Raw genomic sequence first — 72,089 nt, 5'->3', positions numbered from 1 at the left:
TATGGAGTCATGGAGATCTTTTACGAGACAATAATACATCTAAACTGAGAGGCTGTTGAGTTGATAGTTATGATGACTCAGAACACATGTATGGGACTTACCGCAAAAGGGTACTTACCACAGAAGAGTAACAAGAAGACCTAGATCTTCGAACCACGCAGATGCACAACAATGTTGTCTTTTTATTGCGTTTCATATTATCATGTTGTAGTACATTATGATATCCCTGATTTATTTTGAATTATCATAGTGAGTTGTGAATTATATATGTGCATTGAGAAATGAAATTTGAAGACCCGTAGCAACGCACGGGCATTTGTACTAGTCAGTATTATGAGAGTTTTCAGATTCAGCAGAAGTACCAGCATTTGAAGCATGTGGTGGTGAAACAAGTTTATCAATCACAGATGGTGAATCAAGAGCAGCAGAGGTACTCAGAGTTGTACCTTTTCTTGTAGTGGATGGTAATATGGTGACCTTAGTATCGCGAGGTTTACCCATGATGGAGAATTTGCAGCGAACAATATTAATCCAAGTGAACTTCCAAATAAAGCTATGCTCCCCGGCAACGGCGCCAGAAAATAGTCTTGATGACCCACAAGTATAGGGGATCGCAACTGTCTTCGAGGGAAGTATTACCCAATTTATTGATTCGACACAAGGGGAGACAAAGAATACTTGAAAGCCTTAACGGCGGAGTTGTCAATTCAGCTACACTGGAAACAGACTTGCTCGCAAGAGTTTATCGATAGTAACGGTTTTATAGCGAGTAGCAGTAGTGAAATAACAGCAGCAGAGTAACAAAGACAGCAGTAGTGATTATAGTAAACGAGCGGGATTAAAATACGTAGGCACGGGGACGGATGACGGGCGTTGCATGGATGAGAGAAACTCATGTAACAATCATAGCAGGGCATTTGCAGATAATAATAAAACGGTATCCAAGTACTAATCAATCAATAGGCATGTGTTCCAATTATAGTCGTACGTGCTCGCAATGAGAAACTTGCACAACATCTTTTGTCCTACCAGCCGGTGGCAGCCGGGCCTCTAGGGAAACTATCTGGATATTAAGGTACTCCTTTTAATAGAGTACCGGAGCAAAGCATTAACACTCCGTGAACACATGTGATCCTCACATCGCTGCCATTCCCTCCGGTTGTCCCGATTTCTGTCACTTCGGGGCCATTGGTTCCGGACAGCGACATGTGTATACAACTTGCAGGTAAGATCATAAACAACGAATATCATGATGAAATAATAACATGTTCAGATCTGAGATCATGGCACTCGGGCCCTAGTGACAAGCATTAAGCATAACAAGTTGCAACAATATCATAAAAGTACCATCAACGGACACTAGGCACTATGCCCTAACAATCTTATGATATTACATGACCAATCTCATCCAATCCCTACCATCCCCTTCGGCCTACCAGCGGGGGAATTACTCACACATGGATGGGGGAAACATTGCTGGTTGATGGAGAGGCGTTGGCGGTGATGGCGGTGATGATCTCCTCCAATTCCCCGTCCCGGCGGAGTGCCAGAACGGAGACTTCTGGCTCCCGAGACGGAGTTTCGCGATGTGGCGGCGTTCTGGAGGGTTTCTGGCGACTTCGACTTCTCCCCGTGCGTTTTTAGGTCGAGGCGAATAAGTAGTCCGAAGGGGGCATCGGAGGCCGGCCGAGGGGCCACACCACATGGCCGCGCGGGCCCCCCCGGGCCGCGCCGCCATGTGGTGTGGGGCCTCGGGCCTCCACTTCAATTGTCCTTCGGCTCCGGCAATATTCCGGGAAAATAGGCCCTTTCGTCAAAATCCCGAGGTTTTTCCTGAAAGTTGGATTTCTGCACAAAAACGAGACACCAGAACAGTTCTGCTGAAAACAGCGTTAGTCCGTGTTAGTTGCATCCAAAATACACAAATTAGAGGCAAAACAATAGCAAAAGTGTTCGGGAAAGTAGATACGTTTTGGACGTATCAATATGGCCCTTTAGTCTTTGCGCCTTCGATCTTCATCTCCAAAGCACGGACATGATCTCCATCATCAACGGGCATGATCTCCATCAGAGTCGGCGTAGCGTCAAGGTTCATGGCGCCGTCTTCATGGTTGTTTACCTCATGTAGCAACTATTACAACTACTTTGAAATACTACTCAACATGAAATTAAAGACAACCATAAGGCTCCTGCCGGTTGCCACAATACAATAATGATCATCTCATACATATTCATCATCATATTATGGCCATATCACATCACCAAACCCTGCAAAAACAAGTTAGACGTCTCTAATTTGGTTTGCATATTTTACGTGGTTTAGGGTTTTCGAGTAAGATCTAATCTACCTACGAACATGAACCACAACGGTGATACTAGTGTTGTCAATAGAAGAGTAAATTGAATCTTCACTATAGTAGGAGAGACAGACACCCGCAAAGCCTCTTATGCAATACAAGTTGCATGTCAAACGAGGAGCAAGTCTCATGAACGCGGTCATGTAAAGTTAGCCCGAGCCGCTTCATCCCACTATGCCACAAAGATGCAAAGTACTCAAACTAAAGACAACAAGAGCATCAACGCCCACAAAACCATTGTGTTCTACTCGTGCAACCATCTATGCATAGACACGGCTCGATACCACTGTAGGATAACGTTGCATAGAAAACAAAAACTTCCTACCGCGAACACGCAATCCAAGCCAAGATGCAATCTAGAAGACGGTAGCAACGAGGGGATATCGAGTCTCACCCTTGAAGAGATTCCAAAGCCTACAAGATGAGGCTCTTGTTGCTGCGGTAGACGTTCACTTGCCGCTTGCAAAAGCGCGTAGAAGATCTTGATCACGATCGCTTCCGGCGCCACGAACGGGCAGCACCTCCGTACTCGGTCACACGTTCGGTTGTTGATGAAGACGACGTCCACCTCCCGTTCTAGCGGGCAGCGGAAGTAGTAGCTCCTCTTGAATCCGACAGCACTACGGCGTGGTGTCGGTGGTGGTGGAGAAATCCGGCGGAGCTTCGCTTAAGCGTGCGGGATATGGTGGAGGAGAGAGACCGCTAGGGTTTGGGGAGAGGGGCGCCGGCTAGGGCACCCTTGAGGGGTGCGGCCATGGTGGTGGCTTGAGTGGTCAGCCCCCTCTCCTATGCCCCTCATTATATAGGTGGAAGCACCAAGAGTTCTATTCCAAGTCTTCGAATAAGACCCCAACACTAAAACCTCCCATATGTGGGAAACCTACTCAAGGAGGGAGTCCTACCCAAGGTGGGACTCCCACCTTTCCTTGAGGTGGGTTGGCCGGCCACCCTAGGGGAGTCCACCTTGGACTCCTCCCCTTTAGGGTTGGCTGGTCATGCAAGGTGGAGTCCCTCCGGGACTCTACTTTCCATGGTGATTTCTTCCGGACTTTTCTAGAACCTTCTAGAACCTGCCATAAATGCACCGGATCATTTCCAAACTTGGAATATGACTTCCTATATATGAATCTTATTCTCCGGACCATTCCGGAACTCCTCGTGATGTCCGGGATCTCATCCGGGACTCCGAACAAATATTTGAACTCCATTCCATATTCAAGTTCTACCATTTCAACATCCAACTTTAAGTGTGTCACCCTACGGTTCGTGAACTATGCGGACATGGTTGAGTACTCACTCCGACCAATAACCAATAGCGGGATCCGGAGATCCATAATGGCTCCCACATATTCAACGATGACTTTAGTGATCGAATGAACCATTCACATACGATACCAATTCCCTTTGTCACGCGATATTTTACTTGTCCGAGGTTTGATCTTCGGTATCACTCTATACCTTGTTCAACCTCGTCTCTCGACAAGTACTCTTTACTCGCATCTTGTGGTATGTGGTCTCTTATGAACTTATTCATATGCTTGCAAGACATTAGACGACATTCCACCGAGAGGGCCCAGAGTATATCTATCCGTCATCGGGATGGACAAATCCCACTGTTGATCCATGTGCCTCAACTCATACTTTCCGGATACTTAATCCCACCTTTATAACCACCCATTTACGCGAGTGGCGTTTGATGTAATCAAAGTACCTTTCCGGTATAAGTGATTTACATGATCTCATGGTCATAAGGACTAGGTAACTATGTATCGAAAGCTTATAGCAAATGAATTAATGACGAGATCTTATGCTACGCTTAATTGGGTGTGTCTATTACATCATTCATATAATGATATAACCTTGTTATTAATAACATCCAATGTTCATGATTATGAAACTAATCATCCATTAATCAACAAGCTAGTTTAAGAGGCATATTAGGGACTTCTTTGTTGTCTACATATCACACATGTACTAATGTTTCGGTTAATACAATTATAGCATGATATATAAACATTTATCATAAATATAAAGATATAAATAATAACCACTTTATTATTGCCTCTAGGGCATATCTCCTTCACTTTCTGTCACTGTCCCAGGTGTCAATGCAGGCATGAACCCACTATCGAGCATAAATACTCCCTCTTGGAGTTACTAGCATCAACTTGGCCAGAGCCTCTACTAATAGCGGAGAGCATGCAAGATCATAAACAACACATATGCAATAACTTGATAATTAACATAACATGGTATTCTCTATCCATCGGATCCCGACAAACACAACATAGAGTATTACAGATAGATGATCTTGATCATGTTAGGCAGCTCACAAGATCCAACAATGAAGCACAATGAGGAGAAGACAACCATCTAGCTACTGCTATGGACCCATAGTCCAGGGGTGAACTACTCACTCATCACTCCGGAGGCGACCATGGCGGCGTAGAGTCCTCCGGGAGATGAATCCCCTCTCCGGAAGGGCGCCGGAGGAGATCTCCAGAATCCCCCGAGATGGGATTGGCGGCGGCGGCGTCTCAGTAAGGTTTTCCGTATCGTGGTTTTTCGCCTCAGGGGTTTCGCGACGGAGGCTTTAAGTAGGCGGAAGGGCAGAGTCGGGGGCCAGACGAGGGGCCCACACCACAGGGCGGCGCGGCCCCCCTTGGCCGCGCCGCCTTGTGGTCTGGCCACCTCGTGGCCCCACTTCGTATGCTCTCCGGTCTTCTGGAAGGTTTGTGGCAAAATAGGCCCCTGGGTCTTTGTTTCGTCCAATTCCGAGAATATTTCGTTACTAGGATTTCTGAAACCAAAAACAGCAGAAAACAGGAACTGGCACTTCGGCATCTTGTTAATAGGTTAGTTCCAGAAAATGCACGAATATGAAATAAAGTGTGCATAAAACATGTAAGTATCATCAATAATATGGCATAGAACATAAGAAATTATCGATACGTCGGAGACGTATCATGGACACACACCCAAATGAGCGTAGCATAAGATCAAGTCATTAAGTTCAACCTGCTATAAGATTTCGATACATAGTTACCTAGTCCTTTGACCATGAGATCATGTAAATCACTTACACCGGAAGGATGCTTTGATTACATCAAACGCCATTGCGTAAATGGGTGGTTATAAAGATGGGATTAAGTATTTGGAAAGTGTGAGTTGAGGCATATGGATCAAGAGTGGGATTTGTCCATCCCGATGACGGATAGATATACTCTGGGCCCTCTCGGTGGAATGTTGTCTGATTAGCTTGCAAGCATGTGACTAGGTGATACGTCTCCGACGTATCGATAATTTCTTATGTTCCATGCCATATTATTGATGATACCTACATGATTTATGCACACTTTATGTCATATTCGTGCATTTTCTCGGAACTAACCTATTAACAAGATGCCGAAGAGCCGCTTGTTCGTTTTCTGCTGTTTTTGGTTTCGAAAATCCTAGTAACGAAATATTCTCGAATTGGACGAAATCAACGCCCAGGGTCCTATTTTGCCACGAATCTTCCAGAAGACCGAAGAGGAGTCGAAGTGGGGCCACGAGGCGCCGCCACCATAGGGCGGCGCGGCCCAGGCCCTGGCCGCACCGACCTGTGGTGTGGGGCCCTCATGTGGCCCCCCACGTTGCCCTTCCGCCTACTTAAAGCCTCCGTCGCGAAACCCCCAGTACCGAGAGCCACGATACGGAAAACCTTCTAGAGACGCCGCCACCGCCAATCCCATCTCGGGGGATTCTGGAGATCTCCTCCGGCACCCTACCGGAGAGGGGATTCATCTCCCGAAGGACTCTTCACCGCCATGGTCGCCTCCGGAGTGATGAGTGAGTAGTTCACCCCTGGACTATGGGTCCATAGCAGTAGCTAGATGGTTGTCTTCTCCTCATTGTGCTTCATTGTTGGATCTTGTGAGCTGCCTAACATGATCAAGATCATCTATCCGTAATGCTATATGTTGTGTTTGTCGGGATCCGATGGATAGAGAATACTATGTTATGTTAATTATCAAGTTATTACCTATGTGTTGTTTATGATCTTGCATGCTCTCCGTTATTAGTAGAGGCTCAGGCCAAGTTTTTGCTCTTAACTCCAAGAGGGAGTATTTATGCTCGATAGTGGGTTCATGCCTCCGTTGATATCCGGGACGAGTGATGTAAAGTTCTAAGGTTGTGGATTGCTGTTGCCACTAGGGATAAAACATTGATGCTATGTCTAAGGATGTAGTTGTTGATTACATTACGCACCATACTTAATGCAATTGTCCGTTGTTTTACAACTTAATACTGGAAGGGGTTCGGATGATAACCTCGAAGGTGGACTTTTTAGGCATAGATGCAGCTGGATGGCGGTCTATGTACTTTGTCGTAATGCCCAATTAAATCTCACTATATTTGTCATGACATGTATGTGCATTGTTATGCCCTCTCTATTTGTCAATTGCCCGACTGTAATTTGTTCACCCAACATGCTTTTATCTTATGGGAGAGACACCTCTAGTGAACTGTGGACCCCGGTCCATTCTTTTATATTGAAATACAAATCTGCCGCAATACTTGTTTTACTGTTTTCTTGCAAACAATCATCTTCCACACAATACGGTTAATCCTTTGTTACAGCGCAAGCCGGTGAGATTGACAACCTCACCGTTTCGTTGGGGTAAAGTACTTTGGTTGTGTTGTGCAGGTTCCACGTTGGCGCCGGAATCCCCGGTGTTGCGCCGCACTACATCTCGCCGCCATCAACCTTCAACGTGCTTCTTGGCTCCTCCTGGTTCGATAAACCTTGGTTTCTTTCTCGAGGGAAAACTTGCCGCCGTGCGCATCACACCTTCCTCTTGGGGTTCCCAACGGACGTGTCAATTACACGCATCAAGCAAATTTCTCGGCGCCGTTGCCGGGGAGATCAAGACACGCCGCAAGGGGAGTCTCCACTTCCCAATCTCTTTACTTTGTTTTTGTCTTGCTTTATTTTATTTACTACTTTGTTTGCTGCATTACATCAAAACACAAAAAAATTAGTTGCTAGCTTTACTTTATTTACTGTCTTGCACTCTATATCAAATATAAAAAAATTTAGTTACTTGCATTTACTTTACTTGATTCATCATGTTTCCTTTTAATTTTACCACAAAAGACATACCGGTAGGACGCGGGTCTATAATTGGGAGAAACAATATAGAAGAATTTTTCAGTCATGTTAGTACCGTTGAAGATTTTGAAGATAGGCACTTGGTAGAACTTGCTCCTACTTATGAAATTGTCTGCTGCTCGCTTTAGTTCGCATGTTGGAAACTAAATTTGTTAATCTCAATCCTATAATCCAACACATGTTTCTTACACTCGGTGATATGGAAGAGGGGGAAAAGAAAGATTTTGTTTTAGAAACCCTTCTTAGAGAATTTGGTGGTCTAGCAAGAGAGGTTAGAAAGGTCTTTTCTAAATTTAATATGCTTGGTTCTCATACTAATTTTGTTGGTCTCCTTGAAAATATGGACATGGATAGAATAAGGTACACTAATAATATTAATGATGGTGGGGAGATCAAAGCACCAATACCATGTAAACTCCTAGCTATGAATGATGCACTAGAAAATAACTATGCTTGGCTTGTTCCTGAAAATTTGTTCGATGAGAGTAGCAAGCCCAAGACTAATGAAAAGGGAGACGCTGAAACTTATGTATCCAATATACTATGCATGGTTGAGAGAACTCCAAACCCCGCTGTAGATACACCACCCTTCGATAATACTTGATTTACACTTTCTGCGCCTAGCTGAAAGGCGTTAAAGAAAAGCGCTTATGGGAGACAACCCATGTTTTTACTACAGTATTTTTGTTTTATATTTGAGTCTTGGAAGTTGTTTACTACTGTAGCAACCTCTCCTTATCTTAGTTTTGAGTTTTGTTGTGCCAAGTAAAGTCTTTGATAGTAAAGTGAATACTAGATTTGGATTACTGCGCAGAAACAGATTTCTTTGCTGTCACGAATCTGGGTCTAATTCTCTGTAGGTAACTCAGAAAATTAAGCCAATTTACGTGAGTGATCCTCAGATATGTATGCAACTTTCATTCAATTTGGGCATTTTCATTTGAGCAAGTCTGGTGCCCTAATAAAATCCATCTTTACGGACTGTTCTGTTTTGACAGATTCTGCCTTTTATTTCGCATTGCCTCTTTTGCTATGTTGGATGAATTTTTTTGATCCATTAATGTCCAAGTAGCTTTATGCAATGTCCAGAAGTGTTAAGAATGATTGTGTCACCTCTGAACATGTTAATTTTTATTGTGCACTAACCCTCTAATGAGTTGTTTCGAGTTTGGTGTGGAGGAAGTTTTCAAGGATCAAGAGAGGAGTATGAAACAATATGATCAAGGAGAGTGAAAGCTCTAAGCTTGGGGATGCCCCGGTGGTTCACCCCCGCATATTCTAAGAAGACTCAAGCGTCTAAGCTTGGGGATGCCCAAGGCACCCCCTTCTTCATCGACAACATTATCAGGTTCCTCCCCTGAAACTATATTTTTATTCCGTCATATCTTATGCACTTTGCTTGGAGCGTCGGTTTGTTTTTGTTTTTGTTTTGATTGAATAAAATGGATCCTAGCATTTACTTTGTGGGAGAGAGACACGCTCCGCTGTAGCATATGGACAAGTATGTCCTTAGGCTTTACTCATAGTATTCATGGCGAAGTTTCTTCTTCGTTAAATTGTTATATGGTTGGAATTGGAAAATGCTACATGTAGTAATTCTAAAATGTCTTGGATAATTTGATACTTGGCAATTGTTGTGCTCATGTTTAAGCTCTTGCATCATATACTTTGCACCCATTAATGAAGAAACACTTAGAGCTTGCTAATTTGGTTTGCATATTTGGTTTCTCTAGAGTCTAGATAACATCTAGTATTGAGTTTTGAACAACAAGGAAGACTGTGTAGAGTCTTATAATGTTTACAATATGTCTTTTATGTGAGTTTTGCTGCACCGTTCATCCTTGTGTTTGTTTCAAATAACCTTGCTAGCCTAAACCTTGTATCGAGAGGGAATACTTCTCATGCATCCAAAATCCTTGAGCCAACCACTATGCCATTTGTGTCCACCATACCTACCTACTACATGGTATTTCTCCGCCATTCCAAAGTAAATTGCTTGAGTGCTACCTTTAAAATTCCATCATTCACCTTTACAATATATAGCTCATGGGACAAATAGCTTAAAAACTAGGGATTTCTATTTTCGTGCCCTCAGGTCCTTAGTTGTACTTAGTTTTCCCCAGCTCCTTAGTTTTTCCTCAGTTTTCCCCAAGCCCTTGTCTGAACCGCAGAAGGAGCTCGGACGGAAGGAATCCGTTAAGTTGACCGTTCCGTGCTGACGAGTGGGGTCGTGTCGTTTGTGGGGCCCGTCGTGTGGGACCGCGTCGTGTGGGGCTGGTAGGAAGGGACCGCGTGGGACAGGACGAGGCCGTGTTTGTGTGGCCGTAGCGTGTGGGGCTGTAGCGTGTGGAGCCGTGTGGGTCCGGGACGGGGGCACGAGTGGTTTCTGTCTCTTTCGCCCAGATTAGCAGTTTTCAATGTACCTTTTTCCTCTCTATCGCTCGATCTCATTCATATTTGATAGCCCAAATTGGTAGCAAATCTAGAGCAGCTTCTCCTTCGTTTTTTAACGCCATTCATTTCTTTATGCCTTCGTTTTTACCCAATCAGGTAGGAAATCTAGGGCACAAATCCGGAGAAAAAATATAGGATAAGCTGCATACAAGCAACCAACATAGCATAGATATATTCAGGACAGATCCAAAAGTAGTACCGATAGATCCAACATAAGCTACATTTTACATGAAATTAAGCTGCTCTACGTATAGAGCGAGTCACATACAGAGAGTGCAAGTAGGCACGTTCAACGCCTCCAGGTAGCGCGTGTGACTCGCTTGGAGGTTGCGCAGGTGAATCCCAAGTGCTTTGTGTTTGGCCATGTACGCATGCACGTTCACGGTCCTTCCAACTCTAGCGCCACATCTGCCAATGGATTCAGCATGGTTCACCAGGGAGTTGAAGTCGGTGGCGCGGAGCTTCCTGTTGCATAAGGGGCACTTGTAAATGCCTCGAGCAAAAGGGCCATCGTAATGGCCGGACCGCAGCCTCCCGAGGACGTGACGAGTCTTGGTGTGGAAGGACTCGTCGTCGCCGTCGACGTCGCTGCTCGCACCTGTCACGTAGCACCAAAGATCGTGCAAAAAACACGGAGTCAATTGCAACGATGATGGAACAGAGAGTGAACAAAAAATCATGCATGATAATATGGGCTCGAAAAAAAGAGGTAGCCTCGCTTACATTGGACACACTTATATCCAGGATTTGAGTCAAGCAAACCAAAGATCATGCACAACAAATTTGTACACACCAATTGTTTACCGACCAAACCCCGAATCAATTTATGCCCAAATATTCATCATCATCGGCACAAATCTTAAACAAAAGCAAATCACAAACACTAATAACGCAAGATCTAACACAAAAGGATCGAACTAGGAACGGACGAACAAGAATAACGCAAGATCTAACAAAAAAGGATTGAACTAGGAACGGACGAACCGTAATAACGGTAGATCTAACACAAAATGATTGAAATGAGATAAGAACAAGGGAACAAAGGGTTACCTCCGGCTCGTTGTCGACGATGGTGGTGTCGTAGGGGTTCTCCGGCGCGTCGTACCGCACCGGTTCGTACGGGTCCCAATCGACGGGGATCCGGACGGTGGCGGCGGCCGATGCGCCGGCTGCTACGTTGGAAGCAGCTGACGGGGGCCCGGACGGGGGCGGCGGCCGATGCGCCGGCTGCTACGTTGGAAGCAGCCGACAGGGGCCTGGACGGGGGCGGCGGCCGATGCGCCGGCCGCTACGATGGAAGCAGCGACAGGGGCCCGGACGGGGCGGCGGCCGATGTGCCGACAATGGGCATCTCATTCTTCTCCATCGCCGGCGGTTTTCTTCGGGGTTTTTTCTTCGGTTGTGGAGAAGATGATGGGACAGAGAGGCGGTTGCAGGTGAGCCGGTGAGAACGTGCGTCGAGGAGAGAAAGAGGGGCTCTATAAAGACGAAGGTGGCGTGTACCGCAACACGCGTCCGCTATGCACGGCAACACGCGTCCGCTATGCACGGCTGCAGCGTGCACCGCTACCCGAGTATAACCCCGGGACGTTTGGTGTACTCGGCTATAACCTCGGGCCTTATACGTAAATTTTATCCGTACTCGCTTTTCCCTCGAGGACTTAGACCGGCAAGTGCAATATACTCAGTTTTACCCTCAAGTAGCTGGTCAACAGAGAGTCAACAAATGAGATTAACATAGCTAGTTGAGTCATTTCATGCGCAAAAAAATCAAAAAAATAAAAACATAGTGGCAACTACTCATGGAGTCTTCCTACGCAACCTGCCACCTAGAAAACCTTAACAAACATATATAAATCAAGTTTTACCACAAATTGCCACTTCTCAGAATCACTAGTGTAGCTATGAAGATGCATGGTTTTCCACCCAAACCCCTTTGCAAAACATCTTTCCCAAAACATAGTTTGTCTAAATGATGCCATAATTGTCACACTCATGTATATTTGAATTGCAAATAATTTGATGTAGCCCAATATGAATTATATTGTACAAAACACACATTTTTCATTTTGTAATTCTTTTGTTTGAATCCCTTAGTCTATTTACTATTTATGTGCCCTTGGATTCTTAGTACTACTCAGTTTTGCCCTCAAGTACTGTCACAAATCCTCTGAGAAGCCCAAACTTATCCTGATTGGTTGAGCCGTTGTCACACGGATCGACTCCACGAACCATTGATCCACTGATCTAACGGGCAGTATACCCCTATCCGTCTCTTCGTGGCAACCTCTCTCTCTCTCTCTCTCTCTCTCTCTCTCTCTCTCTCTCGTGGCCACCCATCTCTCTCTCTCTCTCTCGTCGGTGGAGAATGCAATGACGAGTTTGCCACTTAATATATAGTATTGGTATAAACATGAGGCATACATATTTGCGGATTTCGGTGATTGCATTATTTGTCAGCCCTCTAACAATTATCAACTATCTTTAGCTGTCCTTTTCTTTTAGGGAATATAGTTTGGGATATGGTATTGGTATTTTGGAAAGGCCTAAAAGTGGTATAATTTTGGTATAAACATGAGGCATACATATTTGCGGATTTCGGGGATTGCATTATTTGTCACCCCTCTAACAATTATCAACTATCTTTAGCTGTCCTTTTCTTTTAGGGAATATAGTTTGGGATATGGTATTGGTATTTTGGAAAGGCCTAAAAGTGGTATAATTTTTGTATAAACATGAGGCATACATATTTGCGGATTTCGGGGATTGCATTATTTGTCACCCCTCTAACAATTATCAACTATCTTGAGCTGTCCTTTTCTTTTAGGGAATATAATTTGGGATATAGTATTGGTATTTTGAAACGGCCTAAAAGTGGTATAATTTTGTTATAAACATGAGGCATACATTTTTGCGAATTTCGGCGATTGCATTATTTGTCACCCCTCTAACAATTATCAACTATCTTTAGTCGTCCTTTTCTTTTAGGGAATATAGTTTGGTAATTTCGGTGAATGCACACACTAACTTTGAAAACAACTACAAGTACATGTAATCGAATAATGGATTTGTAACTAGGTATCCCTTGTAACAACTTCTAGCGCCCGGTGAGCAATGATAAGAATCCGATCGTAATTATACAACAAAAAAAACAACCAGCCATCGGATTAGCTTGCTTCTTCAACTCGATCAGCTGCCTTAACTCGCTTGTTCATTTTCTTCAGCTTCTCCCTTCACTTCCACCAGCTTCTGCATTGGGAGCATTAGGCATAATCGGAAGGTCCCTAATCGGAACGGCTCCTCTCTCCGCCGCATTCTCTACAGCAAGTCCCCCCCTCCCAAATTGCGCCCCCAATAGCGCCAATTGATTCCTCGCAACCGAAGCCTCCGAACGTACACATCGATCCACTCGAAATGCCCGCATTTCTTCAAGATCTGAAAACAACAACGTGAACCCTAAATCCCAAATTCGAGGGAATAACAAGAAAATCGAGAGAAAACAGAGAAATTGGAGCGAGATCTAACCTTATCCCCCTCTCTATATGGCAAGCTCTCGCATGCAACGAACTCACGTCCACGGTTGCCGTTCTCGTCCGTCTTACAGATCGACCGCTTCAGAGGCTCCTAGCGTGGGCAGTCAGGGCATCTTGTCAAAGGCACGTGTCCATACTGCGGCCATGAAGAACGGGAGGTCGAAGAGAAACTAGACATCACCCGCGTGCCGGAGAAGGGCTGCACGCCGGCGGAGAAGAAGAACAATGGGGCGCGGAGAAAGAAAGGGGAAGCAATGGCACGGGCACGGGCGCGGGGCTAGCTCGGGCTCCCATTTTGCAACGGTCACCCGGGTAAGCTCGTGGGTCCGGCGCGCTCACGTGGACAAGTTGTGGGTCCCACGATGATCCGGATAAGTGGAGACGTGTCCACCGCGGGGCACCAACAGCTGCCCCACTTGCCAGCACCAACCAACGTCAACTAAACGGGATTCCTTCCGTCCGAGCTCTTTCTGCGGGTTATAGACAAGAAGTTGGGGAAAACTGAGGAAAAACTAAGGAGCTGGGGAAAACTGAGTACAACTAAGGACCCGAGGGCACGAAAATAGAAATCCCTAAAAACTATTGTGGTATTGAATATGTACTTATGCACTTTATCTCTTATTAAGTTGCTCGTTGTGCGATAACCATGCTTCTGGGGACGCCATCAACTATTGTTGAATATCATGTGAGTTGCTATGCATGTCCGTCTTGTCTGAAGTAAGAGAGATCTACCACCTTAATGGTTGGAGCATGCATATTGTTAGAGAAGAACATTGGGCCGCTAACTAAAGCCATGATTCATGGTGGAAGTTTCAGTTCTGGACATATATCCTCAATCTCATATGAGAATAATAATTGTTGCCACATGCTTATGCATTAAAGAGGAGTCCATTATCTGTTGTCCATGTTGTCCCGGTGACATAGGCATCCCTAATGGGCCAGCCGAAGATAGTACCCGGGGTTTACTGAAGGCCCACTACTCGAAGAATAAGAAGATTCGGAAGCCCAAGATATTATTAAGGAAAGCTATAGTTGTAATAGAAAGTCTTATTTGTAATCTTACAGGATGAGTTTGAAACCTTCCCGGACTTTGTAACTTGTACATCACGAATCCCTCGGCTCCACCTCCTATATAAGGGGGAGTCGAGGGACGCAGAGATCATCGAATCATTGTTTACAAACCCTAGTTTTCATAATCGTCGAGTACTTTTCGGCTGAAACCTTCGAGATCTACTTGCCCTCTACTTCCAACTAAACCCTAGCCTACCATCCTTAGGCATTGACAAGTTGATTCCTTGTCAATTGGCGCCGTCTGTGGGAATTAGAGGCGACAAGGAGCTGATCTCGATGGCACGTTCAAGATCGTCGACTTCATCGCAGCAAGCAACATCATGGACGAGAGGTAAACAGATCGAAACCGGTCTTGTTGATTTTGTTCCTCACCCGCCCTCCCGTTTGGATGCATATGCATATCTGGAGGAGCCGATGAAGATGACGTTTGGAAAATTCGATTTCCGCGTCGAGAAAGAAGGAGTGTATCGTCTCGAAGTTCCGATCTCGTCGAGATTATCGGTGGGTGGTTCTGATCCCTCAAACTCAGTATCATCCGTCGAGTCAAGCGATAAGGAAATTTCGTCGCCACGTTTCATCAACAGCAGGGCAAGTGAAAAACTCGCCAAAATCTTCAGCGACATGTCCTTCGAATCATCGGCGGACTCTTATATAAGCGATGATTCGAGCGACACTGATAGCTTCGACTTCATCAACAAATCCACCTCTATTAGGAAGGTCTTCGCCAAACTCTATGATGGTGTCACCAAACCAAGCAAAGTGAAAACTCCAAAATATCACCAAGTTTATGCCATTGGAGATGCAAGTCGCGATCAAGAGGAAACGTCGGAGGCTTTCGACGATTTGGGCAATCCCTATGTCGATCCCTCAGATCTAAGGAGAGGTTTGGGCACTAAATATGTCGGGCCCACACCACGCGTCAGAGTTCAACTTCCACAAATAGCCTGGGATAGAGCTGCGAAAGCTTTAGATGGCTCAGAACCAATGACGACAACAGCTACAGTCCAAGAACTGCAAGCTTATCAATATAGACTCGCCCGATCTGGAAGAGAACTCGAAAAACAGTACGTAAGCTTTAAACGAAGAAAGGAGGCAGCCTCCGCGTCAAGCGTACGAAGGGCAGAGTTAAGTCGACAATCGGAACCTCGGGAGATAGCCATAGAGAAGCTCGGAACAGAGCAAGGTCAAGATTGCAACACATACCCGAAGGAGAAAGAGAGTACCTGGTTCAAAATCTCGACATGTCTTTTATGTCGATAGACACAAGAGGGAATATTATCCCCAAGACACCGTGAAGCTGGGTATATGGCGACACAAGCCTTTATCCTTGCATCTAGGCCACCTCCGGGAGATCCAAGGGAGGCATTATACAACATGGCAAGTGGCGGGAGCCGAAGCCATGGGAACGGCGTTTGTATCAACACCGCCGTAAGGAGCAAGCAAGGCAAAATAGTCCACGACCTACGGCAGCGAGCAAGCAAGCAAATGTCGAAGGAACAAGTGGAGCAAGAGACACGGCAAGCACAAGCAAGGGTAGACAGAGCACGGTAAGGCGTAAGGGAACATCGGTATTCCCCGGAATTAAACGACGAGGATATGTGCGGTTTGCCGTGCTTCACAAGGAGAGTACGAAAAACTCGAGTCCCTTTGGGATTTAAGTTGCCTGATCATTTCAAAAAAATTGACGGCCTGCAAGATCCAGAGGATTGGCTAGTTGACTACCTCGAGACGGTGAAGTTAACTGGAGGGACCAGGGCAACAGCCATGCAAAGCATTCAGGTGCATTTAAGTGGAGCTGCACGATCTTGGATCAAAAAGCTTCCTCCAGGGTCTATCGACAACTGGGATAGCTTTGAGGACATATTCGTCAAGAATTTCCGATCCACCTGCAAGAAGCCCGCGTCTCTAGAGGAGTTACGGGCGTGTCGACAGAAGCCAGACGAGCCAATGAGAAAATATATCCAAAGGTGGAACATCATAAAAACTCGGCAGAAAATATATCTGACGAGAGGGCAATAGATGCATTTGTCGCAGGGATCAGGCGTGGAGATTTTGTCGAAGATTTGGGAAGAACCAATCCAAAGACAGTATCTGCATTAATGGAAATAGCAAACAGATGGGCAGATGGAGAAGATGCTGTCCACAACAAACGGCATAGGTCGCCAGAGGAGGACCGCGGTCGGAATTATCAACCAAGGCGACGATTTCCTCGGCAATACTCGAATTATGATGCTCCAGGTCAAATTTCGGCTGGTTTCCGAGCCAGTGTAGGAGGAAATAATCGAGATGATTACCAGAGAATTAATGAGCAACGAAGTGACAATAGAGAGGAATTTCGACAAAATAGGCAAAACAGCGGGCCAAGGTTCCAGAGGCCTTTTGTGTCTCCCGAAGAAATGATGAACGGGCCGTGTCAGATGCACTTTTTCCTCGACAACGAACGGAAAAAGACAGTCGGGACATCTCGCGGAAAGATTGTCGAAATTTCCAGGCAATACCGAGATATGCGGGGCATGCTAATGCTCGAGCAGCGCAAAGAAATCCTCGGGAACCCGAAGTGAGGTTCACCTGCCACCTCCTCCCGCGATAACGGATGACAATCGACATCGGCTAAGAATAGCGGCGGCGCTCGCACCACCACCTTACGTTGATCCCAACTCTAATGGAGCGGTCTCGATGATTCGGAAGGGAAGGACATCCAATAGAACTCGGAAAGTAATCTCGCGACGTGTGTTCATGGCGGAGAAAATGCCTCCACCAACAGCTGAGTACCTTAATTGGTCGGGGAAAGACATCGGCTTCACTATAGCGGCATCATCCGCAAGCAAGTTCCTCGACCAGGGCGGTCAAGCACTCATACTACCGACGGTCATCGCAGGATTCGACGTGTCTCGCGTGTTTATAGATGGTGGCAGCAGCTTGAACCTTATGTACGCAGATACATTAAGGAAGATGAATATATCCCTAGCAAACCTGAAACCAACAGACACGAGATTCCACGGCATCACACCAGAGAAGCCAAGCTATCCGTTGGGGAAGATTAATCTCGACGTTCAGTTTGGGACCCGAGAAAATTACAGAATCGAGAAATTGGAGTTTGAAGTCGTAGATTTCCCGTCACAATACCACGCTCTGTTGGGACGACCAGCATATGCTAGATTTATGGTAGTACCACATTACACGTACCTATTGTGGAGGATGCCCGGACCTAAGGGACCAATCACAATCAAAGGAAGCTTCGCTCTAGCCGATAAATGTGACAAGGATTTTCATCGACTATCAGAAACTTTCGGGATGCAAGCTGAGTATTTGGCATCAAGGCTCATGACTGACTACGACGTGCTGCCAGACGTTGCAAGGCCAAATAAAGAATCAACTTTCAACACTGAGAAAAATTCTAAGGAGGTGCAGATTCACCCGACGGATCCAAAAAAGACGACATCTATCGCAAATGACATGGACCTCGCATAGGAAAGCGCGCTCGTCAAGTTCCTCCGTGAGAACTGGAAAATCTTCGCATGGTGTCCAGCCGACATGCCGGGAGTACCCGGGGAACTTGCCGAGCACCACCTAAACTTGGATCCACTAGCGAGACCAATCAAACAACCTTTGCGACGTTTTTCGGAACCAAACCGCAAAGCTATGCTCGTCGAAATCGATCGACTAAGAGAAGCTGGTTTTATCAAAGAGCTGCATACAGAGGCCACATGGGTAGCAAATCCAGTGTTGGTGCCGAAGAAAAACACTAAAGTCTTTCGCATGTGCGTCGATTTTACGTGTCTCAATAAACATTGTCCAAAGGATCACTTTCCCCTCCCAAGGATCGACCAAATTATCGACTCCACGGCAGGATGCGAACGTCTTTCCTTCCTGGACGCGTATTCTGGTTATAACCAGATTAGATTAAAAGAAGAAGATGAAGTAAAAACAGCGTTCATCACGCCCTACAGAGTGTTTTGCTACAAAACAATGCCTTTTGGTTTGAAAAACGCGGGAGCAACGTATCAAAGGATGATGCAGAAGTGTTTGGCAACACAGATTGGAAAAAATGTGCAAGTATACATCGACGATGTAGTCATAACATCAAAAAAGGGGGCAACGTTGATCGAAGATCTCAAAGAAACTTTTGATAACCTCGACAAATTCTGCCTCAAGCTAAACCCGACGAAATGTTCTTTTGGCGTCCCAGCAGGAGAACTTCTTGGGTTCTTAGTTTCAGCAAGAGGGATTGAAGCAAATCCCGACAAAATACAAGCCATCGTAACGATGAGGAAGCCAACCAAGTTAAAAGAAATACAGCAATTAACTGGGCGAGTCGCAGCTTTGAGTAGATTCGTCGCCGAGTCGGGAGAAAAAGCACTACCGTTCTACGCTTTGATAAAGCAAGGGGAGAAATTCCAGTGGAACGAAGAAGCCGATAGAGCTTTCGAGGACCTGAAACGCAAAATCTCGACACCACCAGTCTTGGTGGCGCCGAAAGAAAAAGAACCTCTCCTGCTATACATCGCAGCTACACCCCAAGTGGTTAGCACGGTTCTAGTTGTCGAAAGAGAAGAAGAAGGAAAACTCCATGGAGTGCAAAGGCCGGTATATTTCATTAGTGAAGTTTTATCGCCTTCCAAACAGCGGTACCCGCAGTACCAGAAACTAGCATATGGAGTGATTACAACAGCAAGAAAGTTGCGCCACTATTTTTCGGCACACCCGATAATAGTAGTCAATGAAGCACCTCTCTCAAATATAATCAAAAGCGAGAAATCCAAAATGCGAGCTTTCTCCTTAGACCTTTGTACAGGCGGCATGGAGGTACCCCTTTGTGACACTTGGTTAAAACATGTGTATTGCGATGATCCGGTAGTCCAAGCTAATTAGGACAAGGTGCGGGCACTATTAGTATACTATGCATGAGGCTTGCAACTTGTAAGATATAATTTTCATAACTCATATGCTTTATTACTACCGTTGACAAAATTGTTTCATGTTTTCAAAATAAAAGCTCTAGCACAAATATAGCAATCGATGCTTTCCTCTTTGAAGGACCTTTCTTTTACTTTTATGTTGAGTCAGTTCACCTATCTCTCTCCACCTCAAGAAGCAAACACTTGTGTGAACTGTGCATTGATTCCTACATACTTGCATATTGCACTTGTTATATTACTCTAAGTTGACAATTATCCATGAGATATACATGTTACAAGTTGAAAGCAACCGCTGAAACTTAATCTTCCTTTGTGTTGCTTCAATACCTTTACTTTGATTTATTGCTTTATGAGTTAACTCTTATGCAAGACTTATTGATGCTTGTCTTGAAGTACTATTCATGAAAAGTCTTTGCTTTATGATTCACTTGTTTACTCATGTCATTACCATTGTTTTGATCGCTGCATTCATTACATATGTTTACAAATAGTATGATCAAGGTTATGATGGCATGTCACTTCGTAAATTATCTTTGTTATCGTTTTACTCCGCCGGACGAGCGAACTAAGCTTGGGGATGCTGATACGTCTCCGACGTATCGATAATTTCTTATGTTCCATGCCATATTATTGATGATACCTACATGTTTTATGCACACTTTATGTCATATTCGTACATTTTCTCGGAACTAACCTATTAACAAGATGCCGAAGAGCCAGTTGCTCGTTTTCTGCTGTTTTTGGTTCAGAAATCCTAGTAACGAAATATTCTCGGAATTGGACGAAATCAACGCCTGTGGTCCTATTTTGCCACGAATCTTCCGGAAGACCGAAGAGGAGTCGAAGTGGGGCCACGAGGCGCCGCCACCATAGGGCGGCGCGGCCCGTGCCCCGGCCGCGCCGACCTGTGGTGTGGGGCCCTCGTGTGGCCCCCCACGTTGCCCTTCCGCCTACTTAAAGCCTCCGTCGCGAAACCCCCAGCACCGAGAGCCACGATACGGAAAACCTTCCGCAGACGCCGCCGCCGCCAATCCCATCTCGGGGGATTCGGAGATCTCCTCCGCACCCTCGCCGGAGAGGGGATTCATCTCCCGGAGGACTCTTCATCGCCATGGTCGCCTCCGGAGTGATGAGTGAGTAGTTCACCCCTGGACTATGGGTCCATAGCAGTAGCTAGATGGTTGTCTTCTCCTCGTTGTGCTTCATTGTTGGATCTTGTGAGCTGCCTAACATGATCAAGATCATCTATCTCGTAATGCTATATGTTGTGTTTGTCGGGATCCGATGGATAGAGAATACTATGTTATGTTAATTATCAAGTTATTACCTATGTGTTGTTTATGATCTTGCATGCTCTCCGTTATTAGTAGAGGCTCGGCCAAGTTTTTCCTCTTAACTCCAAGAGGGAGTATTTATGCTCGATAGTGGGTTCATGCCTCCATTGATATCTCGGGACAAGGATGTGAAAGTTCTAAGGTTGTGGATTGCCGTTGCCACTAGGGATAAAACATTGATGCTATGTCTAAGGATGTAGTTGTTGATTACATTACGCACCATACTTAATGCAATTGTCCGTTGTTTTACAACTTATTACCGGAAGGGGTTCGGATGATAACCTCGAAGGTGGACTTTTTAGGCATAGATGCAACTGGATGGCGGTCTATGTACTTTGTCGTAATGCCCAATTAAATCTCACTATATTTATCATGACATGTATGTGCATTGTTATGCCCTCTCTATTTGTCAATTGCCCGACCGTAATTTGTTCACCCAACATGCTTTTATCTTATGGGAGAGACACCTCTAGTGAACCGTGGACCCCGGTCCATTCTTTTATACCGAAATACAAATCTGCTGCAATACTTGTTTTACCGTTTTCTTGCAAACAATCATCTTCCACACAATACGGTTAATCCTTTGTTACAGCAAGCTCGGTGAGATTGACAACCTCACTCGTTTCATTGGGGCAAAGTACTTTGGTTGTGTTGTGCAGGTTCCACGTTGGCGCCGGAATCTCCGGTGTTGCGCCGCACTACATCCCGCCGCCATCAACCTTCAACGTGCTTCTTGACTCCTACTGGTTCGATTAAACCTTGGTTTCTTACTGAGGGAAACTTGCCGCTGTGCGCATCACACCTTCCTCTTGGGGTTCCCAACGGACGTGTCAATTACACGCATCACTAGGTCACAAGAGATGACATACCACGGTACGAGTAATACTTGTCGGTAACGACGTTGAACAAGGTATGGAGATACCGATGATCGAACGTCGGACAAGTAAAGTATCGCGTGACAAAGGGAATCGGTATCGTATGTAAATGGTTCAATCGATCACAAAGTTATCGTTGAATGTGTGGGTGCCATTATGGATCTCCAGATCCCGCTATTGGTTATTGGTCGAAGAGGAGCCCCGAACATGTCTGCATAGTTCAGGAACCGTAGGGTGACACGCTTAAGGTTCGATGTCGCATAAGTAGATTCGGAATATGAGATGGAGTCCGAAGTTTGTTCGGAGTCTCGGATGAGATCCAGGACATCACGAGGAGATCCGGAATGGTCCGGAGAATAAGATTCATATAAGGGAAGTTGATTTCTAGGTTTCGGAAAAGTTTGGGATATTTCCGGTGGAAGACCGGGAAGGTTCTAGAAGGTTCCGGAGGGTTCCACCATGGGGCCCACGACCTAGGGGGGCCAACATGGGCCGAGGGGGTGTTGCCGTGCCCTAATGGGCCAGGCGCACCAAGCCCAAAGGGCCCAGGCCGGCCACCCCTTAGGGTTTACCAAAATCCTAGGGGGGATCAACTTGGGGGGCAAGTTTCCCCCCTTTCCCTCCTTTGGCTGCCGGCCATAGGGCTTGGAGGAGGGGCCATGGCAGCCCTGGCCGCACCCCCCTATATAAAGAGGGGAGGGGCAGGGGGCGCATCCCTCCTTCACCCCTTGACCTCTGGCCGCCTCTCTCTCCCACCGATAGTCTGCTCCGGCTTAGGCGAAGACCTGTAGCTTTTCTCCTCCACCACGCCGTCGTGCTGCTGGGATTTAGAGGATATCTACCACACCTCCGCTGCCCGCTGGAACGGGGAGAGGACGGACTTCATCGACACCGTACACACGACCGAGTACGGAAGTGCTGCCGGATTGCAGCATGGACGATCGACTACATCAACAACGAGATCTAATCTCGTAGACTTTGGAATCTTCGAGGGTTAGTCTCATGATCTTCTCGTTGCTTCGATCTTGGTAGATTAGATCTTGCTTCTTCCTAGATTGGATCTTGGTTTTTGTTCATGTTCACGGTAGAATTTTTTTGTTTTCCATGCAACGAACCCATCAGCGGGTCCCATTTTGCAGCAGTGGTCTCAACGTTTCAAATGTGGCACAAGATCGAAAGAAAAAGGCAAGTGACCAAATATCAGGTCCCAAAATAGCTCCAAGAAAAGAAACTTGACTGTACATAGAGGATGACATGCGGGTCCTATTTTGCAGCAGCGGTCTCAACGTTTCAGAGGCGGCACGGGATCGAAAGAAAAATGCAAGTGACCAAATATCAGGTGCCAAAAATAACACCAAGAAAAGAAATTTGATTGTACATAGAGGATGACATGCGGGTCCTATTTTGCAGCAGCGGTCTCAACGTCTTAGAGGCGGCACGGGATCGAAAGAAAAAGGCAGGTGGCCAAATATCAGGTAGCAAAAATAACTCCAGGATAAGAAACTTGATTGTACATAGAGGATGACATACGGGTCCCATTTTGCAGCAGCGGTCTCAACGTTTCCAAGGCGGCATGGGATCAAAAGAAAAAGAAAGTAGCCAGAAATCAGGGGGTCAAAAAAATCAAAGAAAAGAAAGAAAAAGAAAGAATTTTTGTTAATAGAGGATGACATGTGGGACCTATGATCATGCATCGTATACGGCTCGATCGGAGAACGTTGAAGGAGATGGCACGATCGAGAAAAAAACAATGCTCGAGAGGCTACCATCTAGGCCCTACATCCCTGGCGGTGCGGATTTGCGTTGACTCGGCCAGCGCACCCGAGAATTCATCATGCACCACGTCCCGGGCCACCATACACGACGTTTTCCATGTTTACGTCGGGCTAGATGGCGTCAAAAACGAGATATTTTTTTTGACATGCACCACAGAGAGAGCAAAAATCATCGGGCATGGTGCATCAGCAACCACAGCGTGACTTTCAATTCGTCGACCATGGCAACTTTTATTGTACTGATTTGGGATACACCTGTGAAAATCCGCATGCAAATCGGTTATCGTGTCTCTCATAACAACTATATGTACACCTAGAAATGATTTTCGAAAAATTTTAGGAACATGCGAAAGATGACGCAAGAGGTATGTGAACTATCATATATAAATGTGATCAAGTACTCTTGTCCGGTTCCAGCGCAATCAGCAGGAAACCGTATAACTTATGAGAAATTCATAGAATGATTTAAAACGCAAGAGGTGTGTGAACTAGCACATAAATGTGATATAGTATTTTGTAGATAGACTGGTACAAGTCTGGTCTTTTGGTAGGTGTTTCGCAAAAAAAAAAAAACCAGTTTCAGCACCTAGAAAATGTAAGATGGACTTTTTGTGCAAATAAAATTATAACTCCCGTCGTTAACAGTGTTCACCATTCCAAGCTACCCGAGTATCCACAATTTCTCATTCAGACATACTATGTCATGGTTAAGTTCATAACCTAGCTCATTTATCTTGAAAGAGCCATGTATCTTCTTACATGGTAGCTCATTTATGTGAAGAGTTTTTTAGGATAAGTGTCATATTTAATGTTTCACATAATGCAATACCTTTTTTTATAATTTTAATGGTGTTTTACAAGTGTGGTCAAAATGGCTGCCGCGACTGTTCTTTGCTGGGGGTTAATCTTGCAAAGCCCCATCCTATTCCCATTGTAATAACAACTTGTGTACCAAAAATGATTTTTGCTAAAAATCGCGAGCAAACTATGCATTGCACGTAGTTCAGATTTGGCCCACTTCGTACTAAATTGGCTGAAAGTTGTATAAAATGATGAGAAATTCCTCAAAATAATTGACACGCAATAGGTATTTGAATTGTCCATAAAATATTTCCTAGTATTTCGTAAAACAGAAGTGGTGCCTTTTTGCACCGTATTTTTTTTGTACCTGATTCTTAAAAGACATGCAGTACTTACAAAATGTAAAATGATTTTTATACACAAAAGTTGAAAATGCATTATTTCAAGGGGCAAAGATGTAACTCGGTGATAATTTTATTAATATTATAACGAACTATACAATGAAAATGGAGGAAACAAATAAAGGGAAAATTAGGGTTTTGCCGAGTGCAACACTTGGCAAAGTGGCAATGTCCAGTGCGACCTCAGCTACAACGTGTCCGACTGTCCGTTCGGTTTTACGAGTATGTGTATTGTAGGATTTTGACGAGCACGTGTTTGCCGAGCATTTTTTAAGTTCTTTGCCAAGAGTATGTGTCTGACGAGTGTACTTAAAGATCTTTGCCCACAGTGTGTGTTTGTTCGAGTGTAGTTTCTTTGCCTAGTGTTGTTTGTTTGCGAGAGTGCTTTTTCGTTACACTCGGCAAACAGCCTTATACTTCTTCCACTAGTGACTCTCGGATGTTTCTGGAAGCACCGAAGCATCCAAGATGTTTCTGTTTTTCGAAACATACAGCTAGCATGAATGAATTTATTATTCCAAATACAAATAACACTGATTCACAGTTACACCTGTACAACCCCACACGGGAACCGTCACATTCCGTGGCGACAACATGAACTTATGGAATAACCGAAGGAAAGACAACAATGATGACCAAATGCTAAGAAATAGAACGTGGTTAAAGAATCGACAAATTAAAACATATGAACTCGCTTGCACGATCGATGGAACAAAGACGCCGAGTGATCCTTTACCCTGCATATGCATGCATGCATGTGTACGGGAGCCATACTACTAGTGGTTGTTGATTGCCCGGCAGTTCTTCCTGATCTGGCCCTGGTGGCCGGTCTTGACCTAGACGCCGGCCAGCTTCACCATGGACTTGGCGAACCTGCCCTCCCACCACCCGGGAATGTTGGCGTTGTCCTCCACCATCCTCGCCGTCTCCTCCGATGTGAGTAGCGCGGCGTCGGAGGTGAAGAGCACCGTGTGCTCCAGCACGTTCTTGTAGTACTGCCTATCAAGAACGTTGGGTGTCACCATGTCCTGCATCACCACCGGGTCGTTGCCACCGGGGGTCGCATCGGCGGGGCACTGACTCCTTAGGAACCAGGCGAGGCCGTCGTTGATGTCGGAGGGGGTATTGAGGCGGTCGGAGATGAAGGAGGAGCAGTGGGAGCGCCCGATGGTGTGCGCGCCGGAGAGGATGACGAGATCCTCGGCGTTGAGTCCCTTGATGACGAAGCTGTCAACGAGATCGCTGAGGTTGGAAGTGGGTGGGACCAGGAACTTGAGAGGCTCCGAGGCGTTGGAGAAGGTGCCGTCGCGGCGGCCGGATGGCATTTCGAAGGCGACAGTGCCTTTGCTGAGGATGCTGGAAGCGTCGTGGGCAGCGAAGGCAAGGATGTCGGCGCAGGAGACGACACCCGGGCAGACCGCCTCCACGGCCTCCTTGATCGCGTCGATGAGCTCAAAGCCGCGCACGGATGGGTCGTTCGGGGGGCTGAGCTTCTCTGGCGTAGGGCTGAACGGTGTCGGGTCGAGGAAGATGGAAGCGTCGCAACCCTAAATCACCATTCATCAGCAATTTAATCAGGGTGTGTCTATGTCTCAGTTGACTTAGATTTTCTTAAGTCTCAGTCACCAAAGAAAAGTGTAACCGTAGTTTAAAGAAAAGTGCAACTCAATTCAGTTGCACATTTCTGGCAGAAAAGTGCAATTGCACTTTTTTAACAGAAAAGTGGAATTCAAGCATTTTTTTTGTAAGTGACTTAGACTTAAGAAAATCTCAGTTAACTAAGACGTAGCAAAACCGATTTAATCAAGTCCACCTAATCCATAATAATATACGTTTTCTTGCACTAAATATATGTAACTAACTAAATGTCTAAGATTTGCAGTATCAGAATAAAAATCGAAAAAGTTCAGTACCTCGACAAAGCAGTAGTGGAAGAGCATGCAGATCATGGCGGCGCCATTGCCGGGGTTCTTGGAGATGGCATACTCCATGACTCCCTTGACGACGGACTCTGCTTGGGGGCACTTGTCGTGGTAAAACCCGATCTCCAGTGGCCAGTAAGGGCTGGCCTGGCCGGCATCTCCAGCGGCGTAAATGGTCATTTTCGTCCGCCGTGACCGGAAATGCGTCTGGCACCCTCTCCAGCGGGGCGACGCAAAGTGACCGGGCCGTCCGCGGAGACGCAAACCTGGCCCAAATATGCGCCTCGGATGCGTCTGCGCGGACACTGCGCGGACGCCGAAAGTGTCCGCTCGTATCCGACGGACGTTTCGTCGGGCCCGCCTGGCAGCGACCCTGCGTCGATGCGTCTTCTCAAACGCGCATGCGACTGGCGCCGCTGCGTCGCTTCGGCAGTCTGCGCCACGTTAATGGCGATGCCTCGGCTACCGAGCGGCCGCAGCCCACCTCCGCCAACCACGTTAATGGCGTCGCCACGCGTCCCGCGGCCACCGCATGCCTCCGGCCTATATAAAGGGGCCGCGCCTTCTTCTACCTCATCCACTCCTCCATAGAAACCCTAGCCGCCACAAAAGCTCTAGCGTTCCGCCGCCTAGGTGTTCCTGCGACGCAGCTAGCCCCGCGAGGAAGACCATGGCGGGTCATGGTGGCCGGCGAGGCGGTCGAGGCCGCGGCCCTGGACGGCCCCAGGGACAGGGCAGGGGCCGCCGCGGTGGAGCAGCTACGGCCCCACGCTCGCCGTCGCCTGCGCCCTCTTCGTCTTCCTCCGACGTGGAGGGACGCTGCTTCGAGTTCCTCCTCCGCATCGACGACGACCCGCTCGGCATCAAGCGTCTCCCGGACAAGTTCGCCGAGTTCGTCGACGACGTCGAGCCGGCGCATTTGCAGCTACGGGAGGCCAGCTGCAACTTCTGCCGCTAGGCCGTGGAGGTCCTGTTCGACGGGCAGGGCAAGATGTACTTGCACACCGGGTGGGGCAAGTTCGCCCGTGACCTGGCGCTCGAGCCCGGCCGCCGCCTCACCTTCCTCTACGAGGGAGACGGTGAGATGGTCGTCAAGGTCTTCGACAACACGGCTCGCCGCAGCACTACCACACCGGCGAATCCGAGTCGGACTCCGATAGTTAGAACGTAGAGTGTTCTTTCTTCGCAGCCGAACTCAGCTACGGGCCGCACGAAGCCGTGAGTGGAAGGTTTCGCTCTGCTCGCCATCGGTAGAACCAACAAGGGCACCGTCAATCCTCCCGCCGGATTTTCCAGCTTGGGTGACTGGTGTGCCCTCGAATGTTCTTTCTTGGCGACGAACATACGGAAATCAACACAACTGGTTTCTATTTTTAAAATATTTATATTTGTGTCCACCATGGTGCAAACTATGTATTAGTTTGTGTAAACCATGTTCCAAACTATGTGTTAGTTTGTGTAACATAATCTTCCAATTTGTAATATATGGAAGTATGTTGAAATGAAAAAGAGAAAAAAAAATGGATCGGGCCACTGGAGCCAACCCCAGACGCAAACGGACACGCGGACGAAAACGGTCATTTCAGCGTCCGTTGCGCGACGCAAACGGACGCGGGCGGACACTAAAATGCGTCGCGCCGCTGGAGATGCCCTTAGGCCCGGCACCCCACAGCGAGGAGCAACAAGGCACAAGCCACCAAAACGTTCAGCTTTTCAGCACCAACCGCCATTGTTGAAGCTAGCTTGACTAGATAGAACAGGCCGGGCGTTCGGGATTACCCGAAATTTCGGGACGGGTAATTCGGGTAAAAAATATTTCGGGTTTTCAAAATCAACACCCGAAATTTCTCTAAAATAATAGCTACCCGACAGTTCGGGTTCCCGAAAATTCGGGTTCGGGATCGGGAAATCCAGTACTGCCCAAAATACTATACGGTGAGCAGAAATTGGAGCTCTATTTGGAGCTGCGGAAGGGAGGGCACGGGTTGGCTTTGGCGTCGAATCGAAGAAGATGGAGTCTTCTATCGTCGCCGGAGGTCGTGACGACCGGCGCTTGGTTGCGGGCAGCGTTCCGCATCTGGCTCCGGGCGACGCAGAGAAGAGTTGCGGGCGGCGCGAGATATGTACTGCGGTAGTGCGCTGGAGCCTGAGAAGCAGCCGACCTCGCGTTGAAGGTCGCCGGCATGCAGCTACGGTCGCGAGCGGGTGGCGCGGCTGTGCTAGACTGCTGGTTACGTGGTGTTGTGGTGGTGGTGTGGCATGTGGCGGCTGGGGCTGGAGATGCGGTTGGGTTGGGAACAAAGGAAAGGACCCTGACGCAGGCAGTTAGGTTTCATTAACGTGGGCCAATTTGGGTTAGGCTGGGTTGTTTGGGCCTTTGCGTGAATCTTTCACTGGGCTGCTATTTGTTTCGGGTTTTTCGGGCACATCGGGTAATGCCAGTACGTACCCGAATTTCCTGAATAGAGATCGGGTTTCCAAAACTGCTACCCGAAAATGTGTTTGGGTATTTCGGGATCGGGCTATACGGGTTCGGGATCGGGTATTTCGGGTTCGGGATTCGGGTATCGATTCGAATGGCTGATGCTATAGCTCAAGTAGGAAGCTTGTTATATAGGTGGGCATTAGAAGACCGGGCCTTGCCAAGAATACACATATAATGTTGCCATGTGCTGTGCCTGGGATTAATGAAATTTGAGAGCTTTTGCTTCGTTGACACGTTACTATTCCGGGTTGTTGCTACCAATCTTCATTCAGTTCCATCAAAGTACTCCCACCCAGACCCAGTGGCACCGAAAAAGCCAAAACTAACCAGAGGGCGCCGATGATTCATGATTTTATACACATAAAGTAACAAACGGTTGTTCACTAACCCTGATGGTTACACGCGGTTGACCCTGATTGACATGAATGGCCTTTAGTGCCGGATAATTAGTACCGATTTCAAAACCGGTACTAAAGACCCTTTAAAATCGGTAATAAAGGGGGGTTTTTCTACTAGTGTATCTCTAAGCTAGAGCTGATTGGCCAGCTCCATGTTTCCTTTTGTTTCAGTTTTATAATCTATAATCCACCAATTGCAGGATGGAGACGCAACATTTTCCGGTCGTTGAGGGGTCAGGTCACTAAAGAACATTTCGTTTGACGGTGTGTATGTGTGTTGGCTTTGTGTTCTTAAAATCCGTTGAGGGTTTCTGGACAGAAACAGATTAAAGGGTGGTTGACGTGTGAGAAATTTCCTGCGAGGACACTTAATTTGTGAAGGGCACGCGCGCGGGCATTTAACTATCAAATCTTTGGTGAAAGAAAGCCGGTGCAAGCTTTTAGCAGGTGAGACGTACGTACGTACGCTAACTCCAGGAAGCGTCACAAGCGGAGAGCACACATTTTAATTGCGTCGTCTCTTGACCAAATTCATTTGGCACTTCTGATCGAGAGCATGGTTTTTGAGTTAGATGATGACGTTAAAGTTAAACCTGACGCGCATCCGTTCGTAATACATGCGGGGGCCATGGCTGCGCGTGCAAACCGGCCGACAGTTAAGTAGCGTAGCATATATACGTACGTACGTAACGGCCGTGAGCATGTCTGTGACTGTGATACTACGTTATCTCTTCTTCTGTTTCCATTATTATCATACTGCCGACTACAGCTGGAACAAACGAACGAGCTACCACTTCGCACCGATATCTTAAGCCACTTGTACGTATTAGTTAGGTACAGCACGCTGCGTGCAAAGATCAAAATGCCAACTTTGCTTCTTCTTCGTATACCATTTGGTAACTTAGAAGATTTTGTTCATGCAGTATTCGAACATAAAGTTTTTCTGAAATATATGTGGACAAATATATGATTTGAACTAGCTAGTGACTGCATGCATGCATCCGATAGCCAAACAAAAGCAAGTTAAAATTTACTGTGCGGTTATTACAACATATGTCTTTTATATGTTTGTTGTCAAAGCTCAAATTCATGGTATGGCGAGCTTGTCTCCGCGGTCGGGGCCTGTGTCTGGAGGATGGGTTGTTACTCTCTGTGCGCGTGCTGTGTGTGGTACCGTCTTGGCAGAGGCAGATAATTTCATGACGGCTACGATTGAAGGCTGAAGGTCTCGATGGCTCATTTCGAGTTTTAGAATGCTAAGTAATGAGGGAGGCTGGATCTTGGATGCGAAGAAAACATTATTTCACAGCTTGCCGTCCGTACATCCCTGTGGGATGGCGTTCCTATTCAAACCGCACATGTGATGCATGTGAGTCTGGTGATCGGCGACTTGTAGTACCGGCCTCAACAAGTAGGGTTGGGTTCTCTCATTTCTTGTGGTGCTCCTCGAGTACGGATTCTCGATTTTCAAGGTAAAACCCTTAGGCTTGATCTTCATTGATTGTATCTGGAAATGGTAATCGCTTCCTTATTTAAGTCATTGTGGAGAGTTTGGATTTTCTCTAGGGTGAAAACATAATATTTTGACGAGACGAGGATGGTGTGTGCACACAGTTTTCTTCTCGGAGGTTTCGCTTTCGGATCTGCAGTCTGGCTGTTGTATTCGGTGGTGATTTGGGTCCAAATATTTGAGTAATTAATTATTGTGCTGGGATCTTTTCTTTCTTATTTTATATTTTTTTGCGTGTGTGCATCTTTAATATCCTAAGTTTCTGATATAATGTTGGTACAGCAATCAGGTATAATGGATACCTTCGCAATACCAATGTATTCTCTTTGCCAAAAAATGTGTTGGTCCAGCCCAGTCAACAACGCAAACATTGGCACACACTGTTTTTTTAGATAAAATTTATTATTCTTGGAGTAATATGGTTGTTGGTGTCTGGAGTAGCATTTTTTTTTGGGAGGAATCGGTGGTTCAAGCTCTATATATCATTCTTAGTTGTTTTAATGTATTTTTTTCTAGTTTCCTTTTGTGTGTATTTCAATTTTTTGTTTTGTCTATTTGGACACGGTCATTTGGCGGGCGCTGGATAAACACAAAGCTTTAACAAAGTACATTACCGTCATAAAAGATATGTGCAAGAATTTTGTGTCAAGTCTTCGCGCATGTGATAGTGGGACCGACACCTTTCCAATCAAGATAGGACACCACATCAAGGATCAGCCTTGAGCCCATACTTTTTTTCATAGTGATAGATAAGGTGACAAAGAATATAGAAGGAGATATTCCTTTCTGCATGATCTTTGCTGATGATGTGGTGCTAGTGGATGAGACTAGGGTTGGCGTAAATAGGAAGTTAGAGCTATGGAGGTAGAATTTCGAATCAAAGAGGTTTAGAATTTGTAGGATCAAGACCTAGTACTTGCGATGCGACTTTACTTGTGCTAGGTGGGAAGATGAACATGTTAGTTTAGAAGGACAATCAGTGTCTAAGAGGAACACCTTCTGATACTTGGGATTAATGCTGCAAAACAGTTGTATATTGATGAGTATGTTTGCCACAGGATCAACGCGGGATGGATGAAGTGGCGACACACATCTGGCATCTCCTATGTGACAAGAAGATCCCACAAAAGCTAAAAGGTAAATTCTACAGGATGACAATCTAACCGGCGATGATATACGGAGCAGAATGTTGGTCCATTAAAAGACAACACAACCAACATATAAGTGTTGTGGAGATGCACATGCTACGGTTCATGTGTGGCCATACAAAAAAGGACTGGATTATGAACGAGGTAGTACGAGATTGGTTTGGGGTGGCACCGGCCAACGAGAAGCTAGTCCAATGCCGACGAAGGTGGTTTTGTCATATCCAACTAATGCCTCCAAAAGATAGTGGAATTCTAAGAATGTGTAAAATACAAGGAGGGGTAGAGAACGAAAAAAGTTCACATGGACGAAGACAGTAAAAAGAGACTGGAAGGATCGAAATGTCTCACCAGATTTAGCTCTTGATAGGATTGCATGGAAATCATCGATCCATGTACCAGAATCTTAGTTTATTCGTGTTTTTTTCCTCTCCTAGTTTTTGTTTCCTTATGTTTCTGTTGGGTTTCATATCTAGCCTACACCAACTTTCTTGAGAAAAAGGCTTTGTTGTTAACCAAAATTTAGCATACAACAACCCACATTTCCATTTTTTGCGCACCCAAACTTTCCATAATTAGCATAAGCGAGGGCAAGAGGAACATTCTTTCTGGCACGAACTAACAATCTGCCATCTAGACCGCAATACCTGCTACACCTCGTCCCTCACCTGAACTTTTCCCCAACCTAAAGTTGAAACCTAATAAACACTAGTTGATTCCCCGCGCGTTGCCGCGGGCATTAGAGATGGTTTCCATGTATGCAAAAGTATGAACAATCTATGAAAATAATGCTCATTCGTGAATACTGTTACGCAAAATATAAGGGAATTGCATAATTAATTATCACCATCTCAAAAATAGATCCAAGGTACAACATTCCGTGGAGGAGGACATGGTTCAGCATTCAAACTTTTCCCATGTACTGCATGTTGAAGGTAAGACCTCACAAGTGTTGGCGTGCGATTCTCATGGAGGATGATATGGTTCAACTGCAGTGTCATCCATAAGTTTGTCTTCTTTTGCTCTGTCTCCTTCTTCCACCTCCAGATTGGGCGATGCGGTGGTGGTTGCATCTCCGGCCAGCTCCGTCATGGTTGCGAAAAGCTGTTGGGCAGCCGGAGGTTGATCCACTACTGCCAGCTTCTCATCGTACTCCTTCATGATTGCCTCATATTCCTCGGAGTTCATCGGGGAAGAATCATCGAGAGTCTTCAGTTTCTTCGACTATGAGGGGCTCGTCGGATCCTGCGTTCCCCTTAGGAGCGGTTCCGGATGTAGTTTCCACATTGTAGATGAAGTGACACCTTAGCCTCTCAAACAACGACAAGGGCTGGATGGATCGTTATTGTCTTCCACCGTCATGTTCACCAGAGGGGTGGTTTGGGTGGGCCTTGAAAATTCTCGATCTGCGGGGGATCCGAACAACGGTGGAGCCTTCCCTGATCGGAATTCCGCAACCGTGTCTTGCTCAATGGTGGGGCTTGATCTGGCAAACCTAGCTGAGCAGCTAGCTTCACCGATGAAGATGTGAATTCTGTCGATGGGGATGACAGAACATTGGATGGCGTTCTGCCTTGTTAGAATCCATCACTCATTGTTGGGTACGATGGGGATGTTTCCAGTGTAGAGGACGTGCCTAATAGAGACGGTGCCGCCGATGCCTCCGAAGGAGGAACCCGCACGGGTCCGGCCTCCCGATGCCGCTGGCCCCATGGTGGGCGCCAACTGTCGTTGCGTGTTCGACGAATCTCCGATGAGGGGATCCTCACGGAGAGGAAAGAGAGGAGGGGTCGTAGGGCGAGGAGTCACCGGGACGGGGTCACACGAGTTACCCAGCTTCAGGCCTTGCAACTCCTATGTGCTGCTATAATTCACGGTAAGGCAACATGTGCGTGGTTACAATGAGTTGTGTCATATCCTAAGGGCTCCCAGGATCCGGCTTATAAAGGCTCCGGATTTAGGGTTACAAGGGGTAGAGATCTAGCCAGATACGACTAAGCCTAGATTAGGTACAATATTCCTTGTCTTGCGCGTCACGAATCCAACCGCCTTTGGTCATGGGTCGAATCTGATAGCTTTGCCTCCAGGCCAGATCCTACCTCTGGAATCTCCGGCAATTGGGCCACCTGGTGGGCTACATGCCAGACCACAATCTTTGGGCCACCCAGGCATGACGGAATTAGGACCCCGTCGTGGTATACCTAGTTGGCATATCTCCAACAGATGATGCCCAAGTTGGCATCATGTTGTAGTCTGAAAACGCAGCATTTGCAAGGACTATATTGTCATGTTCATTGAGTCTTGTAAATTCACTTTGGGCTTGCAGGCTGTTAGCAATTTCATAGTACAAATAGCAAATAGCAGGACATTCAATATGCTTACCCTATCCGGACATCCTAATGCGACTCATTATATCAAAATATTGAGAAGGGGTAGGATTAGGATGTCTGGATAGGGTAAGCATATTGAATGTCCTGCTATTTGCCATTTGTACTATGAAATTGCTAACAGCCTGCAAGCCCAAAGTGAATTTACAAGACTCAATGAACATGACAATGTCCCTAAGGTTGTTGTTGAAGCCAAAGCAGTTGCGCCACTCCATGAGACTAAGATCATAATCCCTGTTCAAGAGACGGAGGTAAACCCGATCATGCACTTCCCAATACTCCGAGGAATAGTGATAATTACCCACGGTGTGAAACACCAAGCTCAAGAACTCAAGCGTAAAATGTGGTAGGTTGGCACATCCTGAAAGACAAAAGGAAGCAAACCAACTCTATAGCAAAGCAAATTAAAATCATTAGTGAGGGGGAGTTGATTAAGGATAATGAGACACACCTATTTGGTAGTTTCGACTTCTTGTCCCTCGAGCCTCTTGTACCGGTTCTTCTTGAAATCTTTAGTGAATTCGATGTTCATGTGGTCCTGACGCGGTGTGGAGCTGGAGGCGATCTCGGCAGCACGAGCGCGGGTAAGGCTTCTCATGTTCATCATTTAAAATTAAAAAACTTAATCAAATAACTTTTTTATTCAATAGAAATAGGCAAATAATGTTCCTATGCACTTTTTACAAAAGAAACTCCTTTAGAAATATGAAAATAATAATGCTCCCTAAGAAAATGTTTCAAACTAAGACCTGAGTCTAGATTGACAATGGCAAATGAAGAGCATGGATTTGCATGAAATAAGTTGGGAATCAGAGGAGAATCGTACCCTTGGTCGATGTGGTATGAGGAAACGAATAAAAAATGAATGGAAGTTAAGATCTTGGGAGGTTTGGAGTGAGAGAAAATAAGAGAGGATGAAATTATGATCCAAAAAATTGACCTTGATGTGCTGATCTCACGTCTGTGGCAGCGATACGGGCGCACGGTACGAGCGCACTCCTCCTGTACCGACCCATGATACCTTACACTTAGGTTTAGTGTGCAGCCATATGCCAAACTCTGATGATTTTCACATCGTGTGTGTCTTTGGTCTCCTGACTTTCTATGGGCGCGCGGTACGGCGGCATCCAGCCGTACGCGTGCTCGCAAAAATCTCATAGTTTTCTGAGAAATATTTTGATTTTCTCGTCGGGTGTTCTAGAAGTGGTACGGCCTTGCCGTATGGCGGGACGTTACCATACTGATGGTGCCCATATTATGTCCTCTCCAAAAAATACAGGTCATATAATTGTAATAATTTTTTTGAACATCCATAAAACATTGAGTTGGCATGAAACTTATTAGTGCTAGCTGCCACCTATGGCCTTTGCATCGCCACATCGACCTTGGTAGAGGTCAGAGTTTTTATATCTTCCCTACTTTGGATAAGAAAAGGTATATCACATTCTACAGTTCAAACACTGTTGACATCAGTTTTGCCTTCTCTAATTGTCTATATTTGACTGAATTTATGATGTATTTAGATAATTTGTTGACATGAGTTTTCGTATTTATTGGTTTTCAACTTGACAATACTTCATAGATAAAGCTACAAACGGTATTAAGTAATATAGTCTGATACAATCAAACACGCACAGATGCACGGACAACCTCAAAGTCTGATCCCAAAGGCCCGTTCATTGAGGATAAACGACTAGCTACCACACCACAGGAAAAAATATAAGTTCGATACAACATAAACCTGAAGTAGTTCGAATGCAGATAACACGATGCCGCTCAACTCCTAGTCCTCGCATGTAGCCTCCTGAACTCGCCCAACACCTCGTTTAGTCGTGACGACTGATTCCTCTCTGATCAACACCCTACAACAATGCATATGTAATGACATGTAGAAGAAGATGTTAGCTGGGTTACCAATCAATTTCCCTTGATCGTAAGATTATTGCGGATATTCAGGAGGACCCAACACTGGGCTACAAAGGTAAACCATGCTGACCTCAGAAGTGGGCCTAACATAACCTGGGCCAAAGCAATGAAGTTCCTAGCCCCATGTGGATTCCAATTATTGTGAAGGAGTTGCCTAACTCCAACCTACATGAACCTCGCCATGATACATGTGAAGAAATTAGAAAGAAGTCCATATAACTCCCACAAGTATTGGAGTTGGGACGATAGACCCCCTTAACTTCAAACTAGCACACTTAACCCCCACAAGTTTATAAAACCAGGCAATTGACCCCCCAGTTCTGATAAGCTGTTTTGTAGGCTGGTTTTGGTGACGTGTCACTCTATTATTCACCCAACGTGGTAGTGGGTTGCTAAAAGAGAATTAGTTAACAGGCGGGAGGCCTAAGCATGGCGCACGCGCGCGTGTAATCAGCAGCCAACCATTACCAAGCAGTTAAGCACGCACGGGGTGTGCTGCAGCAAGCGCACCACCTCCGTCATGTCGGGCACATCCTGCGAGCTGTGGAGGCCGGCAACGAGGCACATCTCCATGGCAGGATCTTGTTGCAGCAGCCCCATGAGGCGCCACTGCACGCTCTGACGCGCCTAGGACTCGATCCCCATGGCCACAATCGACTACGTTCAACAAAAGCTTAGCAGCGAGTTGTGTTGATGCGTGGGTTCAGCTAGCTAGCTTGATGCATCAACGTGTGTGCTTTCTTAGCTTACACACAGATCATACCAGATAGCAAGTACCCAGAATTTGGTACGTGCGCGTGTTGCTCCCGACGAAAAGCACTGCTTGTATCAATCGACTTCGGCAAGCCAGCTCTTGTCGAGAACGCATTTCAGCAAGCCAGCTCTTGTCGAGAATGCACTTCAACGAGATCGCATCGGCTGTCGGGACTTACGACAAAGGATCGAGAGGCAGAGGTAGGTGACATAGAACGACAGCATAACAGGCGGCCCCTCTATATACCTCCTGGAGTCGGCACTGTACCTGCCACTGTTGCTGCTGGTTTGCCGGCCAGCGGTGGCACCCTCGATGACAGCCCGGAGAGAGAGGTCGCACAAAACCACTGTCCATGTCAGCAAAACCAGTCTACAAAACATCTACCAGGGGATGAGGGGGTCAATTGCCCGGTTTTGTAAACTTGTGGGGGCTAAGTGTGCTAGTTTAAAGTTAAGGGGGTCTAGTGTCCCAACACCAATACTTGTGGGGGTTATATAGACTTCTTTCAAGAAATTATGATTGCAGTCCTCCAGTTTTTCACAGAGCCAACCGTGACCCACCGGAAGGGCCACGACATTTTGCCACCTAAACACTGTACGGTAGTCATCCCCGAATGAGCTGTTAAAGGAGGACTTTGATCTTGTGTGACACCTTAGTCCACCACACCTTCTTAAAGTGTGTGACCGTCACCCCCAGTGATAGACGAGGGAAGAGGCTTAGTGAAGAGCATGTATCTTGTTACACAGGTTATCCCATTCGACCGTCTCAGCAAAGCTAAATTACCTTCTAAACCGACTGCACCATTCACTAGGGATGCCCTTGGCCTGTGTCGGTGTTGAAGCAGCATGAGTCCCGCACCGGCGTACATGGCTTCTTTCGTCGAGCACCCATGGACAGCACAGCGGTGTCCCTCTCTTCTAAATCCAGGGCCAGCGCGTAGCCGTTCTCCGATCCCGGGCAACGGGCTGCTTCCCTGGTCTCTCCTCCCGCTCCGTGTTTCTTCTCGCTGCTGGCGGCATGGGGTGGCGGCTCAAACGGACCACTACGGTGGCCTATCTACGAGGCAGCAGCCCAACTACCTCCCCACGTTTTTCCTCTCTCTGTCTCTACATGTGCATATCAACAACGGTGAGGTAGCCCGGATCGAAAACCAAAATCCAGCATGAAAAAAAAACTATATATATTCCCAGTATAAATGAACAACAACATAGCCAATAAGCTGCCAAAGAATTTGAACTATTGAAGCAACGAATTACATGCATGAAATCAGACGGGACGGTAGTCACACGTGTTAGAGCAATATGCTTGTTGTATTACCAGAGGGCCAAAGGCCACAATATATAGTACATGTACAGGTGCACATATGCAGAAAGCCCCCTAACATAGGGAGAAACTACAATATACAGATATATACATCTAACACCCCCCTCAAACTCATGGTGGATCCACAACACTGAGTTTGGAGAGTAAGAAATCATGCTGCGCTCGAGTCTGTGCCTTCGTAAAGAAATCAGCCAACTGCAAATCTGAAGGCACATAATGAACCGCAACAACATTATCCTGTACCTGAGCACGTGTGTAAAAAGCATCAACACCAATATGCTTGGTCAGCTCATGCTTGACCGGATCACGTGCAATACTGATAGCACCAGTACTGTCAGACAAAAGTGGAGTGGGTGTCGTAACAAAGACCCCAAAATCTGAAAGCAACCACCGTAACCAAGTCACCTCAGCAATCAACAAAGCCATAGCCCGCATCTCAGCCTCAACACTCGAACGGGAAACTGTGACCTGTTTCTTCGTCTTCCAAGCAACAAGCGAACCACCAAGAAACACACAGTAAGCAGAAAGTGAATGATGATCCGTAGGATCACTCACCCACGTAGCATCCGAATAGCACTGGAGCTGGAGAGAGCTGGAACGGGGAAAGAAAAGGCGACGAGTGATCGTTCCACGAAGGTAACGAAGAACACGGAGGAGATGACTATAGTGAACAGTGGTAGGAGCTGAGACAAACTGACTCAGAATATGAATAGGATAAGAAATATCAAGACGAGTGACAGCAAGATAAACAAGACTCCCAACAAGATGACGATAACGGGTGGGATCAGGAAGAGGATCATCATCAGTAGGACGAAGCTTAACATTAAGCTTCATAGGAGTATCAACCGTGCGCTCATCCCCAAGAGTAGCACGAGCAAGAAGATCCTGAATGTACTTTTCCTGAGAGATAGAAAAGCCATCAGAAGTGGAGGAAACCTCAATGCCAAGAAAATAGCGAAGAGGACCAAGATCAGTCATAAGAAACTGATCACGAAGACGAGCCTTGACGAAGGCAATATACTCGTGATCATCACCAGTAATGATCATGTCATCAACATAGAGAAGAAGAAGAGTACGTCCACGAGGAGAAGTGTGAACAAAAAGTGCTGGATCATGAAGACTAGGAGAGAAACCAGCATCAGTCACCATAGAGACGAAGCGCTCAAACCAGGCAAAAGGGGCCTGTTTGAGACCATAGAGAGAACGTCGAAGACCATGCTGACTAGGAGAGTAACGAACTGGAGCACGACGCTGACGAACAGGCTGTAATGTCCCAGGTTTAGAGACGATCAAGGGGTAGATTTTAGAAAGGGATGTGCATTGCATTGCAAATTCTGGGGAAATTTCGCGCTTTTAAACAAAAACTGCATCGAAGGGGGACAAGTTTCTCTCTCGACACCTTACAGGGTTAGGGTTTCGAGAGTGCGACAAACCTGTTCCTTATTCAACTAAACTAGGGTTTTGAGAAGAGAGGGGAGAGTTTGCATCACAACCTTAAGTTGCATGATTGAATTCTAAGTTAAGTTGCATGATTGAATTCTAAGTCAAGTTGTATGATTGAATTCAAACCAAATTTGAATTTGAATTTCAAATTCAAATATCAATTGGATATCACATAATTCAAACTTGAGATAATTTAATAAACAATTATCATTAATCAAGATTATAAATAATTCAACAACTAAGTAAAGCTCATTAAGAAAAACTTGAGCTTTATTGATAATCACACATGATACATTATCAATTACAATATTCAGAATTAAAATAAATGAATTATTACAACACATTACACAAATTGGGATAAATAGAAAAAAGAAAAGTACAAGTATGAATCTGTCCTAAATACTACAATGTGAATATCATCTACTCTTGAGCTTGATGATCATCATGTCCATTTGATCATCATTTTGAACCTGCACACAAACACAAAGAAAATAAAAGTTATGCCAAGTGGCATAGCCACTTAGCGAGTTAAAAATCAAATAGAAATTGGGGAGGATATGACCAAAGCTGCCGAGCTGATCCATCCTCAGCCAAGACACAAGCCAGATACCAAGCATGTGCACACACACATAGCTAGGCTGCTCACAAAGCAGTGTGCATGCAGCACAACACACACACACAGCTTTGTGTGTCACCATGAGAGATCAGGCCTTGCTGTCGACCAGGGAAGGAATGGCTGATCATATATAAACTTTTCAGAAGCAAACCTTAACCATTGCATCGACAACAGCCTCACAGGGTAAGTAACAAGAACACAAGAACAGCTTGAACAGCCACTGCTGTTCAACACATCTTCACCACCACAACAAATAATCAAGTTGCATCAAGCTCACAAGGAGGAGCAGGGCAAGCCAAACAAACCACCAGAAGCAAAACCTCTACACCAACACCCAATTCTAGGAGCTGGAGTGAGGTATACACATCATCATGAACAAACCAGATGGTTTTGTTCATAAATTGCACAGGCATGATCGCAAGCACACCAAAAGGGTAGGAAGCCCTGTTTGTGTCATCATATGGCTATCTAGCCATTTGGTACAAGCAAACATAGAAAAAGCCAGTAGGAAATTATCCAGGGAACAGTGATTGTGTCCACCCAGGGACACAATCAGAGAAATCCAACATGGATTTAATCCCTAGCTAGCTACACAAGTTCACTTGACAACCTATAGCCGACTAAACCATCAGACAGATAGACAATCAAGTGTCTATACATGTTTGTCAACATTAAAAGCATCTGGCAACCAGATATGGTTTAACCAGAAAGCATTTGTCCATACACATCAAGCCAACTAAGGTGGGAGCTTCCTGAACAGCAAAGAAATTGCTGTTGCGGCCACCTCAACCACAAAACCATCAAGACAGAAAGCATATCATTACCCAGAAGGGTTCAAATGGAGCTAGGGTCCCCAATCAATGATTGGCATCCCTCTAGCTCTACCAAATCCACTGTTATGATCATCACTGCAGGGCAGTTCACATCATTTATCTAACCAAGCAATCAAAACTACACAGATAAATGAAATAGTCAAGCTATTTATGCACGAGTCTTGCTCGATGATCCAATGGATCATTGCAAGCATCCACCGATGCTTGGACAAGCACCAAGCATACACAGAGCCAAGCCTCGTGTGATACACACATAGCGGAGAGTGGACTACAGGTGAGGCACCGACAACAAAGAGCAGCTTCTACAAGCAACTGGTGATCATATGACCACCGAAGCTTGTAAGAGCAGAGCTACAGCATGCTAGACATCAAGTATAGCACCAACACATGGCCAGACAATTGAATTGACCACAGAACTGGAACAATGGCATAGCAGATAATCAAATAATCTAGATATGATATTATCCAATAGCAGTTAATCAAGAGATAGAGCTGTGCAAGCACAGCTATGCTCAATGGAGCAATTCCATGAATTATATCGCACAGGAAAGCACATCAGAGGCACTAACTCTTGCAAACTTGTAAGGATTGCACACTGCAATCAAGCCAGTGCAGCATATATGAACACATTTGAGTATTTGGCAAGTACAGCATCAAGAATAGAAGCACAGGGAAGCGACGAGCCAAGCACATGCATGAATACGGAAGAAATGGCCACGAGCAGCAGCGACACGCATAAGCGGTAGAGCAGACAACATAAGCTATGGCCATGGCGATGAGAGCAACGGCAGCAGCTAGCCAGAAGCGCCGCAGTAGCACACACGCAAGCACAGCAAGCACAAGCAGTAGAGGCAGGCCAGTGGCCAGAGCTAGGCTCGAAAGGAAGGAGAAGAGGAAGAACAGGTAGTAGAGAAGGAGGGAGGCGGTGTGAACTTACAAGTCAGACGGGGGAAAGCACGACCATGGCGGCACGGCGGCACACGTCGGGCGAACGACGGTGCCAGGCCATGGCCAATCCAGGCGGTCGCCGGGGCGCAGGGGCTCCAGCGCAACCACGGCGGGGCACACGGCCACGCCACAGCGCCAGGCTCGTCGGCAACGACGAGATCGCCGCGGGTTCCCCACGGCCATGTCGCAGGGGTGTTGGGGAAGAACGGTGGCGGCGAGGGAAAGCAGATCGACGCGGACCAATCGGTGCACCGTCGAACGGCGGTTCGGTTGGCACCGATCTCGCCGCCGGAGCTGGCCGGAGACGGCCGGATTAATTCGGCGACGGCGAGGCGACCACGGCGTCGCGAGAGCGAGAGAGAGAGAGGTAGAGTTTCGCGAGGAAGAGGAGAAAGGGGTCGGTGCGACCGACCGAGCCCAAGTGTGGCTCGGGTTAGGGTTAACCCGCTGGGCCACCCTGACAGGTGGGCCCAGGGGCAAATATGTCTTTTCACAAAATCACTTAAATACAGAAACTTTGAAATTTCATAAGAAATGCTTAAAAGCTCTAAAAAAATAATTAAAAATATGAAAATAGATCAGCATAAAATTCTCTATCATAATAAAATACAAAAGGAATTTTTGAAGACAATTAAGAATAAGTCTTCATTTGATGATTTAAATAATCATTTAAATCCCACATATACTTTTCAATAATAAAAATAAGTCCATTAATGCATTTGGACTTTAAAAACACCTTGACAACATTTCAAGGTTGTATTTACTCTAAATATAGTACCTCCAAATTATTCTTAGTATTAACCTCTTACATGAAATAATAACGACATCGGAAGGGGGGAACAAACCCTAAAACTGGAATCATGCATAATTGCTTCTTTAACCATTGCCCTTATCGGACAATGATGCTATTTTTCAGAACTAGAGGACAAGGGTCAGTCCACACCATCCAACTGCAAAACTTTGCAGTGTTCAGGCAAGTTCATCGCTTGCTCATGTCATTTGAGTATCTTTATCAAATTACTTGCAAAGTACTATGATTACCACTATTGCATAAAAACCAAAACCACTACTTTCATAACTATGAATATGACTATGTGGTTGGCAATGGAACCATGGATTGTGTTGATATGGTGGAGGTTCCATTGCAAGGGTTAATATCCATCTAGGATTAACAACAAATGTCGTCCAATGATTCTTGTGTCGTAATACCCGTGTTAACCATAAGATCCGGAGTGGGACGGAGTAGTCAAAAGTGTTTCCACCTCTCGTTCATCAACGGATGCGCTTTACCGTAGACACTTGTATCTGTCAGGGCAAGCGGTTGGCTGGGGAAGCCTTAAGTCCCCACGGCATAGTCCGTAGACACTTGTCGCTCGAAGAACAAGCGGTAGGCTGGGGAAGCCTTAAGTCCCCACGGTATTGCGGTCTATGATGGGTTGCAGCTACCGGCGAAGGAGTTTGGTTAACGAGTCCCAAACTCGTTGTCGTGGTCGGGGTCCACCCGTGAGTGGGAATAATGGGACCGGCGAGGACCCAGGGTCGGGGTATGCAACAAAGGGTGGGTGTTCGAGGTAGCGGAGGAACATGATTGGCTAGACCTTATACCGGGCCTCACACAATAGGAAGTGTGGACGGGAAAGCTGCCCGGTTGGCACCAAGGTTAAGATCTCTTATGGGTAAAGCAACACACCTCTGCAGAGTGTAAAGAACCGTGACCTGTCACTCCCCGTTCCGGGATATGGAACTACGAACGCGGCCGGAAAGGAGCTCCATGAAGTTCTAGTAAACCGGTGAAGGCTGACGGACATAGCTCTTTCAAATAAAAGCAATCTCTTGAAGAAATGTTTATCAAAACCTGCATTGGTATTAGACTTTCTGGTCTAATATCGTAGCTAGTGCATTAAACACCTCTTATCTATAATGAACTTGTTGAGTACGCTCGTACTCATCCCACTCTTAAATCCCTTGCTTAGATTGTCTGAATCGTCTAGAGGATAATGATCTTGCCACATAGGATGAAAATATCTACATGACTTGCTTTCCAAGCTATGCCACCTCATGCTCAAAGGATTGCTATGGATGAGGAAATGACAACCAAGCACCTTACTCATCAAACCAACACAAGAGTCACCACCTATGTGTCATGATACTAGAGCTTGCCCAAGCCTATAAATAGAGCCACACCCTTCATCAATTTCATCATCTTGTAGCATGAAACAAGGAAGCACACACATAGAGCCACTCCATGCATTAGCTAGGATCAAGATGAAGAAGCTAGGAGGTGGAGGCATACCACAAGATGCAGGTTTATCAGATTTCCTGAAGAACAAGCTACGGAAGATACCAAGGTAGAATTCCTAGGGAAACCATATATTTAGAGGATCATATCATCTCTTGAGTAGGACCTTAGGATATTCCAAGACATTGAGAAGTGAGAGAAGTTATAATACTAATCATAGCCATGCCCATACAAGAATACTAGAGTAGTACTAATCCTAGTTGTTCAAGTCAATATTTAATCTTGGAGGTAAGAACCCTATTCCAATAAGAATACCTTAGAAAACCAATTCCATAATCATCACAACTTAGTATTAATTATAAACCCTAAGAATCTAGGATGAGTGTGATGAGAGGAATATTAAAGAGGGATTAGTGAGGAATGAGTGGATCTTGTCTAATGCATGATTATACCTTGTAGATATAAATGATAAGTTAACCCCATATGATTAATAGATATCATCCATCACATAGAGTAATAAGTATATCACTAGTAGTTAACCCCAAACCAATCCTCATGCCTATTTTATACTTCAATTAATGAAGCATCATCAAATTCTTAAACCCTAAGAACCATTATTCACATAAAATCATGAACCAATCACATTTCCTTTACCATTTGCTAAACCCTAGCCATAATTAAAATATGTAAACAATTCATATTACTAAGTGCTAGTAAAACCTAATCATGAGTTTATCATGCAGAGGTTATAAATTTTCAAACCATTGGAATATATTTGGTTTCTAAATAAAAGTAATTGAGACAAGCACTTAACCAATATAAACTTGAAATATTGAATACCTTTCAAAACAACACAAATTTAATCAAATACTAAACGTTTGTTTAAACAAAAACATTATACAGTAAGCATGATTATCAAATTGTTTTGATATTCAAATATTCTAGAACCTGTAAAACAAAACAGAATTCTAATTTGAATTCAAACAAAATATAGAAAACAGAAAATATAAAACAACATTTGAAAAGGAAATGAGAGAGAAGCTTACATGGCTTACCTGGACCGCAGCAGCCCACGTTGAAGCCCAGCACCAGCCCAGCCCAAGCCAGATACCGTTTCGTTCGCTTTAAAAATCGTGCAAAGGAGAGTCGTCGTCGTCTATCTCTCCGAGCTCGACACCGCGGCAGCGCCAGTCGGCCACGACCTCGACGGCGATAAGGATGACCCTGGATGTCGCAGGCCATCTCAGAACCGCGCCCAACTCTTCTCGCGTCCGAGCCTATCTAAAAACATCTCGATTCGTGCTCGTTTGCAGTATCAATGTCACCGCCACATCTCGGCCGTCGCCGACGGTGAACTTACCAATTCGACCTCGCCAAGCTCTATAAATATGCATGGAGATTCTCCAGGAAACCCTAGTACCTCGCCGCCCATCCATTTCTTCCCAGAACCTCTCTATCTCTCGTATTCTTCCACATATCGTCGCCGGCGTCGATGACGAACCCGACGGTACAAGCCATCCCGGAGCCCCCGGTGTGGCTCGGCCGACGCGCCTGGCCGCATAGATCACCCTGGAGGAGCAGAGCATCAAGAGGAGCCAAGTCGAGGAGGAATTTCAGTGTTCCCTTTCCCTCGGGTTCGCCGAGAAATCATCAATCGTCGTCGTCTCTGTCGACCATCGCCGGAGGCGACCACACCTTGAGCTTCACGGTGAGCTTTCGCGTCTGTAGAGCATACTCTCGCTTCCTAGAACAGTCTCTAGCTCGCAATTGATATTTGGCCGGAGCCCGCCACCGCAGACGTGTTCACCGGCGATGCTCCGGTGACCATTGGGTGGTGGCGTTCACGCTCGTTTGCTCAGCATCGAGTACTGGTTCGAACGGACCTAGTTAGGATGTCTCTGGTGGTCTCTAGCCGTCGTTCTGTTGCTCGCCGGAGCATCGCCGGCGTTCCCTCCGGCGAGAGCGACGTGTCACCGCCACCTCAGCTCTGTTGACTGGTCGTTGCCCGCGTGGCAATTGACTCAGTCAACAGGCCCACCTGTCTGTGTCTAAGGGTAGAAATGAACGGGTATGTTTAGTATTTCGTTCAAATTTCAAATTCCAGAAAATAACTGAAACTTTGCAAAATTGTATAAAATTCATTTCAACTCAGAAAATTATGAATAATATATCAAAATGCTCACAAAAATAAACTCTATTCAAATAAAATATAAAACAAAAATGTGTGTCAAAATAAAAATTCACTTATTTTTAACTTTATTAATTATGCATTTTCAATTGTTTAAATCCAATTTGAATTCAATCAATAGTTAAGTTTCAAAATTTAATATTATCTATTCAGTAAGTAAATAAAATGGTAAGATTAAATTTTTGATCATATTTTCATCAATTAAAATATTAGTGATAATTCATAAACCCTAATGTGCAAATTGCCATTTACTATTTTCTTTAAATAAAATAAAGCAAGAAAATACTAAAATTTAATGTTATTTTGGTAATTCAAAACTTGTTACTTAGACATCTTTAGCTAACAAGTTAATTATTTTAAAACCTCATAATAATTGTTAAACCCTGATTTCTAAATTAAACCTAAACATGAGTTACCCTAATTATTAATTCTTGTGGAAGTTAATAAAATGTCAAACCATTACTAATTATGCTTCAAAGTAATTAGTTACCACACCTATATTTCCAATCATCATTTTAGGAGTTGTACCATGATTTAGAAACCCTAGTTTCAATTTTAGTAAGACCTTGTTTCCATTATTTCATGTGATCATTCCACCTTAGAAGCAACTCTAAAACCCTAGTTATGTGTCACATGTGATCATGTGAGATTTAATTGACATATAGAACCCTAATAAGCAACAATTGAATGCCTTCTTATGATCCACTAGCATAAAACCAATTCACATGAGCTTATCATTTCATGTCCCTATTCCTAATTAAAACCTATATGATCCACTAATGACACCTAGGTATAAACCCTAACTTGTTAATTGAATTAGTACCATTGATCACCACTCCTATATACCATACCATTAAGATCAACCTCAATCATTAAACCCTAGTAGAACCATAATGATAAACCCTAGTATCAACTTTGTGTAGCAAATCACATCACATGTTCCTATCCAACTAAACCTTACTTAGGAATGATAATCCACTTAATTTAGAGAACTAAATGAATCCAATAGTAAACCCTAGAAAGCCATAGATCTTATGTATAGTAGTTCATATTCTTATTTAACCTGTTCTTCAAAAGTTATTCTTTTGAAGTACAAATGTCAATCAAACCTTAGAAGCCTATCCTTCTTTTAAAACTCATTAATTCTTAATTAACATGTTCTTCAAAAGTTATTCTTTTGAAGTATAGTATAAGTAAACATCAACCATGTTCTGTAGAACCTAAAATTGACAACTGTTCTTTATATTATTCCACCACTACTTTTTAGGTGTATGATTGTTATGATGTCTTATATCACTTGGTTATGATGCTAATATAACCAAACCCTAATAAGAACCTTGTTTGAGAACCATTCTAAAAGTGCAACCAACCCTAAAGAAATCTTTACAACTCACACATCTTAAATCATCAAGGTTAGGTTACGCTCGGGACGATTGCATCTCATATTATGCATTATAGCATCTTTGCCAGTTCTTTAAACATTGTCCTTACCGGACGATGATGGTATTTCAGCATTTGGAGTTATCACATATCGAAGCTTTTGCTCGCATAATCTTGCAGTCAAGAAAGGCAAGTTCATCGCTTGCTCATGTCATTTGATTATTTGTATCAAACTATATGCAAAGTACTATACTTATCACTCATGCATTGAAAAGCAAAGTATTATTTTACAATTATGAATATGACTATGTGGTGGGCAATGGAACCATGGTATGTGTTGATATGGTGGAGGTTCCATTGCATGGGTACTGCTCATCTAGGACTAAGTACCAATGCCGTCCGATGATTCTAGCGCCCTACATATCGCGTTATCCATAAGATCTATAATGGCTCGCGGGAAGTCAGCTGTATCTTTTCCCTTCTGCACGCCAACGGATCGGAGAGCCGGTGGGGTGTTGGAGGCACTGCCGCAATAGGTTGGGAAATCCTTTTAAATCCCCATCCATTAGTGATGATAAGCTCTACGATCTATGATGGATTGTCCGGAGTACACCGTGAGTAAAGCCGTATTATCGGGAGAAGTCTACTGGGGGTGTACGGTCGGACAAAAGGGTGGGTTTGCAGGGTCGCGGAGAAGGCAGTGATTGGCTTGGATCTTATACTGGGCCTCACACCCAAGGAAGTGTGGACGGGGACATACTCTCGGCCGGCAACAAAGTTAAGATCTCTTGTGGGGTAAAGTAACGCACCTCTGCAGAGGGTATCAAGAATTGTGACTGTCACTCCCTGTTCCGGGAAGGGAACTGCGAACGCGGCAGGAAAGGAACTCCACGAATTTCTAGTCAACCTATGAAGACTGACGGTCATAGTTTTCAGAAAAAAATAAACCATTTGAAGAAAAGATTACAAAAACTTGCATTGTCCTATGACTTTATGGTCTATGGCTGTAGCTAGTGCATGATACACCTATTTCCTAATATGAACTTGCTGAGTACGCTCGTACTCATTCTATCCCATTTGAACCCCCTTCTTAGATCAAGGCACCGAAGGAGAAACTACCGTGGAACTTGAAGACAAGGGAATCAACTGCAACAAGATGAAGAATCCAATCAAAGAAGTCAATGGAGTCAACTCCTGCATCAGCTATAATGGAAACCTAGACTAGTAATGATATGGGCACGGAGGCCTATGTGGAGCCCCGATTCAGGACTCCACCAGCTTATTTATCCTAGTTTATGTAATGGTCATATGTGGGCCAATTAGGGTTTTTAATAAATTGAGTCAGTTTGGTTTGGGCCTGTCCAAACCAAGGTAGAGAGGCCCACTAGGGGCTGGCCGGCCACTCCATCCCTCATATAAGGTGGAGGCACGGCTAGGGTTTAGACAGACAAGTTTAGACTAAAGATTAGGGTTTTCCCCATTGCGTGTGTTCACGTGTATCATCCCTCCGGGGTACGGCGCTGCCGTTTATCTATTATATCCGCTGCGAAGGTTCTTGTGTTCATCAAGGATTGTCTAGCTCTTGGTTTGAGGCGGTCGTTCATCGATCCGTTGCTTGCTGGATTCGTTCCCTCTTCTCCAGGCTGCGTTCATCGCGTTGTTGGGAGGATTCTCTACCCCAGGTTCTCGCTGTGAAAGATCGGGCATCAACCGTAGGTGGATCCGCTGGGATTCACCGTATCATCTTGGTATCAGAGCGCTAGGTTGATCACGGTGCGGTTTGTTTGTTGTTCGCCATTGTTTTTCTCGATTTGGAGTGGATACCATTGGGTACATCGCCGCCATACTGTTGGTGAAGATCGAGGAAGCCTTCGTACATGCGGAGGAGGAGGCGGCAGCAAGGAAGAGGAAGGAGCAGTGCTGCAGAATCTCTGCCACGACAGGAGTTCGCAGGAATTCTCTGCCACGGCAGGAAAAATCGCGAGGAAGAAGGTCAGATCCGTCAGGAGACCGGCACTGCCGGCCTTGACACCCCGGCACTGCCGGCCAGACCGGCACTGCCGGCCTCGACACACCGGCACTGCCGGCCTTCCCAAAATTTTGACAGTTTTCTCTGCCGCGGCAGGATTTCTGCCAGTTTCTCTGCCGCGACAGGAATTTTCTGCCGTGAGTCAGTTTTTGGCTGTTTTCTGCTGCTGTTGCTTGTTCGTCGTGGAGGGCAAATTTTGTTTTTCAAGGAAGAAGACATTGGTGTTTCAGAAGGGTGCATACTCAGGTGTTTTCAACTTATTTGGATCTAAGGCGGACAGGAATTTGTTCTGTTTGTTTTGGGTGATATGTATGGTGCGCTTCAGTTGCATTTGGGAGGATACTTGTGTCTTCAATCAGGTTGATGGCGTCGAAGACCAAAGGGGCGCCAAGGTCAAGTCAAGCTAGTCGAGAGGGAGGATGAGGTGTGGAAGACTGGCGAGGCTTGAGGATGAAGACCGGCGATGTTACTTATCTGACGTCACCCTTTTTCTAGCGGACCCACACGCGTTGGGGACAACGCTTCTTGAAGAAGGGGAGGATGATGAGGATATCCAGGCCTGGTACACTAGGACAGCCATTGATATGATGATTAAGTCTAAGGTTGTACCAGTATTTTATCATAGTCTTGTTATTAGGAAATAATAATGTAGCCAGGTCATGCTGTGGGCCATCTAGGGTTTTAATAGAGTCTGTTTGACTTGGGCCTGTCCAAGTCGAACTAGGTTAGGCCCAATAAGGGGGCCGGCCGGCCAGCTCTCCCTCTCATATAAGGAGATGGCACGGTTAGGGTTAGGGGAGTCTAGATTGAAATCAGAATAATGTAGAACCTCGAGTTCAGTTATCTCCGTTCCTATGGGATCGGCGTATGTGACGGCGTCTCGGACGTTCGTCCCACTATCTAATAAAGATATGAGAGTTCTTGAGTTGTCAAGAGTGATCGTGTGTTCTCGGAGGTCCTTGAATCTGTCAAGGGTAGTCGAGCTTCTTGGCGTGTCTATTCTGCTTGAGGTTCGGCGTTCTTCGTCGAGTTGCTCGCCGGATTGGCGTTCCCCATCTTCAGGCTGCGTGTATTGCTCACGTGGTTGGGAGAATTATCAGGTCCTATGGATCATGGAGATGCACCGTGAAAGATCGGGCCAAGTCCCCGTATCAAGTAATAGAAGGGAATCTTTCCCTAATCCTAGCACCTAAGTAGCTAGATTTCTATAGCAAGCCAAGTAGCTCTTGAACTTGAGTTAGCAATAAGATAGACTACGAGTCGTTCTTCTGGAGCTTTATTCGAAGTTTTACCTCACTGTAAAGTAGGAGGTTGTGTTGATCTTATGTAAACAGTTCGTGTGTACTTCTATAGACATACCTTGGACTCGCATATGTTTCTGTTGTACCACTCTGAGAGATGTAATATGAGTGGAACGGTGTTTCACTTGTGTTATGTCAACGACTTGTGTACTACACCATGTAGTGGTACGCTGGGTCACCACAGCTGGTATCAGAGCAAATGCTTTGACCCTAGGATTAAAACCCTTTAAAGGAGACCTTTAGGTTTGGTAGTGTCTATAGGAAGTTGTCTTAGCAAAACTAAGTATTCTTCGGACTTGAGATGGGTATTCACTTGATAATAATCCTGACACACTTGAGTCAAAATTTTCTTATCTATCTTTCTTAAGAAAAATTAGTTAGTTGGAGCTTAAGATAATGGGTGGTAGTAGACCACAGTTGGTATACAACACATGGTAGTCCAAAGAGAGGATACAACCATTAGGAAGATATCCTATTGGAAGAAGTTGTTATCACCAGATCTTGGTCAGATCAGGAGGTGGGCTGTAAGGGAGATGGGCTTGGAAGATTACACGTGGAAGATCTCTGAAGCGGCCTTGCACGAAGAATTTGGGCTAGATTGCCCGTGTATCTTTAATTATAGTAGATTGCATCATAGATTAAAAGTTAGAGTTTATCTCGTACACGGTGGGGATTATTCCCACGTTAGAAAAGTCCCCTGGACTATAAATATGTATCTAGGGTTTATGGAATAAACAACAACCAACGTTCAACACAAACAAATCTCGGCGCATCGCCAACTCCTTCGTCTCGAGGGTTTCTCCGGTAAGCACCATGCTGCCTAGATCGCATCTTGCGATCTAGGCAGACAAGCCTACCCACGTTGTTCATGCGTTGCTCGTGCTGAAGCCTTTTTGATGGCGAGCAACGTAGTTATCTTAGATGTGTTAGGGTTTGCATTGTTCTTCGTATCATATGCTGTCGTAGTGCAACCCTCATGCATCTAGCCGCCCTTACACCTATCTTAGGTGTAGGGGCGGCACCCCGCTTGATCATAGTTTAGTAGATCTGATCCGTTACGGTTGCTCCTTGTTCTGCAAGGATTAGTTTAATATCCGCATTAGTTAGGCCCTACAAAGGGTTGGAGGATCCAGCGGCGTGTAGGGTGAAGTTTGCTAGCCCTAGAAAGGATGTTCCGGGGATCAACCTCGTGTTGGTTTTTAGGCCCTGTCTAGGATCGGCTTACGGTCACCGTGCGCGAGCGCGAGGCCCAATCGTGAGTAGGATGATCCGATTATGCGGTGAAAACCCTAAATCGTCGTAGATCGCATTATCTTTATCTTGATCAAGCAGGACCACCATATATTCGGACACCTTGTACGAATCATGGGTGGATCGGCTCTTTGAGCCGATTCACAAGATAACCTGAGAGCCGATCGAGGCTCGTATTTAATGTTTACGTGTATGCCATGCAGGAAACTAAGCGAGGCATCATCCAACACCTTCCTGACCAGGTATAGGTCAGGTGGCACGCCCTTGCGATAGCATCGGACGTGTGACCAGGAGGCTTTGCGGGCCGTCGCTCCGAGGGACCGGGCCAGCCGCAGCCCTAGTTGTTCCCGGCTCTACTGTGTTGCCCGTCGCTGCCCGCCAGTGGGTTTCTGACGCCAACACATTCTGGCACGCCCGGTGGGACAACCTTCGACATCCACCACATCGCCATCTACATCCGAGATGGCGGAAAGCACTCCGGTCAAGTACGAGGATCTGCCCGATGAGCTCAAGAAGAAACATGACGAGATCAAGGCAACCCTCGAAGCCGAACTCATCGGCTCTTTCCACGAACCCGCTCCCATGGCGTCGGGTGGAAGGGGTTCACACCGAAGGCGCACTCGATGGAGTGGACCTGTCCGCCCCGTCAGAAGAATGCACCAGGTCGCTGCGTCAGGAGATCAACTACATGGTGGCTCATTCGCTGCACCGTCACTCTGAGAGCCTGGTGAACACTCTGGAGCGCATCGCTCTGCGCGTGATCCAGGAAGTCATGAGCCACCAGTACCCTCTGTCAAGACCAGCTCGCGGGACCGGTCAAGGAGAGGTGCCACTCCAGTCCCGTCCACTGTTGCCATGCGCATCGGCAGCACCAGAAGTGCCGAGTTCACCGGCATACGCCGTTAATGTGGTAGAGTGTACTTACCATGGAGGGTGCCAGCCAGATCTCTCGTGCAAAATCAACATGGTAGAGCTTGGGCACCACTCTGGTAAGCTCGGAGATGAGGGCAGCTGCTCTCATAGCAAAGACACAGAGGAAGCCGCTCCACGCGATCGGCTCCGCCAAGACGGCAAGCGCTACGTCACAGAGGGAGAAGTGAAAAACATAAGGTATCAAAGACCTCTCTCTGATCACCTCCTCAACAAGTATGTGAGTCAGTATGACCAACGCCGGTGATACAACGACGATGATGAAGAAGATCGCCTGGCTAGGGACGACAGGAGACGTCGTCGGCATGATCGCGAGGAGGAGGAGCACGAGCGCCATGCCAAGGAAAAGTTGGGGGAGCGAGTCGACGAGGATAGGCATCGGGACTGCCCCTTCTTCGGACACTCGCTGGGATTCAGGAATGAGCCGATTGCCCACAATCGGCAATTGCCCGAATGCAACCGAAGAAGAAGGAGACAGCCAACGTGTCCGTGTTCAAGCGCCTAGGGCCTCTCCCGCCACAAAGCAAACGTGCTTGAGTCCCCTCGGTTAGAAGATCTCGAGGATTCGGAAGACGAGGGGGAAGAAGAAGACAGGTACCACCGGCCAAGGTGGTGCCCCGATGGGCTCGGCCGTTCCCGAAGCGCAGGGTTCAGCGATTGCGCGGCCTGGAGGAAGCCGAAAGGCTATACTTGCATACACTGAGGAAGGCACGACCTGATCTGGCTGCGAAAGTTCAGCGAACCCTGGATGAAGAGGGTCGTCCACGGAAAATGGAATGGCGCCCCAAGCAAAGGAAAGCCGATGATGAAACATCGGCTGGCACAAACATGGTGCTCGTCCTTCCGACGAAGCTTAGTGCTCCACGGTTACACGATGCACTCGAGGTGGATGACAGCAAGCGCACCAACATGATAAAATCAGAGATTGGGCTGGTTTTATCCACCGGCCTAACCGTGTAGCTGGAGCAAATCAATGAGCAAACGTGGCGAGGCTGATCCTTGTGATCGGCCCCAAAAAATTTATGGAAGGACATTACAAAACCTTCGTCGAACAAGCAACGTGGAGGCCGATTCCAGCAATCGGCCAAAATTATCCTCACCATCCATTCTGCCTGGGTTCAGCATTTAATCCAACAGGGGATACCTGAAGAGCCGATACCATCAATTTTCTTGACAGAATCGGCTCGGGGGGGCACCTAGGTGGATGAGACACGAGGATATGCAGTAGGAATGTCTTGCAAGTACCCAGCAGCCCAAGATATTCTTTGATGACGGATATTGAGGTATGGGGGCCGATACATAAATCGGCCGTAAAAATTCAAAAAAAAAAATTTTAAGCACAGCCGATGCGTGGCCATCGACTTAAGGATATAGCTGTTATGATCAGAGGATCGATGGAGCAGGAACTGGGTAGGAACTGGATCCTCAATGGAGTGGTTTAATGGCTCAGATCCTCTCTGCGAAAACAATGCCGAGAGCAGCATGGATGTGCAGATCAGGCCAAGGGTGGGTTGCCTCAGATCCACCGAAGGAAAGGAGCCGATCTAACCAACAAGGCTCAAGGAGTAGACTGGAGAAGCTCGGGGGGCAGCTCACCCTGAAGGTTCTCTGCTCTGGGGAGCCGATTTTGTTGAAATCGGCTGGCTCTGCATTGTGACGTGAGGTCAGTGGCGACATGATTGGCTATTTCGCTACCTTTCTCGCCTTGACTAAGGCTCGGGGGGCAACTAACTTGGGAGGTGCTCTGTTTTTGAGGGCCGGTTGGAGTTGCATCGGCTGACCCTGCATCATGATCTTCTCCGAAAGCGGTGAGCTGTCTGCAGAAGAAGATTGTTAAAGCTACAGGGAGGAGTTGGAGAGAGAAGCCGTCATTTTGTACGAGGTTGGGACCGTCCTGGTGCTGCAAGAAAAGGAAGGGGACTGGCTTCTCAAATTAGCTGATGAACAGTCATCGGCTATGGGATTACGAAATACCATGGTCAGGGAAGAAATCCGATTCGTTGCTATCGGTCTTGGTGTGGCAAGCGGAAGGATGGAAATTGGATTAATGGAAAGATAAATTGGAAGAGCAATTCTCATTAATTCAAAGGAGCGGCTTTACAAGAAGAGCCGATGGCTCTCAAAAGAGGGATTTGGTGCCTAGGGCACTCGCTACTACTAGTCCTACTCTACTAGTCGTCGCTGTCCTCATCATCACCGTCGCCGAGGTCGTCGGCGCTGCTCCCGAGAAGCTCCTCGTCACCGCTGCCCCGGCCTTTGGACGGAGCTTCGTCTTCCTCGTCATCATCATCGTCCTCGCTGTCCGCCCAAGAGCGGAAGCGCTTTGTCGGCGGGTACCCAGCTGAAGAGGAGGAATCATCTTCCTCCTCCTCCTCTTCTCCTTCCTCGTCATCATCTTCATCCTTGCTGTCTGCCCACATGCGGGAACGCTTCTTCGGCGGAAGCGTGGCGGAGGGAGGCCTTGGCCTTCGCTACTTCTCCTTCTTTCTTCTCCTTGTCGGAGGAAGTGGGGTTCACCCCGGAGTGAGGGTCGTCCTCATTCTTGCTCTTCGGCGAGGATTGGAGGGGGAGGCCTGAGTGGGAGGAGGAAGAGGAAGACATTGCTACAGGAGGAGAGGGTTTTTTGGTGCCGACCGCTAGAACAGAGGAGGGGGATAAGGAAAATTGGTCAATCGACACGGTTAAATAATGGGGAGCCTAGTGGAGATTTAATACCATTGCAGTTTCCGAGGAAGTGATGCTAGAGATATCGAATTTTACAGTGGAGTTGGGAAGACAAGGCATCATGATGAAGGATTCTGCGGCGGTTTCTGCTCTGCTACGACATGACCCTTCGGAGGAATAACAGAGTGGTTTTGAAATTATCATTACCAAAACCAGGGGGCATGTGTTATCACCGGATCTTGGCCGGATCGGGAGGTGGGCCGTAAGGGAGATGGGCTTGGAAGATTACACGTGGAAGATCTCTGAAGCGGCCTTGCACGAAGAATTTGGGCTAGATTGCCCGTGTATCTTTAATTATAGTAGATTGCATCATAGATTAAAAGTTAGAGTTTATCTCGTACACGGTGGGGATTATTCCCACGTTAGAAAAGTCCCCTGGACTATAAATATGTATCTAGGGTTTATGGAATAAACAACAACCAACGTTCAACACAAACAAATCTCGGCGCATCGCCAACTCCTTCGTCTCGAGGGTTTCTCCGGTAAGCACCATGCTGCCTAGATCGCATCTTGCGATCTAGGCAGCACAAGCCTACCCACGTTGTTCATGCGTTGCTCGTGTCTGAAGCCTTTTTGATGGCGAGCAACGTAGTTATCTTAGATGTGTTAGGGTTTGCATTGTTCTTCGTATCATATGCTTGTCGTAGTGCAACCCTCATGCATCTAGCCGCCCTTACACCTATCTTAGGTGTAGGGGCGGCACCCCGCTTGATCATAGTTTAGTAGATCTGATCCGTTACGGTTGCTCCTTGTTACGCAAGGATTAGTTTAATATCCGCATTAGTTAGGCCCTACAAAGGTTTGGAGGATCCAGCGGCGTGTAGGGTGAAGTTTGCTAGCCCTAGAAAGGATGTTCCGGGATCAACCTCGTGTTGGTTTTTAGGCCCTGTCTAGGATCGGCTTACGGTCACCGTGCGCGAGCGCGAGGCCCAATCGTGAGTAGGATGATCCGATTATGCGGTGAAAACCCTAAATCGTCGTAGATCGCATTATCTTTATCTTGATCAAGCAGGACCACCATATATTCGGACACCTTGTACGAATCATGGGTGGATCGGCTCTTTGAGCCGATTCACGAGGATAACTCGAGAGCCGATCGAGGCTCGTATTTAATGTTTACGTGTATGCCATGCAGGAAACAAAGCGAGGCATCATCCAACACCTTCCCGACCGGGTATAGGTCGGGTGGCACGCCCTTGCGATAGCATCGGACGTGTGACCAGGAGGCTTTGCGGGCCGTCGCTCTGAGGGACTGGGGCCAGCCGGAACCCTAGTTGTTCCCGGCTCTACTGTGTTGCCCGTCGCTGCCCGCCAGTGGGTTTCTGACGTCAACAGAAGTATACCAATACAAGTATGTTTAAGTAAAAGTCATTTAAAATGTCAAATGACTGATGGTAAGTAAGGGAGATAAGTTATATAAGGTAGTATATACCTATGATGAGTCAATCATAGGAGGTAAGGAAGAGTGATAGGAGTGTTTAAGTCTACTTTTCATGGTAAAGTTGGTAATCATATATGATTGATGACCCACAAGTATAGGGGATCGCAACAGTCTTCGAGGGTAGTATTACCCAATTTATTGATTCGACACAAGGGGAGACAAAGAATACTTGAAAGCCTTAACAGCGGAGTTGTCAATTCAGCTGCACCTGGAAACGAGACTTGCTCGCAAGAGTTTATCGATAGTAACAGTTTTATAGCGATAGCGAAGTGAAATAACAACGAGCAGAGTAACAAAGACAACGGTAGTGATTATAGTAAACAGCAGGATTAAAATATCGTAGGCACGGGGACGGATGACGGGCGTTGCATGGATGAGAGAAACTCATGTAACAATCATAGCAGGGCATTTGCAGATAATAATAAAACGGTATCCAAGTACTAATCAATCAATAGGCATGTGTTCCAATTATAGTCGTACGTGCTCGCAATGAGAAACTTGCACAACATCTTTTGTCCTACCAGCCGGTGGCAACCGGGCCTCTAGGGAAACTACTGGATATTAAGGTACTCCTTTTAATAGAGTACCGGAGCAAAGCATTAACACTCCGTGAACACATGTGATCCTCACATCGCTGCCATTCCCTCCGGTTGTCCCGATTTCTGTCACTTCGGGGCCATTGGTTCCGGACAGCGACGTGTGTATACAACTTGCAGGTAAGATCATAAACAACGAATATCATGATGAAATAATAACATGTTCAGATCTGAGATCATGGCACTCGGGCCCTAGTGACAAGCATTAAGCATAACAAGTTGCAACAATATCATAAAAGTACCATCTACGGACACTAGGCACTATACCCTAACAATCTTATGCTATTACATGACCAATCTCATCCAATCCCTACCATCCCCTTCGGCCTACAAGCGGGGGAATTACTCACACATGGATGGGGGAAACATTGCTGGTTGATGGAGAGGCGTTGGCGGTGATGGCGGTGATGATCTCCTCCAATTCCCCGTCCCGGCGGAGTGCCGAACGGAGACTTCGGCTCCCGCGACGGAGTTTCGCGATGTGGCGGCGTTCTGGAGGGTTTCTGGCGACTTCGACTTCTCTCCGTGCGTTTTTAGGTCGAGGCCGATAAATAGTCCGAAGGAGGGCGTCGGAGGCCAGCCGAGGGGGCCACACCATAGGGCCGCGCGGCACCCCCTAGGCCGCGCCGCCTTATGGTGTGGGGCCCTCGGGCCTCCACTTGAATTGTCCTTCTGGCTCCGTCAGTATTCTGGGAAAATAGGGTCTTTCGTTAAAATCCCGAGGTTTTTCCCGAAAGTTGGATTTCGCACAAAAACGAGACACCGTAACAGTTCTGCTGAAAACAGCGTTAGTCCGTGTTAGTTGCATCCAAAATACACAAATTAGAGGCAAAACAATAGCAAAAGTGTTCGGGAAAGTAGATACGTTTTGGACGTATCAACTCCCCCAAGCTTAGCTTATTGCTTGTCCTCAAGCAATTCGATTAACAACTGAGCGATAAAAGAACTTTTACGAACACATTTGTTCATATGATGTATATATTCTCATGATATGGCTAATACTTGAGCAGTTCATAATAAGGTACATGCAAATAAGATCATCTAACAGCTATGTCAATCATGAAGAGGTACCAACAATTAATAATAAGCATCATGAATCATGTATATAAGCGGGATTGCAATGTTCATAAGAGAGTATGATAAAGTGGTATCTCGCTTGCTCGTATTTGATTGGCAAAACATAAATGCCCGGGCACCTCTGGAGTTCATAGAAAGACTAGAAGTAGTGATTGTCAAAGATAAAAGCATCAAAGTTATACCACAATCAATCATATTTTGAGACAAGCATATTATACTAAGAATGACAGTTGTGCTCTCAAGAAAGTGCTTAAAGAAAGGATGGAGACACAACATAAAAGTAAAAGATTGACCCTTCGCAGAGGGAAGCAGGGATTAACATGCGCTAGAGCTTTTCATTTGTAAAGCAGGAGTAAGATTATTTTGAGAGGTGTTTGTTGTTGTCAACGAATGGTAATGGGTACACCAACTACCTCGCCAACCGGACTTTCAAGAGCGGCTCCCATGAATTATTTGCATTTTTATGTGGCACTCCTTCCAACCTTTCTTACACAAACCATGGCTAACCGAATCCTTCGGGTGCCGTCCAACAATCACAAACCATGAAGGAGTGCCTTATTAGTTAAGTTTTATTATGATGCTGACACTCCCCCCAACCTTTGCTTACACAAGCCATGGCTAACCGAATCCTTCGGGTGCCGTCCAACAATCACAAACCATGGAGGAGTGTCTATTTAAGTTAATTAATTCGGGACTGGGAATCCCATTGCCAGCTCTTTTTGCAAAATTATTGGATAAGCGGATGTGCCACTATTCCATATGAGAGTCCGTCAAAAGTAAATGACAAGGTTGAAAGCTAAACACCACATACTTCCTCATGAGCTATGAAACATTAACACAAATTAAGAAGCATTTTGAAGATTTTAAAGGTAGCGCATGAGAATTTACTTGGAATGGTTTGAAATGCCATGCATAGGTATTTATGGTGGACACTCCGGAATAACTTGGTTTTCATGTGTTTGGAGGTACGAGCAGCGTTCCCGCTCGGTACAAGTGAAGGCTAGCAAAAGACTAGGGAGCGACAAATCAAGAGAGCGATGAATCGTCATAATCATGCTTGCGGCAAAATAAATTAACTGAGGCATAAAAGTGATACAAGAACTCTGAAGCAATGTAAATCATTGAGGCTTAGTTGACTCTTGTTCAGTCATATGCATGCGTGAGCATGTGCCAAGTCGATATAAATGAATTATTCCGAGGAGGATACCACAATGCCATACTTACTTATGAATAAAACAATGCAAGCAAACATCCATGACATGCTACTCATATTAATAAATTGGAGCTAATCATGAGAGATCATGAACTACTAGACTTTCTTAAATAACATATACCTCACATGAACCAACTAAGCATGCTCACATGGATGAGTATATGTACAAAAATGAAAACAAATAGAGTTCATACCAGCCTCTCACCACAATCAGATTGTCGTAGATCGTCATTATTGCCTTTTCACTTGTGTAGCTTGGATAATATGAAATGAAAACCACGCTCCAGCCACCGAAGACCATTGAACTCATAATGAACTTTACAAACCAAAGAAGAACAGCAAATATTTTTGGTGTTTTCGAATTTGAGAACAAGAACAAAAGGAAACAAGCAAACAAAGCAAAATCTTTTTGGGTTTTCTTATAGCAAACTAGCAATAGCAAATAAAGCGAAACAAATGCAAGAAACCAAGATAAACAAATGGTGAATAGAAACAACAGAAATATTTTTGATCTTTTTGTGTTTTGGGAAAGAAACAAAGTGGAAACAAGGAATAGCAAACTAAAAGAAACACAGAAAAGCGAGATGGCAGAAATCTGCCAAAACCTGACAGCAGTACAGAAATAGATTTTTACAAAAATCTTACGTTGCTCAGTTCGAAAAGTGTTCAACTAATGAAAGTTAGAAAACAACCTGGGGAACATGCACAAAAATTTGCAACTCAAAATACTGTTCTGGCTGGGCGCACGAATTTTTACGGTAACAGCCCAGAATCTGTTTTCAGGCAGCACTTCCCCAAATATCATCTTCCTCTCATTAGAAAACCACTCAAAGAGACTAAACAAGTATATACAAGTATCCAGCAATCATAATATGCAAAGAATGAGTGATGCCGGTATACCTCCCCCCAAGCTTAGGCTTTTGGCCTAAGTGGAGTTCAATCCCATCGAGGGCCTGGGTTCCATGCCGGTGGATCATATGTGGAGTAGTCATAATAAGGTGCCGATGCAGAAGAAAAGCGCGGGGGTTCCTCATACCCAGCTTGTGGATGCGAAGAGCTTGCTGCATCGGATGACGAGTCGAGGTGTTCCTCGACCTCATCCGTGTTGTCTCGTGCACGATGGCTTCCTCCCTCGATGTATGCATTAACTGCACTTTCCGTGACTGACCAATCCCCCCTGCAATCAAGGTTAAACAGAGAAGGTGCAGGCAATCCTACTAATTTTTCAACTTTCTTAGTCCTTGTCCAAGATTTCTTGTAAAATGTTATTCTATAAGACAGGTTCCCTAAATTAGACGAATTAGAAAGAAATTCATGCTTAATCATGGAAGCTATGTCAAGTTTCTCCATAGGGAGCGGAATATCAAGACTGTGCGGTCTCACATTATGCATAGCTAATAAACGAGAGGCGATGAGACCTCCACAAATTCCTCCCTTCTCACGATTAGTGGCAAGTCTGTTGGCTATCAAAGCCCCCAAGTTATAAGTCCTATTACTTTGTAATGCAGCGACTAGAAAGGCTAGATCCGGGATAGTTATTTTACCTCCATTCTTTCTCGCTAGAACGCACTTGGTAATGAAATAGGCGAAATAACGAATAGCTGGGAAATGAATACTACTGATTTTACCATCATCTCCTGAGAAACTCCTTCCATGACAAATCATCTCGAAGAGGTCCAAGAGCTCTTGCGGCGATCCCTTTATCTTCTCGCATGATCCCCATTGCGGCACTTTGATTGCTTGCACAAAAATCACTCGAATGGCAAGTTGACGAGTTTTATTATAAATTTTGTACTTGAACCATGGGGTTAGATTGTGACCAATTGAATTTAAAATCTTGCACTACTGACATAGTCAGCTTCACATATTGGCATGGTTCCCCATCAACAAAATCATCCAATCCTGCACGAGAGATTAAATTTTGAACGTCCTGCAAAATCCCTGCACTTCTCATGAAATCCACACACGGATAGTAAGTGGGATATACTCCTTCTTCCCGGTGAACTCTCATGACCTGTGGCACCTCCAACTCATGTTGGTTGAGTTGGTACCTACCTCCTTCCATTTTCTGAAATTTTTAACAAACAATATAAAACTTGATTTGGTGACATATAATTGAGGGGAACTGTTATAGGAACTTGCTAGAGTACTAATCATGCATCAAAACTAATTTCTACCAATTAGAACAAGCATGCAAGCTCACTAAACATGTTACCTACAGCAGCAAAATATTCAAGATATACTCAACCAAACAAAATTCTACTTGGATGGGTGGAGGAGTCACATACCAAGGAGCAAATGTGCCAAATTTCAGCAGGAAATCTGAGCTGAGCAAAGAGATCGAGAAATCTGGAGTTCTTGAGCAAAAACGCGAGTGAGAGGAAATTGGTTTGAGTTTTTTCGGGAGAGAGAAGGTGCTGGGAGAAAGAGATGACAAAGTGGGGCAAGGAGGGGCCCACACCACATGGTGGCGCGGCCACCTCCTTGGCCGCGCCGGCCTGTGGTTTGGCGCCCTCTGGTGCCCCACAGGTCATCCTCCGGTGCTCCCGAGTGCCTCGTCGAAAAATAGGACCAACGGTATAATTTTCGCGAATTTTTGAAAACTTTGAAAAATGCACATTTTACTGGGTATTAAGTTTATTATTACTGGCCAGGAAAATTTTTGAAATATCAAATCAACTAGGAAACTTTGCAAATTAAAAATGCTACAGCAACTAAAGCAAGTGGAGGAAGAAAGAGATGTTGTTTACCTCCTCTATGCATATAAAAGGTATTTGTTAACAAGGTTGATCAAGTCTTGCCACCAAATAAATTTTACATAGCATATGAAGAAATAAACCTCAAATCAATCATGTTACCTTGAATTGTATTGATATGGATCCAATCACAAGAGTTTGATATTCTTCTTTAGGCTCATATATAGGACAATCGATGGTTCCCACTTTGATAGTTCTCACATGAGAGATAGTATTAACTCCGCACGCTTTTTCAATCCTCTTGGGGAAATAGACGGTGTGTTCCTTATCATCAACATTGAAAGTAACCTTTCCTTTATTGCAATCAATAACAGCCCCTGCGGTGTTAAGAAAAGGTCTCCCAAGAATAATGGACATATTATCATCTTCGGGCATTTCCAACACAACAAAATCAGTTAATATCAAGCGAGTTATTAGTAAATTGAACAGGAACATCCTCACATATACCAACAGGAATAGCAGTAGATTTATCAGCCATTTGCAAAGATATATCAGTAGGTATCAACTTATCTAAGTAAAGTCTCTTATAAAGAGAAAAAGGCATAACACTAACACCGGCGCCCAAGTCACATAGAGCAGTTTTAACATAATTATTCTTAATAGAACAAGGAATAGTAGGTATACCTGGGTCGCCCAACTTCTTTGGAACTTTGCCATTGAAAGAGTAATTAGCAAGCATAGTGGAAATTTCCTCATTGGGGATTTTCCTTTTGTTAGTAACAATATCTTTCATATACTTTGAATAAGGAGGCAATTTAATAGCATCAGTCAAAGGGATTTGCAAGAATAAAGGTTTCATCCAATCACAAAATTTATTATAGTGTTCTTCTTCCTTTGATTTTAGTTTCTTAGCAGGAAAAGGCATTGGCTTTTGCACCCAAGGTTCTCTTTCATTACCATGTTTCTCGGCAATAAAATCTTCTTTAGTATACTTTTTATTTTTAGCATGCTTTTCAGGTTCTTTTTCAACCTCTTCTTTATCAGGAGTATCATTCTTATCATTGTCTTTATCATGTTCATTACCACTTTCAGTTTCAGCATCGAAATAGAAATACTATTAGTATCATTAGCAGGTTCAGAGGATTCTACAACATTTTTATGTTTCTTCTTCTTTTTCTTAGAATGAGCTCTAGGTTCAATGCGTTGAGAATCTTGTTCAATTCTTTTGGGATGCCCTTCAGGATATAGAGGATCCTGGGTAGAGACACCACCTCTAGTCGTTACTTCATAAGCATGTTTTTCTTTAGCATTATTTCCTAACAAGTCATTTTGCACTTTAGTGAGTTGATCAATTTGAGTTTGAACCATATGAAAATGTTTAACAAGCATCTTAACATCATTGGAGGTTCTCTCCACAATATCATGCAATTCACTAATAGCTTGAGAATTTTCCATTAGATGATTCTCTATTCTCATATTAAAATTTTCTTGCTTAACAATATAATTATCAAACTCATCTAAGCATTGCGCAGGAGTTTTTGAATACGGAATATCTTCCCTAGTAAAGCGTTGAAGGGAATTTACCTCAATCATAGATGAAGGGGGAATTATCTCACATATATCTTCTATTGGAGGTAGATTCTTCACATCTTCAGATTTAATAACTTTCTCCTTGAGAGACTTCTTGGCTTCCCTCATATCTTCATCATTCAATTTAATTAAACCCCTCTTCTTCACTATTGGCGTTGGAGTTGGTTCGGGCGTATTCCAATCATCATAATTCCGGCCTATTTTAGCCAATAATTCTTCAGCGTTGTCTGGAGTTCTTTTCCTGAAAACACAACCAGCACAACTATCCAGGTATGCCCTAGACTCAATGGTTAGTCCACTATAAAATATATCAAGTAAATCATGCTTTTCTAAATCATGGTCGAGCGAGCTCTAATAAGAGAGCAAAATCTCGCCCAAGCCTCAGGCAATTTCTCTTCATCTCCCTGATCAAAATTATAAACTCTCTGTAAAGCAGCATGTTGAGCACTAGCAGTAAAGTATTTCCGAAAGAAAACAGCAAGCAATTCTTTTGGACTTTTAATAGAACTAGGTGGCAAACTATTATACCAGGTTTTAGCGTCATCCTTTAATGAGAATGGAAATATTTTAGCAACAAAGTAAGTACGCTTCTTAACATCATCAGAAAACAAGCTACTCAAAGTAGATAACTCAGTCATGTGTTCAACATCACTTTCTTTTTCAGTACCACAAAAAGGTGTTTTCTCAACAATAGCTATATGAGATAGATCAAGAGAAAAATCATAATCTTTATCCCTAATGTTTATAGGAGATGTGGCAAATTTAGGATCAGGAGACAGTTTATATCTAACGGTATGTTCTGCAAGCAACTTTTTAATTTTTCTTGCATCAGTAGTAGCATGGCCTTTTTCAATAAAATCATCATCAAGTTCCACATAATCTTCATCAAGATCATCACTAGAGTATTCAAGTTCAGGTGAATTAACGGGTGTAGTAACATCAGGAGTTTCAGCATTTTCAATTTGTCTAGATCTAGCAATTGAAGCATCTAGAAAAGTTCCCAATGAACCACTATCATCAAGCACAGCAGAAATATTATCAGTATTATGAGAGTTTTCAGATTCAGCGAAGTACCAGCATTTGAAGCATGTGGCGGTGAAACAAGTTTATCAATCACGAGATGGTGAATCAAGAGCAGCAGAGGTACTCGAGTTGTACCTTTTCTTGTAGTGGATGGTAATATGGCGACCTTAGTATCGCGAGGTTTACCCATGATGGAGAATTTGCAGCGAACAATATCAATCCAAGTGAACTTCCAAATAAAGCTATGCTCCCCGGCAACGGCGCCTGAAAATAGTCTTGATGACCCACAAGTATAGGGGATCGCAATGTCTTCGAGGGTAGTATTACCCAATTTATTGATTCGACACAAGGGGAGACAAAGAATACTTGAAAGCCTTAACAGACGGAGTTGTCAATTCAGCTGCACCTGGAAACGGACTTGCTCGCAAGAGTTTATCGAGTAGTAACAGTTTTATAGCAGTAGCGTGAAGTGAAATAACAGCGAGCAGAGTAACAAAGACAGCAGTAGTGATTATAGTAAACGAGCGAGGATTAAAATACGTAGGCACGGGGACGGATGACGGGCGTTGCATGGATGAGAGAAACTCATGTAACAATCATAGCAGGGCATTTGCGGATAATAATAAAACGGTATCCAAGTACTAATCAATCAATAGGCATGTGTTCCAATTATAGTCGTACGTGCTCGCAATGAGAAACTTGCACAACATCTTTTGTCCTACCAGCCGGTGGCAGCCGGGCCTCTAGGGAAACTACTGGATATTAAGGTACTCCTTTTAATAGAGTACCGGAGCAAAGCATTAACACTCCGTGAACACATGTGATCCTCACATCGCTGCCATTCCCTCGGGTTGTCCCGATTTCTGTCACTTCGGGGCCATTGGTTCCGGACAGCGACGTGTGTATACAACTTGCAGGTAAGATCATAAACAACGAATATCATGATGAAATAATAACATGTTCAGATCTGAGATCATGGCACTCGGGCCCTAGTGACAAGCATTAAGCATAACAAGTTGCAACAATATCATAAAAGTACCATCTACGGACACTAGGCACTATACCCTAACAATCTTATGCTATTACATGACCAATCTCATCCAATCCCTACCATCCCCTTCGGCCTACAGCGGGGGAATTACTCACACATGGATGGGGGAAACATTGCTGGTTGATGGAGAGGCGTTGGCGGTGATGGCGGTGATGATCTCCTCCAATTCCCCATCCCGGCGGAGTGCCAGAACGGAGACTTCTGGCTCCCGCGACGGAGTTTCGCGATGTGGCGGCGTTCTGGACGGTTTCTGGCGACTTCGACTTCTCTTTGTGCGTTTTTAGGTCGAGGCGAATAAGTAGTCCGAAGGGGGGCGTCGGAGGCCAGCCGAGGGGCCACACCACATGGCCGCGCGGGCCCCCCGGGCCGCGCCGCCATATGGTGTGGGGCCCTCGGGCCTCCACTTCAATTGTCCTTCCGGCTCCGTCGTATTCTGGGAAAATAGGCCCTTTCGTCAAAATCCCGAGGTTTTTCCTGAAAGTTGGATTTCGCACAAAAACGAGACACCAGAACAGTTCTGCTGAAAACAGCGTTAGTCCGTGTTAGTTGCATCCAAAATACACAAATTAGAGGCAAAACAATAGCAAAAGTGTTCGGGAAAGTAGATACGTTTTGGACGTATCAATGATTCACTTGAGAATCATGATGTGATGGAGTAGAACATCATAAGTAAGATAACAGGAGTATGATGAGGAGTAGGATTTAAGGAATAGTTCTAAAGCTTAGGCCTTAAAATCCTAATAATTGTGCCAAGTATGTTAGAACCATAGTCCTTAATTTAAAGAAGGCTTATTTAGAGCATATCACATAGAGAAATCCGGGAGTTATAGGTGGTATATTCTAAACAATCATGTGTTTAGAGTAGACATGTTAGAACTAATTGTATTATAGGAAGTATTCCTCAATAGCACATATATATGGTATACTATTTTGTTAGTACTTCCAAAGAAAACTAGGTTAACTTCAATTATCCCAGACCATTTTGTTTCAAGTTGTCTCATTGCAGATGTGCAATTGAGATAAATGTTGAGACAAATAGTAGAAATTCACGTATTTGTGCTAAGTATCACAACCTAAACCTATCTTGTGTGGTGTTATATACTACACATCTGAGCCTGATATTTAGGGATGTCTTACCCAACTATTTTATTCAGGCATATAAGGATGTGTATTATAAGCACAAAGCTGGATTTTCTTGGATTTTATTGGATTTTCATTGATTGACTAGATCCATACATGAAGTGTGACTTTGATATGCAAATGCATGTTGCAATATCAAGCTCTCACTTGATGTTATAGGTCTAGAGGGTAAAGGTATTCGTGTGAGGAAGTGACGAATTCTGAAGATTTTAAAGTCAAGATGAAGGTTCACTTAATGAAGGAAGTCAAATTGTGGGAAGCAACCACAATACTCTAAAGGAAAGACCAATCAAAACTCACTTTTATCCTTAGTCAAGGAGTACTTCAACATGAAGTACCATGAAAGTGAGAAAAATAGTGAATATGGAGGAGTAGAAGTGGAGCCATATTCATTATGGAAGAAGGGAATGCAAGTGAAGTCACTTACAATACTATTTTCATAGTATCAACAAGTGGTTATCTTGCAAAACAAACCCTAGAAGAAGGAAAATAGACAAGTGAAGTCGCAGCTGGTATAATAAGGCCGCAGCTGATATAGGATAATCATGAAGAGGAAGTATGTGAAGTGAGGTGTATCTTGACTAAAACTATACAAGTAGCCATCGCTGGTAGGTAGATATTACCTAAAACCATAACATAGTCACATCTGGTATCCAATAAGCCACATCTGGTACTAGGTAGTCTGCAGCTGGTATCAGATAGCCCACAGCCTGAACATCTCTTTACCCTAAAAGAAAGGGGGATTCCGCAGCTAGTATTTCACAGCTGGTATCTCGTGGTTGGTAAATATTTAGTCGGAGGATTCATAATGGATACCCACAACTGAGTGGATACACCACAAAGAATTCTTCGTGAGACTCTAGAAAAGTACAAACTACAAGTTAGACCAAGACTAAACTTCTAACCTTGGAGTTTAATGATTAGAAGAAAGGAAGTTTGAAGATCATTAGTAAACTCCAAGGGGGAGAGGAAGGTTGAAGGAGAAGTATTAAAATATGATTTGGAGTATGATAGACGGAGAAAAAGGTCTGAACTGAGAGGAAGTCCGATCTTATTTTTATAAGGTTGTTGGGAAGTATCCATATAATAGTACCCTCAAGAGGATGTCAGACCGGAAGCCGAGGTTTATATATCGAAGAAGTAAGGGTTAGACCTTAACTTAAGTGGGTAATTGTAATTACTCAAAACCAAGAGAACTTAAGTAAGTATTAAAAAATGAAGTTGGATGAAGAATATATCGGAGGACAATCAAAGCCTAAGAAAACAAAAGACCGAAGGGTTTGACCATACCCAAGACATAAGCCTATTAGAAAGATTCCTTTCATGGAATCTAAAGAAACCAAAAGGAAGATAACTAGTATAAACTAGAAGCCATGATTGGATGGACTAAATGAGTCTAATCCATTCGTAGGACTAAACAACCAGGACCATGCCTATCGTAATACCTTACCAAGTACCATTACTTTCGTTATGGTAGTAAGGGAAAATAATACCCTACCTTACATAAATCTTTTAAAATTAAGGTTTGAGTATCGCAGCTGGTAAATCGTAGTGCCATATTACACCGCAGCTGGATTACCGTAGCTGGTAGAACCAAGCTTTGAGTACCCAAATAGGAAGATGTCACCACAACCATTAGGAAAGTCCATTAACACAATAAGATGTCTTAATCCAAGAATTTTTGGATAGTAAGCCTATAAGCTTAGAGTGTTGGAAGAAATCATAGAATTGAAGAAAGTATCAGTGCCAGATATCAGAAGAATCCGGAAGGATCTGGACAAGGGATATATTTCACTATATCTAGTGTGATCACCATGGAGTTTGAAAGGATTGTGATCTGTTCAAGTCCGTTCCACATTCCGAAACATGAGAGCGTTTGAACTTCGGGACGAAGTTCAGTTTAAGGGAGAGAGGCTGTAATATCCCAGGTTTAGAGGCAATAAAATGAGAGAACACCAAAGTGTGCATTGCATTCATGCATAGAAAATCCGGGGAATTTTCGCGCTTTCAAATAAAACTTACCACGATGACTCGAAGTTTCTCTTGACTTGTTGGAACTGAAGTAGATCATCAAGTCAAGCGCTATAAACTTCACTGTGATCTTTGTTAAAACCTTGTTTTGGGTAGAGATGATTTGATCTATGGATTAGATCAAATGGAATTATATTTACAACAACACATTCTTTAAGAATCAAACCCTAACTTATTAACACTTAAAAGTTAGCAACTACCTTTGTGTGTAATTTAATTCACTTCTAAACTTATTACCAAATAAGGTAAACCACAGGGTCTAAAGTGCATAAAAGCCACACATTCTTATTTAAATCATAACTTATTAAGTATATGGAATATCATAAAACTAAATCCATTTACATTACAAATTATAGTTCAAACTATTTGAATAAAACTAACTATGAGTATTTTGGAACTCATATGATCATGCCTTGGTGAACTCAAAACCAACTATCCAAATTTGAGGAATAACCTTTAACCTTGACCTTTTGACCAATATTATAATATAAATCCAATAAAATATAATATAGTGACTCATCAACAATAATAAAATCATCCACAAGATATTTAGTAGCAAATGCCACTTGGCTATCCAAAAATAAATCATATGAGAGGATAATGATCTTGCCACATAGGATGAAAATGTCTACATGACTTGCTTTCCAAGCTATGCCACCTCATGCTCAAAGGATTGCTATGGATGAGGGCATGACAACCAAGCACCTTACTCATCAAACCAACACAAGAGTCACCACCTATGTGTCATGATACTAGAGCTTGCCCAAGCCTATAAATAGAGCCACACCCTTCATCCATTTCATCATCTTGTAGCATGAAACAAGGAAGCACACACATATAGAGCCACTCCATGCATTAGCTAGGATCAAGATGAAGAAGCTAGGAGGTGGAGGCATACCAAAAGATGCAGGTTTATCAGATTTCCTGAAGAACAAGCTACAGAAGATACCAAGGTAGAATTCCTAGGGAAACCATATATTTAGAGGATCATATCATCTCTTGAGTAGGACCTTAGGATATTCCAAGACATTGAGAAGTGAGAGAAGTTATAATACTAATCATAGCCATGCCCATACAAGAATACTAGAGTAGTACTAATCCTAGTTGTTCAAGTCAATATTTAATCTTGGAGGTAAGAACCCTATTCCAATAAGAATACCTTAGAAAACCAATTCCATAATCATCACAACTTAGTATTAATTATAAACCCTAAGAATCTAGGATGAGTGTGATGAGAGGAATATTAAAGAGGGATTAGTGAGGAATGAGTGGATCTTGTCTAATGCATGATTATACCTTGTAGATATAAATGATAAGTTAACCCCATATGATTAATAGATATCATCCATCACATAGAATAATAAGTATATCACTAGTAGTTAACCCCAAACCAATCCTCATGCCTATTTTATACTTCAATTAATGAAGCATCATCAAATTCTTAAACCCTAAGAACCATTATTCACATAAAATCATGAACCAATCACATTTCCTTTACCATTTGCTAAACCCTAGCCATAATTAAAATATGTAAACAATTCATATTACTAAGTGCTAGTAAAACCTAATCATGAGTTTATCATGCAGAGGTTATAAATTTTCAAACCATTGGAATATATTTGGTTTCTAAATAAAAGTAATTGAGACAAGCACTTAACCAATATAAACTTGAAATATTGAATACCTTTCACAACAACACAAATTTAATCAAATACTAAACGTTTGTTTAAACAAAAACATTATACAGTAAGCATGATTATCAAATTGTTTTGATATTCAAATATTCTAGAACCTGTAAAACAAAACAGAATTCAAATTTGAATT

At 44.8% G+C, this 72,089-nt stretch overlaps 1 protein-coding gene across 1 annotated transcript; it reads right to left on the bottom strand.

Annotated features, from left to right (window-relative positions):
- Window positions 1-25,511: 25,511 nt before the first annotated feature.
- On the bottom strand, window positions 25,512-28,327 carry LOC124698419 (peroxidase 2-like). Its single transcript, XM_047230905.1, has 3 exons — window positions 28,256-28,327; window positions 26,589-26,744; window positions 25,512-26,222 (listed from the first exon to the last, which is right to left on the bottom strand). The coding sequence occupies exons 1-3, from the start codon at window positions 28,325-28,327 to the stop codon at window positions 25,512-25,514; spliced, it is 939 nt and encodes a 312-aa protein (XP_047086861.1).
- Between the last annotated feature and the right edge of the window lie 43,762 nt (window positions 28,328-72,089).

Source organism: Lolium rigidum, chromosome 3, assembly GCF_022539505.1.
Source record: "Lolium rigidum isolate FL_2022 chromosome 3, APGP_CSIRO_Lrig_0.1, whole genome shotgun sequence".
Classification (NCBI taxonomy): Eukaryota; Viridiplantae; Streptophyta; class Magnoliopsida; order Poales; family Poaceae; genus Lolium; species Lolium rigidum.
The sequence above is the reverse complement of the archived record's forward strand: the minus strand, read 5'-3'. Positions and strand labels throughout refer to the sequence as shown.

Excerpts from the sequence above, each read along its gene's own strand:
- LOC124698419 (XM_047230905.1), bottom strand. The coding sequence starts at position 28,327 with ATGGCGGTTGGTGCTGAAAAGCTGAACGTTTTGGTGGCTTGTGCCTTG. Across the intron at positions 26,745-28,255 it reads TCCTCGCTGTGGGGTGCCGG|GCCAGCCCTTACTGGCCACT; the intron begins GCCTAAGGGCAT and ends GATGCCGGCCAG. Across the intron at positions 26,223-26,588 it reads TCCACTACTGCTTTGTCGAG|GGTTGCGACGCTTCCATCTT; the intron begins GTACTGAACTTT and ends ATGGTGATTTAG.